This window comes from Equus przewalskii, chromosome 7 (assembly GCF_037783145.1).
Source record: "Equus przewalskii isolate Varuska chromosome 7, EquPr2, whole genome shotgun sequence".
Taxonomy (NCBI): Eukaryota; Metazoa; Chordata; class Mammalia; order Perissodactyla; family Equidae; genus Equus; species Equus przewalskii.
The window spans coordinates 12,366,204-12,437,277 of NC_091837.1; the positions used below are offsets into that span (position 1 = coordinate 12,366,204).

A 71,074-nucleotide genomic window follows, 5' to 3' on the forward strand; every position below is an offset into this window, starting at 1 on the left:
TCTGTTGACTTATCATTACACCAATTCCGTACTGCTTTGAACAAAATAACTCTATAATAGTTCTTGAAATGAGGTAGAGCTGGCCCTCCAACATTGTTTTTTATTTTATAAATGTTTTGACTACGCTAGATCTTTGTCATTTTATATTCATTTAGAATCACATCATTCCTGTCTCCCTAAGATGCTGACTGAGATTTGAGTTGGCTTGGGTTGGATCTATAGACCCAATTGGGGAAAACTGACATCTCAAAAATAATGAGTCTTCTGACCCTTGAACAGGGAATTGGTCTTCATGTTTTAGGTCGTCATCAATTTCTTTCACCAACGTCCTGTACTTTCATTTGTTTGACGCTATTATTTTTTACATTTCAGTTGTGCACTGGAATTACATAGACATAAAATAGATTTTTGTATATTGACCTTGTATCCTGCTAGAAACAAATGCTTCAGAATCAAGCCAGATCGGGCAGAGACCACAGTTTTGGGGACTTGTGTATTTGCCAGGTCAGAAGAATTCTTCAGATCAATTGAGGTTTTACCATCAGGCCAAAGAAGATAATCAACACCCATGTTGAGTCCTGCGGCCGGGAGGTGTTTGCAGGAGGGCTGTTGTGGACTAACGAATGTGAAAGGTTTTGTGTGTTCATCAGCAAGACTTCCTTAGAAGTGACCATTCGGTTGGTGAGGCTGCCAGTTTGTCCTTGTATCCAGCTGCGACGCCAGTTCCGAGATTTAGGGGGCAGTCTGCGCCCGTGTTATTTCATTTAGTCTGCCATAATCTATTCCAGCATTATGTCCTGCCAGAATCTTTCCAACGGTATGCAAAGATAGAGCCCTCAAATATCATAAGTTCCTGCTTAGACACTGCCTCCTGTACCATCTCTGAAGTAGGCGTCCACTCCCATCAGTCTGTAAGGATCGGAGCCCTGTGGCTGCAACAGAATCTGTAGTCCCTTTGCGCCAGCCTCGTTCCCCCCAAAAGACGGTGAAAGACCTTCCGTTCAAATTACGCCATGACCGGTGTGTGCAGCATATTTCAGTTCTCTCTTCAGTCACTGAGCTTTCCAGCCAGTCATGTAAAGCCTGCTCACCCGGATGACTCACAAGGTCTCATTCCCAGTGGGTCAGACGACTTGTCTCTGAAAGACCAAAGCATCTATTTGTCATTATGGATCTCTCCTAAAGCTTATTCTTGCTGGGCTAAAACATGGCTCACAAACACCTTTAGATGTGTTTTCTTTATATCTGTTTAATCGTTTTCTAAAGGCAGTGTCCAAACTGACTTTCTTTGTACAGTCCAATGTTTTGTTTCCCAATGCTCTGCCCATTTGACAGGACCCGAGAGTCAATATAAACATAGACTTCTCCCATTGGTTTGTTACCAACCAACTCACAGTTGTGTACGTTACACATAATTGCATACATTGGCTGACTGTCTCCTCCTTCTTTGACCTGTTTCCTGTTGGGCGTTCAGGTGTTGTAATGTCGCTCACTACTTCCACTGACATCCCTGGAGGACAGTGTGCTAACAGTAAAAGCAGTTGTTTTCCATTGCTATTTATCAAAGTTATCATACTCTCTTTAAGTCAGCATATTTGTGAGCATCATGAGTAGTTAATATCTATGGCAGTCAATTCTTCAGTTAGGTCAAAAACTCCAATTTGGAAATGAGAAATAACTTCTCTATTATTCTGGCTTTTTGGAAAAAATACACCATTTCCATTTCAGGTGTGTGTGCTGATGTGCAGCTTCCTGACCTCCTTTATAAAAGTGACTGTTGGTCCAAGAGAATACAGAATGAATTCTAGACAGAATGACCGCAGATCCCGGGCTAAACATTTAGTGTCCACGGGGTCCAAAATTTTGCCAAACATGTTTTTCTAAGATGTCCTGTTCTTCTGAGCCAACTCATTTGCGACTCCAAAAGCCTCAAGCCATTTTCTCTGCCATCTTGCGGCCACTGCCATAAAATCTGTTTTGCCTCTTCTTACGGCACCCACAGTGGGATTTGTTTTGTTTCGTGGCCCTAGAGACCCAGCCGTTTTCCCAGCTTCTTTGAGCGCATGAAGGACCTCCTGCTTCTGTAAGATCAGTGGAAATCAGTGGCTCTCTTCGTTATTTGGTCTATACAGTCATCATTTGGGTCATTTGGGGAAGGTGTTGTTTTTACAAGTCACTGAGTGCTGCTAAATGCAATTGATTTTCTCTCGCTACATGACACTACACCCCAACCATGGATTGTATTCCCGAAAACATCACTTTCTGAGTGGGATCTTGAAAGTTTTTGAGATTCATTGCCGAATCACACATTGTTCAGTCATTTTGAGTCCATCTCTCTGTTTTTTCTCTTGATACGGCTACTATGTAAACAAGATCTGTGAAATGAAACACAGGAAGGAGGCCCATGCCAATATTTGGGACACTCAACTATGACGGTTGGTCACCAGGACACTCTCTGGAGGACATTCTCTAGACTTTTCGTGGTGAATAATGTCATGGAAACAGAAGTCGAATAATAATGAAGTATATTTGAAATCTGTAGAATGTTATAAATCAATGTTACCTCATTAAACATAAAAGAAGAAAATTAAAATTAAAGAAAAAGCCTAGTTAGACTTGCCTCTTTATTTCTCCAGCTGGCCAGGACATAGACAGTAACTACTGAGATCAGCAGTTTTCTCTGGTGACATTGGTAGTGTTGACTGCTTGGAGCCAACATGGAGCCTAATTGCTTGTATCCCGAGAGGCTGAAATCTGGCTGAGGTCCTAGGTCACTGGGCCAGGAAAGGTCATCTATCTGCTGGAAGAAACAGAAAGGGGAGAAGGACAACCAGCGAGGTCATCCCAAGGCAGCACTGGCCACTTCCTGCAATGACCCACTACCACTACGTTTTTCATGACTTCCTGGTTCCTAGACTGAGAGCTCTGTGAAGCTGGAATATTTTCTTCATCTCTGTATTCATGGCTCCCAGCACCAAGTCAAGCCCTGACGAGGCTCTCGTGACATTCGTTCACTGATCGAATCAAAGTGGTTGCAAATCATCATCTCGCTACATTCTTGTCCCAAATGTCCTGTCAGGAATGCTCTGCTCTCTCTCAGGATGTAGCAGATGCCCAGCCTTAGAGAGGAGCCTGCCCTACACTCTCTAGGCCCTATGACACTCACCTGGGGTCAGCTCTGCTGATGACGGGACTGTCCTCAGGGCTTCCACTCAATGGTTCACCCTGTCATTAGGAAGAGATGTCCTCGGCCTCCCCTCCCATCCTCTGGGCTGCCACGACACCCAAGTTTACGAGAGCTACCACATGGTATTGAAACTGTCTGCTTGTATTCTTCCTCTCACTGCTCTGATTTCCTCAGGGAAATCTCACTCTTTTCTGAACTCCAAGTTCTTAACACTGCATAGGGGAAATTAAGCTCTCAACAAATATTTAAGACATATTGTGTGTGAAGCCTTTCTCAACATAAATACAGAAGAACATTATTAGGATCACTGATTCAGATGCAAGGGTTCCCTAGCCATGGCCCTCCTGGCTTTAGGGCACAACTGTTTAACGTAAGAACGGACATCTCCAGCCTTTCCTCAAACATCATTTACCCCTCTAAGCCCACACTTACTGCGAGGGCATCCAGTGTGAGGGCAGCCCCAAGGTGGAGGCTGCGGGGTCTAGGGCAGAGCCTCATGGTCGCTTCCTCCTCTTCTTGGAATTGGTGCTTCCCAGAAGGAGAAACCAACCCCGATCCATCCTTGGATCTCCTTGGCAGGTGCACAGGTTCACCGTGGAGTAATTGCTCTCCCAGTCCTCGCTGTTCAGCCCAGGCCTGCTCATGCGGAGCTGGGTGATGCTGTACGCATTCCTCAGTTTCCCTTGACTTTTCTGAACTCAACTTGGCCTGATTCTCACCTCCTTTGGCAACCACCTGCTCCACCAGTACCTGACCATTCTTTGGGTTGTTCTCAGCCTCCAAACCTGCTGATTTTCTTTCTTCCATCTGCTCTCTCAGTTCTGTGTTTTCAGCCCGCGAGCTCAGCTCAGGCTCCTACAGGAGACAAACAGAGAAGGGACCAAGGTCGGCTCTTGGCTGCAGTTCCCAGGGCACATTTAACACGCAACTCATTCCTCCATGCACTTAGAGAAAACCGAGCAGGAAAGGATTTTGAGAATTTGAATAACAACCTTATCTTACTGATGAGCAAACTGAGGCCCAGAGAGAACAGCAGATTTTCCCAGGATCCTTCACCACTTGACGGCGGCAGAGGCACCACAAAAGCATCGGCCACAAGATTCCATGTGCAAAAGCACCTACCACACCCTCCAGGAACCCACATCTGAATCTGAAGGGACACTGGATCAAACATCAGTATTTCCACTGTTAGAACAAAAATATCTGAAGGACCTTGTCGGGGACAATTCTTTTATCACAGTTCTATAGTCTTCTCATGTATACTCAGCAGTTTTCAAGCCGAGTTGGCACAATGAGACCAGCACACACAAGTATTAAGTACAATTTATCACAGCGACCATTGAATTGTACTTAGGGGGGCCAGCCCTGTGGTCGAGCGGTTAAGTTTGCCGGCTTTGCTTTGGTGGCCCAGGGTTTCACTGGTTCGGAACCTGAGTGTGGACATGGCACCGCTCATCAGGCCATGCTGAGGCAGTGTCCCGCATGCCACAACTAGAAGGACCCACGACTAAAATATACAACTATGTACTGGGAAGATTTGGGGAGAAAAAGCAAGGAGAAAAAAAAGATTGGCAACAGTTGTTAGCTCAGGCACCAATCTTTAAAAAGAAAATGTATTTATGGGATCATCTGTGAAACGTCTAGCTCCTGTGTCAGAAGATCATCTTCCTGAGAGCAGGCGCGCTCTCTGCCTTGTCCACCCCATCTCCCCAGGGCCTCCACAAGAGCCCGCCAGATAAACCTCTCAGGAAATACTTGCCAAGTGGATAAACAAGAGTTCCCAGGAATAACTAACTTTCGCTGATGTCTTCTGGTCCCAGCCACATCTGCAGGCAAACCCTATCCCAGGTCTGTGTTGAAGCAATAGAAGCACGGCCTTGGGCAAGGCAGTCAGAGGGTCAAAGACCAGCTCCACCACGGACCCAGAATGCTTGTGTGGAGGATTGCATTACCCTCTTTGAGAGTATTTATCTCATGTATAATGGAGGAGAATGTAGAATGTGAAAGAGAGAAGGCAGCATTGACCACCAGAGTGGTGGTGGATGATTAAATGAGATATCATGCAGTAGACAGGGCTCCAATCCGTGGCCACCAGCTTCATAGCTAAAGACATCCACATCGGAGACAGTGTGGCGCTTGTTGAAAACGTCTGTGGTTAAGGCCCAAAAAACTGCATTTCACAAAAAAATTCCAAGGACAATCTCATGCAAGGAAAGAGCCCCACCATTAAACAAACAATCTAGGATGGAAACCTCCAAAAGCTCTAGGGGCAGCAAGAATGACTCAGCTGGAGCACGGTAAGTCCCTTGTCCAAGGTGTCCTTTGTGTGGGAAGTGTCCCCCTTTCCAGGAAGGGTTCTCACCTGACGTGGGACACAAAGAGGACCCTGCTTCCGCAGTCGGGGCTTCTAGAGTGCCTCCACTGTCCTTTAGGTTTTCTCTGCTCTAATCACTGGGGATCTCAACCCTCATCTGGGTCATTTCTGTCTGAAGACCTCTGTGATTTTCTTCTCCTCTTGGAGAAAGAGAGGGCGGAGGTCAGTTCTGGGGCTCCACAGTTCTAGGCTTTCTCCTAAGCCGCCTACGGGAGCGGAAAGAGATCACGACGGAGAGAAATCAGGTCAATAAAGAGGATCCCAGAGGAGCATGAGATCGCAAGGGCAGGCCCTCATGGGAGACAGTCAGAACCCCGACAGGGTCAATATCAGACCTATTCAGAGGGAGAGGACACACCGATCGATTCTGTGGGCAGAGGATCCAGTCCTGTCCTTCCAGACTTCTGATCTACAGAACTGTGAGATGACAAATGTGTGTTGTTTTATACCACTGTTTTTGTAATCTGTTAACAGGCAGCATTAGAAAACTAATTCAGATGCTTGTCTCTATTCTGTTGATTTTTTAATTTTCAAAACACGTATGCTAATGCCCATAAACTAAAAAAGACCAAAGAACCACAGTAAAAACCTTGTGCCGTGTAAATCTTGTGTTCCCCTTCCTATGACTGTTCCCAAACCCTTGTATCAGGAAGGACACTATGAAGGGCATTTCAGGCGCTGGAGGAATGTCTCTTTAATGGGACCAACCAAATCTCTAAAAGAGTGAAGAGGCCACGATACTTAACTCCCCATAACATTCTCTACGAATCCATCATCTACCTCTATTTTCTAAGTCAGATCATGTTTTAGCTCCTTGTTCTTCTGAACTCACCAGACAAGGTTTTATAGCAAGTACCAGTTCCCGGCACAGGCGAACCAATTCAAGGAGAGCAATAGAACAGACACTCTATTAAGTTCCCCAAACACATTGTTTACATTGAATGCAATCTCTCCTCCTATTCGGACTAGAAATAAAGAACAGTTCTATTTTTGGAACTCCATTTCTAACGAAAATTTCAACTTACAGGTCTCTATTTTCCAGGTTTTCTTCTGCTCGATTCCAGTCATGGACACCTCACTCCTTAGGGTTAGCGAGTTCCCAATGCCCTGCAGCCTGGACTCTCTCAGTGGAACTCAGGGGAACGCAACCTCAAACCTCATCTATGAACCAGGCCCTCACCCTCAAAATCCAGGACAGTGTGCAAACCCAACAGGCAACAGCATCCACCCAGGAGGAGGGATATGTTTGCACGTCTCTTGGCCCAGATTATCTGAGAGAACAGAGCAGTCATAACATAGAAGAGAACAGAGAAAAATCATATGGATTTCAGCTTTGCCAGGATGTCAGTGAAGTCAGACGAATGAGCATAAACTCATTGGAGGAACTCTCTCAAGAAGGATTTAATCGTTGACAAAAATAGACGGTAGGTACAGATGCTACCGAGTGTTGGCAAGAGGGTGGAGAAAAGAATATTCTCTTAAATGATTGGGAATATGAAGTGGTAAAGCTTCTTTGCAAGGCAGTAGGGCAGGATTTAGCAAAACTATACATGTACCAATATATTTCTAAACCCAGCACTTCCCTTTACAGAGACAGATGCTAGAGTAATACTTACACAAGCAATGATAGATATAGACACAGACATAGATATAGATATACAGATGTCCCATGCAGCATTGTTTGTAAAACACTGGAACGAAGTCCATGGCCATCAATTGGAGAACACTTATTTATAGTGGTCCATCCATACCCTGAAAGGGTCTGAAGCTGTTTGAAAAAACAAGGCAGCTAATAACAATGCAGATGGGGATGGACTGGGAAGAGCTAAGATGTACTGAGTATTTACTCTGTGCCAGGCACTGGGCTCAATGCTTTCCCTGCACATCTCATTTAAACCTAGGACAACGCAGCGGGGAAGAACTCCCATTTCACCCATTTTTAAGTGAGAAATTGAGCCACAGAAAATTCAAGAAACTTAGCCAACATCACACGGTTACCCAGTCAGGTTTGCACCTAAAGCTTGTGAGACCAGGGTGCTCTCTTTCCTGGTTCTTTATTTGAGGGATTTCCAGAGAGAAAGAAAAATACCAGCCTCTGATGCCCTGAACTGATCTGACACTCACAGCCTGACCGTTTTGTTCTCATGCTGGAAATAAACCATCTCACATCCAGAATATCAACCTCAGACAAGATTACTCTCAGACTTGCATAAAATGAGACAAATCAAGGCTACCTCATAATTTTGTCCAGGCACAGGCAAAGACAAGGTCACTATGCAACCTACAAAATCCCAAACATCCTCCTCTTTTTCTAAGGAAATGGCTGTTACTTCGTTAGTCCAGTCATTGAATTGCCCCTGCTGACAACAGTATTCAGTATGGAACACACCCTGCCTCCTTCCATCCTTCCCCACATCACCCAGCCAAAGCCCAAATCCTCTAATACGTTCCTTCTAACGCCCTCTTTCTTAGATCGTGGGGTGTGTTCTTTCTGGCTGCAAGGAATAAAAGACCGAACTTGCTGACGAAGAAGTGTGTTCCTGGCGATTTGGCTTAAGGGAATTGACACCAGCTTTCCAGGAGGAGCAGCTGTAAACACCCAGCCTCAGGAAGGAAGCTTATGTTCTCTGTGAGATATCTAGGCTCTGAAACTCCACAACTTGTTTTCACCCTTAAAGAAAAAACAGATTCTTTCCACCTAATCCTTTTAGTAACCAACGTGAACCTTAGGAATTTAGGCAGGATTTTTCCACGTCTGATTTAAAGTCGAGAGATTGAGGACAAGGTGAAGAGAGAATCTAGTTAAGAGAGAACGTGCAGGACAACTATAGCTTAAAAGGACCTGGGATCAGTGAAAACCCGGTGTCCCTCGCGGGGCCTGACCACCCTCCCTTCATCTGACAGATGAACCAGCCCACCTATTACCCAACGAAAGGCGGGCGCTGGTCCTCTCTGCCAGGTCTCTCTAGCCCCAGGCTGCCGCAGCCTGGGCTCTTCTCCCTTGTCTAACCGCGCCAGCGCCAGAAGACCTGGAGTCCAAGAATTGTGTGGAGATATCTACACTACCATCGTGTGATATCCTAAGAATCAGAAATTTCTGTTGGTGACAAAGTGACAGGACTGTCATATGCCCACATTCAGACGGAAAAGCTACATTTCTTGAAGAAATTAGTCAAGTAAAGACGTCATTCTCCCACCCACCTTAGATGTACGACGTTTTGCAGTGCATGTCGCTGGATCGCGTGGCAAGGGCTGTTCTAGGCGGTTTTGGTGACCGGCGGCCTCCATCAAAGGCATGGAGCACTTGGCCGGCTCTGTGGGGTCTCCTCCCGCAAAGGGGCAGGGCCCCTCCCCCTTCCTTTTCCTAGGAAACTGCGGGACACTGTTCCCAACTCCTCTCCCCTGGTGAGTGTGAGAGCGTCATGACTGCTCGTTTCTTCCCCGGAAATCCTGTTCCTCATATCTGTCCTTACCAGACACACCTTCTGAGTTCATCTTTCTTCTCCTTTTATTCCCTCAAAATCTTGCTCCCATTTCTAAATCACATCCTTGGCCTGAGCCTGAAAATCTTTTGCTGTTGCTCTTGTTCCTTCTATGGTAGTTTTAGTCCTCAAGCGCTCTTGTTCTAAAGTGGTCTCCGGATGAAGCGCCATCCCCAGGCATGAGGCCTAGCACCCCGCGGCCTAAACCGGGAGGGTGATGACGTCACTTCCTGCTCAGTTTCCTGTCCTGCCATTGGCCGGGAGGGTGGAGTGGGAGGGGAAAAGTGCGGGCAGGAGGCGGTGCGTGGGTCAGAAGGAAGTAGCAGTGAATGACACCAGGCCAGGGGGCGGGTCTTATGCAGATGAGACAGGTCCAGGGGCTGCTGTTCAGACTCCCGTTGGTCACAGACTCTATGACTTCCTGAGCCACAGGGATGGAGTCCAGGATGGTTGCCTGAATTTGAGAGCAACTTCTTTGCAGAGGACCCCAGGGACTGGGGGAGGGGGTCCTAGAGACTGGGAGTGGACTGTGTAAGGCTATAAGGCTATGCCAGGGCGGCAGGGAACGATGTTTCATGCGCTGTGCCACAGATAGCCCCCAAATGGAGGTGCTTCCTCAGGGTAAGGTTGCTGAATCGTACTTCATCGTTTGTCATCCCCATCATTTTTCCAACTTTGAGGGTCTGACTGTGTCATATGTGACCCCGAGTCCTGGTGCATGGGCTGTGTCCTGTTTGGGATTTCCTGAGAGCTGTCTTAATCCCGAGCTGTTCTCCTAATCTTTCTTTCCTTCCAAATTGGCCACTCTAGCTCTTCTGCTGATCTAGTGCTGTGGGCACTGAGTTCTCTCCTGCTCCCTTCATGAGGCCTGCCACAGACTCAGGGGAGGAACAACACTGGCCAGGTCCAGGGTCTTTACTGTCCGTTGCTTGGCTCCCGTTGCTGCTGGCTAATGGCTTTTGTTTTGTCGTTGCTCTGTGAGTGAGTGTGTGTGTGTTTTGCCACGTGTTTACATTGGGTGTGAGCTTTTGGGGACACATGAGAAAGCTGATGCTGGGAACCTCAGGCCACCTTCTGTGGGTTCTGCTGCTTCTCTGGCTGTCTGTTCTCTCCAGGTTGTTGACCTCTGTTGGAGGCCACTGTCCCCCACCTCTGCCTTTGGGCATTTCCTGTCTACAGGCCTCTGACATCCTTGGAATGCTCTGGCCACCCAGCCCTTGAGGAGCTCTTGCCTAGGAACCCACAAAATGCCTGGGGTAACTGGGAATCCTCTTCTCTGCCATGGTTATCAAACACACTTCCTTCTTAGAAGGTCCCAAGAATTAGGACAATTCTGAGTCCCCCCACCCCCACCCCCCAATAAAGCTTGGCATCTCAGTCCATGGCTCTAGAATGCACTGGATTCCAAGCTCCTCAGAGATACCCGCTGTTGGTCCAGGGACAATAGATCAGAGCTATGGTTGCCAGCACCATGCTTGTCACACAGGGCCTCCTCCAGTCCTGGTGCCACCACTTGTCTGGTTGGGACCAGGGCCCACCTCCTGGGCTTCCCCTGTGGGTCACGTGGATGGAATAGTGTCCCACACCTCCTAGTGCTGTGCAGATGGAGATACCCCAACTGCTCACTTAGCACAGTTTGTGCTTCCTGGTATGATCTGCATTGACAGAATGATATATTTTCTTCAACTGGATCATGCAATATGCAGAAGGCTGCAGAAAACATAAACGTACACCTTAATGAATGGCTGTAAATTAAAATAACGCCCACCTAGATCAATACCTACAATTTATGAGACTTCCAGAAGCTTCACACGTGCCCCTTCCTAAAGACATTTTATTCCCTGCCCTTAGCAGTAACCACAGTCTTATGTTCATGGTGTTCCATTCCTCGTTTACTTCATAGTTTCATTTATTATGCACTCCGCACAGGTCTGGGTTTAACCTGTAATCATACGGTATATATTCTCTTCTGTCTGGCTTTTTTCACTAAAAATTATGGATTCAGGAGTCATCAGTGATTCCTCCGTTGCCATGGCTAACGAACTATACCCCGATTTAGTTCTCCATTCTATTGACGATGGACATTTGGGTTGTTTCCAGTTTGCGGCTCTTTCACACAATGAGGCTATGGTTCTTATTGTGCAGGTGTCCTGAACTCAGTGGATCACACAACAAGGAGTGGAATTCTAGGGTCCTGTATTTCGCCTGTCCAAGACTTTCTGAGGTTAAAAAACAAATTATAACGCAAAGCTGCAGATTGTAAAATTCATATGAACAGAATAGAACAAACTGAATCCATGTGATTACTGGATATATAGATGCAAGCTTACATGTTCGAGTACTAATCAGTGTGTTTTCTATGTTCATCCTCCCCGCTCCATTCAAGTTTGACATCTCCACGTATCCAACTAGAATGACCTGGGAGGGCTAGAACCTATTCAGCAGGGGGACCCCATGGCTCCATGAGGAGACCTGGCCTACACATGCTTTTCTCTTGGGAGCTTTTTATACTTTGGACTCTCCAGACCCTCTCACAAGACCAGGGTTTGGCAAATGAAGGCCTGGGGTGGGGGTGGGGCGGAGAGTTGGGAGGCTACAGTCCTGTTGTGGGTGAAGGATTTGGGCCCAGGCTTGGGGATAGCCAGTGGAAAAAGAAAGGATCTCCAGAACCAGGGCATTGGAGGAGGAATGAGAGGCTGTTCCTGTGGAAAGAAAGGAGGCTGGAGGATGAGAGACCAGAATTTGTGTTTGCAGACTCGGATAAAGGGGAATTCCAGAGAGAGGGGCTGCCATTCTGGGGCCAGGGACTAGAGCCACCTTGGTATTCAGCTCCCCGTCCTCCACCTCTTCCTCCTTCTCCTCCTCATCTGCCCCTCCTCCCATATCCTGCCTCTCCATTCCCCTCCCCTTCCTCCTCCATCTCATGATGGCACACAGCGCGCCATAGGGAGCCACACAGTAGGCATAGGAAGATGTTTTAAGTTATTTTAAAATCAGAAGAAAAAGAAGTCTCTTCTGGTCAAAGAAAATACTTTAACACATAATAATAATAATTCATTTCCATTATGCCAACACAGTGGTAAAAAATACTTTTTAATATTTTATGGGTGAGAGCGCCCAGGAAGGCAAAAGTACATAGGCCCCACGAAAGTCATCATGTGAACTGTGTGCTTTGTGTGCATTTGCAGGGTATTGTACCTGAAAGCAAAGACCTATACAGCCAACCAAACAAGGGCGAAGGGCTCAGCAGTTGTAGTGCAAGGCCTCTGTCCCTGGTGCTCTTTGGCAGAATCTCCCCCCCTCCAGGGAAGGGGTCCTACTTGGAGGGCCCAGAAGAGATTCCTCCATCTGAGCCTTTAGTTCTTTCAGTCCCGCTTTGGCGTCTCCTCTCCTCTGGGTGCTGGATGTTCTCAGCGCTCAGGGGGAGAATATTTTCTTGAAGACCACGGTTACTGCCTCTACTATGGGGAGACACGAGGAAGAGATGCATTAGGCACTTATCAATGACCCAGTTTTCTCCACATCCATGGGGTTGATCTGGAGTGAGAGAATGATTTAAAGAGATCAGATCACTCAAGAGGTTCCATCCAAACCTGGCAGCACAAAGGCAGCTCCTAAGTGAAGAGTCAGCCCTGCTGTGTGGCATGTGGATAACTGCTTCCTTGGCCACATGGGCCCTGGAGACGACTGTGGCGGGAGACAAGGAGAGAGACAGCCATGAGGAAGCAGTGGGGGGGGGGGGTCACCAAGTGTATGAGAAGAAAAACAAACAAACAATGAGTCAGTCTATTGAAAAGAAAGATGTGTTTTAATTATGCAGGACGGCAGGAGGCTGTGATTCCTATCTTCTGGGTGGAATAAAGTCCCCTGAGATAACACCTCGTAAGTCAGGAAGCTTCATGACACCCCATATCACCTTAGAGATGGTACAATTAGCTGAAGGGCCTGATCCAAGACCACAAAGTTCATCAGAAAGAGAGCACCCGGCAGAGGGCCAGACCTCCAAAGAGGAGAGAATCGGGTTGCCTTGTGACAGCCGGGCCTGGGTCACCAACCTGGAAGTCTCCTGACCAGCAGGGCGCTGGAGGCACCTGGGGTTCCTGGGAGGGGATGGGGTTGGGGGAGAGGGCAGGTGGATGTGGGGGGCTGAGCCCTTCAGCCAGGAGAAGGAGAGCTGAGCCACAGTGCTCTGCGGTCTGAGAAAACCGTGAGGAGGAGATGAGAGCCCCAGGGCACGCTGGCTGGTCTCTGGGGACTTGGGCACCAGCCCCCTTCTGGCGTCCTCTCTGGGATCTGTGGATCCCTGAGCTCTGGAAAGGCGCCCATCCTCCCGAGCTGGGGGCCCGCAGAGTTAGCCCAGGCTGCTCTTGGCACGGGTGGGGGTGCAGGGTCAGAGCCGAGTGCAGGAGTGGGGTGCCGAATGCTGGCCGACCCCCGCAGACCTCGCGGTGAGCGACGCCACCCCTGCCTCCCTCTCCCAGGAGCGGACCATGAAGAGTCTGGGGGCAGAAGGGAGGGGAGACGAGGAGGGAACGGCCGGGGGCTGCAGGGCACGCTGGGGTCGGCACCGACCGCTGGAGGGAGGGCGAGTGGCTGCTTCTGGGGGGACAACAAGCGGCCGTGGAAAGCGGTGCCCGAGGCGGCGGGGGTTCGGTGGGTCGCACTCACCGACGACGCGCAGCACGTTCCGGGAGCGCCAGGTGCGCGGGACAGAGCGCCGGCCCAGCTGCGGAGCCCGCCCCGCCCCGCCCCGAGGACGCGTGCGCGCAGGCCCCGCCCCTCCGCCCGGCCCCGCCCCTCGCTCCCCCTCCTCTGTGGTTCCTGCCGAGCCGGCTGCGGCGGCGAGAACCGGAGACCCCGAGCTGCGGCGTCAGGTGAGTCCGCGGCGGGCCCGGGGCCGGGGTGGGCGAGCTGCCGGGGACGGGCCGGGGGCGGCGGACGCGAGGGGCGATGCGGGGTCCGAGGGTGCGGGCGTCTCCATCGGGGACCCCCATTCGCCACCCACGGCGTCCCCACCGGGGTCCCCGCCGCCCTCGGCCTTGCTGGGGCCGGCAGGCCTCGGACCGTTAGCTGGCGTGGAGTCGCCACCCTTAGACCCCAGAGTTCCAGGCAAGCGGCTTCGGGGGTGGGGTCGTTTCTGCCCAGAGGAGGCTCGCGGGGCCCGTGATGAGGGGTGGTCTGGGGCCGGCTCTGCAGCAGGGGGCGCCAGGATCCTAGAGGATGCTGCCACCCTGAATCAATCGAGGAGGCTCTAAAGTTCTCCAGAACCAACTAGAACCCCTGCGATATTTTCAGGGATGCGAATGCCACAGGTCTGGGTTGGGTAAGATGCAGCCTCAGGATGGGAGACCCCACCTCTAGCGCTGCAGACCCCCTTAGTGGGTGGAGCCCCCATGCCGCGCGCTTGGAAAGGCTCCCCGCCCTCAGGGTCTCCAGTCCCCCACCCGTGCCCCGCCAGCCAGACGAGGGTGCCCCCTGCACCCAGCTTCTCTGTGCACTGCTCCCGTTAAATTCCCTGGGGAGGAAAAAAAAAAGCAAACAAATTCTCCGGGGAGGAAAAACCTGGAGTCTAATTAGCGTTTAGGCTTCTCATCGAGAAATCGTTTACCCTATTCTTCCGGGCCAGCGTGGATGGAGGGAGAGAAGGCGCCGAGGGTTTGGGCAGGTGGGATTCAGGGAGAGCACTGAGCAGTGGGGGGGACATCCACCTTTGGTTGAGGCCCCCCCTGCACAGGTTGTTGGCTTCCCCTCTCAGATCAGCAAGGGGAGGGGGGCGGATTTAACCATCTGACTCAGACCCCCTGGAGGGGAGACAGGCTGTGCCTCTCCTGATGCTCCTGGACCCCCGCACTATTGCTGGGTTCCCGAGGCCTGGACCCTGACTGCTGGTCTGTGTCACCCGCTCTCCCACCCCAGGCGTGCCCTCTTCTGTGCAGGTGCTGGCTCGGCCCTGGCCCTCAGGCTCCTGCGCGCATGGCCCTGCCGGCCCTCTGCTGCCCCCTGCGGCCCTGCGGGGAAAGCTGCCCGTCCGGGCCTGGCTGACCCCCTCTCTGTGCAGTGGCTCAAGTGGACTTAACGGCCAGGTTCTTGGTGGGGCTCAAGGTCATTCCCCAGGCATTGGCCTGTGCTGAGGTGACTGACTCCAGCCCCAGGTGAGATGTCTGCCCTGCTGCAGGCCACATGCCCTGCCCATGGCCTGACCCCACTCCGGTTGTCAGCGCCCACCTAGAAGCAGAGTAGAAAGTATCCCCTCCAGACAGCAGGGCAGCCAGGGCTCCATGGGGCCCAAGAAGTCTTGGTTTACAATCCAGACCTGTGACTGCCTTTGGGCAGACTCACGCGCCGTAACTGCTCTTATCACACTTGTCACACACAGACACAGGCCTAGTTCTGGATTGTGTGGTGGCACAGCAGGATGACTCACGGTAGCTTTAAGAACACTTTCTCAGACTCACACACTCACACAGAGGCACACAGGCCTTTGTGCTCCCGCAGGTGGCACCCGAGGCCCCAGTTGGGTGCGGGTGGAAAAGAGGTCCCTCGATCACTGGAGGTCACACCCATGGATGATGGAGGGTGAGCGTGTACCCTGCCTGTGTGCGCTGGTGTGCCCAAAGTACACGATGGACACACAGATCCTGTGCTCAGACGTCTACACCAGGGACACCGTGGGTGTGCCGTGTGTCTCCTGGGTGCTCATCGCTCTCTCTCCCCAGCAGTCTGGCCTCCACTCTGTCTTCAGGGGTGCTTCATATAGTTCTTCCTGGCACCTCCCGGGATGTGACTCTGGGCCCCGTGGCCATCATGTCCCTCCTGGTCTCCTTCTACACCTTCCGTGACCCCCCCTGTGCTGTGCTGCTGGCCTTCCTGTGGGGCTGCATGCAGTTGGCCATGGGGCTCCTGGGCTTGGGTGAGACTCTTTTCCTGCTGAGGTGGGGGCTGCGTTTCTGCTCTTCCTGGGGCCCCGAGGCACCTGCCTCCTGCGGCTGCCCCTGCCCTCAGCATTTCCTTCTTTATATTCCGAGGGCTGTCCCTGTGTGTGTGTGGGGGGGGGGGGTGCCCTCAGCCCTAAGCCCTACCCCGTTCTGCTTAAAGGCCAGGACACTTGGAGAAGTGCCCAGGCCCTCAGACCCTGGACTCCCTTTCCTGCTCTCCAAACCAGCCCACACAGGGCATGTCACACCCTCAGCCCTTAACCCCAATCCCACCCACAACCCCCTCTCCCAGCCCATGTCCACCCCTGTCCTCTGGGACCGGGCAGAGCTGTGACCAACTTGGTATTTCCTCTTGGCTGGCCAGGGTTCCTGCTGAAACCCTGCCCCACCATCTCCGGCCCCGTCAGTCATTAAAGGTCTCACCTCTGCTGCTACCGTCACCATCGGCCTTGGGCAGATCAAGGTAGGCTCACCACTTGGCACCAGGGCAACCTGCTGGGTAGAGGACCAAGGCTGGGTCCTGGTATGTGTGGGTTAGTCCTGCGATTCCAGAGCGCGAAGCACACGGTGCTCACATGGGCCTCCATGAATAAAATGACCCCTTTCGGGAGATGTTGGGGGAGGGTCAGATTCTGCCACAGGTCATTTGGGGCACTAGTAGTGAAAGCCCCGACTCCTGGTTGAGTTTTCCCCCAGTGCTTCTGCTGCCTCTACACAACACTAGCCTGCAGCCGCCACAGATCCTGAGCGTCCTGCCAAAATTTCCACAAGCAAATGAATCCCCATGCTCATTCAGCTGGGTGATTTCATTTTTAGATATTTTTCCAATTTCTGTTGAATATATTTCAAATGCCATGCTTCTTTATGTTTCTATTTAAACCTCGATAAGAAGCACTAGATCACGGCAATCCATCATCCGAGGCCGTCACTGATTCTCCTTTCCCAGGCTTTGACGTTCCTGGGGGGCAGGAGCTGTTGTGGCCCCGACCATGGCCACCCAGCGCTGTTCTTGGTATAAAGTAGCTCGGGTGGGTGTGCAGAATGGACGCAAGCTGCTTTCTACTAATGAAGTTGTGGGGCTCTGGTGGCAGACTCAGGGCCACCCCCTGCGTCATGACTTGCTGTCCCCACCGGGCCTCTCCAAGGCCTGGTTCCCACGGCCAAGCTCTGCTCCAGGCTGGCCCGTGACGGTCTTCCTTGATGGCGGGCAGGGGGCAGATCAAGGACAGGAGGAGACGTGTGTGTGAGAATCAAGTTCTGACACGTCTTCCCTCTCTCTCTGTGCTGGGACTGGGGCCACACTCTCCCTGTGCTTATTTCTCACCACACCCCCGGGAGGCAGCTTTACCATCGTCTCCATTTAGAGAGGAGGAAACCCCTTAGAAAGGTGGGGTGAGTGCGATTTCTATATAATGTGCACACACACGTCAGGGGAAGCTTGGCAAATGCGGTTTCATGGGATGGTCTGTCCTCTATTCTGGAACAACATCCTTCCTTTTTAGGGTCAAGACTGTTCCTTGATAGAATCATAATGCGGGTAGAGGCAGCTTCCTTATGCATATGTACTTGGTGACCCTACACCCCCAAAGTCATTGAACCTTGACTAGGTCAGGACAGCCATCTGAGAGCCCCTAGGCTGGGGTGGGTGGGGGTCCTCCTGACCTGCCAGGACAGAAGGGGAGGCGGAGGTTGGAGGTGTCTCCTGGCTAAGCAGCCGAGACTTCTGTGGCACCAGCACCTCAGGCCCCTTGGCCCTGGTGGGCGGCGTGAGCCCAGGGCAGTGTATTGTGGTCGGTGATGGTTGTGTGAACTGAAGGGGACAAAGATTGGCATCAAGAACAGGGGCACAGCTTTGTGACAAATCAGAATGTCTCTGTATTTGTGTTTGATCGCTCGTGGAAGGTACTTTAAAGCCTGTTGGATTTTAATAGACACGCCCTGCGACATCACTGCAAAGTACTGAATTCTCATGATCCTTTGTCACTCTGCCTGCTGGTCGTGCTGACCCACATTTATGTCTGTTATCTTATATAGAGTTTGGGATTAGATTCAGGGTCAACAAAGAGCCTTTTAAGAACACTCTTGGATTCTTTTCAGTTGTATCCTGAAGGCATCTGTCACTTCTGGAATCCACTCCAACCACGAGGAGGAGAGTCCCTCCAATGCCTATGATATGGACTCTTCAGGAGTTTTTAGTTTTAAAAGTGGGAATCTGGAAGACTCAGTTCTTCATGACTCCAAAATATTTATTTCTTAATATTTTAGTTTTTCACAAACTGATGCTTTTCAGAGAGATGTTGTTATTGGGCTCTTTGACTTCTGAGGCCATCTCTGGGGGTGGGGCAGTAATAAGTGGGGGTCCACTTTCACATTCAGGTGCAGATCCGTGTGACCCAAACTCTTACACTTCTTTCCATTTGATGACTTCCCCGTGTTCCCCTCCCCCTCGGGCTGATGATTCTTTCCTGACGCTTGTGAATATGTGTTTTTAAACCTTAGATGCCTTAAAAAAAATTAAAACATGGAAATCCTCGTGAATATTTCAGGATTTCCTGGTACCTTGAACGTTAACTAATAGAATTCCTCTGGGTTTTGTTGCCCTAGTTCAGGTCCTTTCAAGTGAGTGAACAAGATTCCATGCTCCCTTCTGGGGGTTACTGTCTATGTTGACGATGCACAGCGCAGTCTTTTAATCGTCGTAACAGCTTTAGTGAGATATGGTTCACGCACAATACAAGTCACATTGTGTGGCCATCTGCTTTCATTTCTTTTGGTGTGTACCTGGGAGTGGAATTTTGGGTCCTATGGTGACTCTCTGTTTCACTATTTGAATACCCGGAAGCATTTTTTCCAAAGTGCCTGCACCATTTTACACTCCTGCCAGCAGTGTGTGGGGGTTCCAGTTTCTTCATATCCTCACCAACACTTACCATCTGTCTTTTTGCTTCTAGCCATGCTGCGGGTGCGAAATGATATCTCACTGTGGTTTTGAGTGGTACTTCTCTGGTGGCTAATGATGCTGGGCATCTTTTCATGCTTAATGGTCATTTGTATATCTTCTTTGGAGAAGTGTCTGTTCAGCTCATTGGTCATTTTTAAATTGGACTATTTGGCTTTTTATAACTGAGTTGCCACAGTCCTTTGTATATTCTAGACATGTTTCTTATCAGATATACGAGTTGCAAGTTTTTATCTATATTGTGGATTGTCTTTTCACATTTTTTTTTTAAAGATTTTATTTTTCCTTTTTCTTCCCGAAGCCCCCCAGTGCATAGTTGTGTATTTTTAGTTGTGAGTCTTTCTAGTTGTGGCATGTGGGGCGCCGCCTCAGCATGGCTTGATGAGCGGTGCTGTGTCTGCGCCCAGGATTCAAACAGGCGAAACTCTGGGCCACTGAAGCGGAGCGAGCGCAGAACTTAACCACTCGGCCACGGGGCCAGCCCCTCTTTTCACATTCTTAATGGTGTCTTTTGAATCCCAAAAGTTCTGCATTTTGATGATGGCTAATTTACGCACAATAGAGTTTTACAAGTTGGAAATGATTTAGACATTAAATCATATTCTCATCCATATCTTGGTTATATAAGTTAAAAGCCAACTGTGAAAGGGTCAGGGAAAGATTCACATTAGTTCATTTCAAGATTTGCTAGAGATCCAACAGAACTCATCAGGGAAGATACCAAATATCAAGTATTTCTTTATTATCCGTTTAGTGTTCATGGGATCAGTATTTATATAGTTCCTCTCTCATTTCTGATACTAGTAATTTGTGTTTCTCTCTCTTTTTCTGATTATCCTGGCTACAGGTTTCTCCATTTTTAAAATCTTTTTTTAAGAACTAGTTTTAGGGGACCGGCCCGGTGGCACAGCGGTTAAGTTCACACGTTCCGCTTCTCGGTGGCCTGGGTTTCGCCGGTTCGGATCCCAGGTGCGGACATGGCACCGCTTGGCAAAAGCCATGCTGTGTGGTAGGTGTCCCACACATAAAGTACAGGAAGATGGGCACTGGCTCAGGGCCAGTCTTCTCAGCGAAAAGAGGAAGATTGGCAGCAGATGTTAGCTCAGGGCTAAAAAACAAAAAAAAACAAAACCAGAGAAGGCAAAAATAATTTGAAAAGTGCAAGACAAAAACAGAAAGATCAAAAGCAATTTGTAGAAATCGTTACAAATATGGTAGATATTAATCCAACTATATCAATAATCAGTTTAAATAGGAGTGGTCTAAATACAGCCAGTAAGAGACGGATTTCATCAGCCTACATTAAAAAAATAAGAACAAACTACATGCTGTTAACGAGAAGCTCACTTTAATTATAAAGATACAGCTCGGTTAGAAGTAGACGCAACAAGAAGTCAGGCTAACACAAATCCAAAGAAACCCACAGGAGCTGTATTAATTTCAGAAAGCAGATTTCAGAACAAGGAAAATTCTCAGGGACAAAGAGAGGCATTCATATGTTAAAGGGGTCAATTCTACAAGAAGACGTAACAATCCTTAACATACATGCCTCTAAAAACAGAACATCAAAGTATGTGGGGAAAAACCAATAAAACTGCAAGGAGAAATAGACAAATCCACTGTCACAGTGGATGGACCCAGAAATGGACAAATCCACCCCCACAGCACTAAGCACTGCTCTGTCAGTAACTGACGGACGCAGGAGGTGGAACATCAGTAAGGACGAACTGAACGGTGTCATCCATCAACTGGTTCTGATAAACATTGATCAAACACTGCACCCAACAAAAGCAGAATGCCCAGGCTTCAAAAGCTCACATGAAACATTCACTGAATAGAACATATTCCAGGTAAAAAAAAAATCACACTGCAACAAATTTAAAACAAAAGAAATCATATACAGTAAGTTCTCAGACCAAAAAGGACTTCAAAGTTTGAAACAAAAATGGAAAGATAGTTGGAAAATTCCAAGATATTTGCAGATTAAAGAACACATGGATCAAAAACAGGGGTCTCAAGAGAAATTGCAAATATTTTCCACTAAATGAAAATGAATATACAGCTTATCAAAATGTGTGGAATGCAGTGAAAACAGGACCCAGAGGGAAATTTACAGCAGTGAATGCACAGATTAGAGAAAAGAAAGAGCTGAAACAACAAGCTAGAGAAAGAAGAACAAAGGAATCCTAAAGTAAACAGAAGAAGGGAAATAAAAATTACAGCAGAAATTAATGACACTGAAAATGGGAAATCAATAGAGAAATTGATAAAACTAAAACTAGTTTTTTTTTTTTTTTTTGAGGAAGATTAGCCCTGAGCTAACTACTGCCAATCCTCCTCTTTTTGCTGAGGAAGACTGGCCCTGAGCTAATATCCATGCCCATCTGTCCTGGAGACAGCGAGGCCTCCTTGGAGGGAGATGGAGGCGTCTCTTCCTGGTCACCGTTACAGAATGTGAGGGCTGCAGAGGGGGCCTGGAGATCCTGGACCCGCCCCTCATTGCAGAGCTGAAGCGGTCGAGGCTCTGGGACGGGACCATAGGGACGAGGATAGAATCGAGTTCTGGGGTCAGCCTTCTGTCAACAAAAATAATCCATAGCCAATCTATAAATGAAAATTTGGGAGAGTTTATTCTGAGCTAAAATCTGAGGACCATGGCCCGGGGCCTTTCTTTCCAAGGAAAGAAAGGGCACCAAAGAAGTGGGGTGCACAGAGTGGTTATATACCCCCAAACAGGATGTTTCACGTATGCTTGAAATGTCCCTTTTACAATAGTTGTGAGACTACTCTGTCAGCACAGTGATTGATGGAAACAGCAGGTAGGTCTGCTGTCTCGGTGAACACAGCAGGGTGGCAGGTCTGCTGTCTCGAGCTGGGTGGTCACAGATGAGCTGGGTGGTCAAATGTGAGTGCAGCAATCAGTTCCTAGCCTAAGGAAAGATGCTTATCCCTAGGGAAATGCCAATGTGGGGGGAAGTTGCACGTTTATCTTAAGGCCATTTGTTCTTGCCATAGGAAATGTTTTAAAGCAGATAGACAATGCGTGTTCAACGGCCACAGTCAGGCCCTTTTGGAAAAAACAAAGTCAGGCCGAATTATGTTTATACAAAATGGCTTCCTCATATTCTCCAATATATCCTACTGCTTGCCATTTTTATTTGTCACTTCGTAATCCCAGGAGCAGCGGGGGCCCGAGTTCTAACCTCCACTCTGATGCTATCCTTTCTCTTCCCAAGGCCACCCCATCACCGTCACCGCCCTTGTGCACGCGGAAGCCTGTCTTACAGACTCTGAGGATTAGGACCAGGGACCAGCCGTCTGCATGTAATTTATCTCCTACTTCTGCTGCTTTTATTCCATTTATTTCCCATCCTTCAGCTCCTCTTTGTAGCCCTTTGAATTCCCTCTTTTGACGGTTCTCCTCCTGAAGGACCTGGTCTCGTCCAGGCACTTGAGGTCCTTGGGTCTCAGAGTCTGACTGTCCGCAGCCCTCCTCTCCCACTTTCTTGGCATCGCCCTGGCTCTGACCACGGGCTGCACATTGAACCGTGTTGAGAAGCCCTGACTGGCTCGGGCAGGGAGCTGGGCTGGGAGTCAGAAGAGCTGGGTCCCCTGTTTGGGGCCCCCGTGAAGCCTGGCTCTGCCCTGGGCACCCCACATGGTGTCCTCCTGCCCTGGGTGGCCCTGGACACACATGATTGTTTTCTGCCTTACAGCTATCAAGGTTATGCAGTTTTTCTTAAAAGAGATCATTCTACTAGGAATCTGACTTCAGACATCCTCTTGTCCTGGAGTCAAGAGAACGAATCAAGGAAGGAAAAGGGGCTGAAAGAGAACGAGAAGAGGAAATGTGAGTGTGGCGAGCGGAAGAAGAAGAGCCAACGGCAGATAAGCGCACTTCAAGGGAACCAGAAACCCCGAGGAGAGCGCTGGTGTGGCCGCTGGCACACGCGGCCGTGCAGGGACAGAGATGATGGTTAAGGTCCTGCTGGCAGGTGAAGGCTGTCCCGACAACATGCCCAGGAAGTGGAGACCCGGTCCGTGGACGGCCCTGAGTTTGCTAGGCTGAGCCCTCCACTGGCTCCGGAATTTGGAGGAGAGGGCTGGAGGTGCTCACAGGGCCGCCACGTGCCTGACCCCAGGAGGTGCAGGTCACACCGTGTTCTTTGTGAAAGGTATCCCTGCAGGGGCTCCACATGCTCGTCTTGCAGGACCCAGTCCTGCCCTCCCGACCCTCTCAAGGTGAACAGGAGCACCTCAGCTAGTCCAAGTGATGAGACAGTGTGGGGAGGCCTGACTGACCCCCCCCTCCATACCTCCCCCCCGAATTCAGGCCTCCTGGGACAAGCATGAAGGGGACAGAGGCTCCATCTCACACGGCAGGGGCAGGACCGCTTACTCGGCCCAGCTCTGCATCCCTGCGGGCGCTTAGTAGTCCCCGCATCAAGCAGGCCACCCTGCAGGGTCCAAACCCGGCTGGAGCTGCCCGACCCCTGGGGTCCCTCACGGCACCGGTTCTCAGGCTGAGGTTCTAGAGACTTTCCATAGACACAAAAAAATCAAACAGAACACCACAATTTGAAGGAAATTCAATGCAATGCTAACTTGTGATATGTTAAAGAATGAAGATTATAAATTACTTACATTTCCTTTATTTTCCAATTTTGTTAATAAATAAAACAAATATAACTTGTATTATACTTTAAAAAGCAGTGTCTTCTGGGATCTTTTCTTGCTGGAATATACTAGCACCATACAATTTATGATCTTATTATTAAAGTATAAACATTTTCTTTTATTTGAAAGGCACAGGCAAAGTTTGGTGGGGGTGTTAGAAAGAAAAAGGATTTTTAGGGGCAAAGGGCTGAGCTCCAGGTCTGGCCCATTTTCACTGTGCAGGTCTCAGGACGGGTCCTGCTGAGTGTGGGTGGAGGGCCGGGGTCCCCACGCCCATCCTGGTCGTCAGACCTCCTGCTCCTCACAGGGCCCAGCGGGAGGGACTCAGTTTTCATCCCGGAGTTACTCACAACATTTTTCCCAGGTGGCGCCTTGCACAGAGGAGCTGGCCTGACATCCCCTGGGACAGCAGGAAAGCTGTCCTTGCCCACTATTCTGGGTGGTTCTGGACTTTAAGAGTCTCCTGTGTTGGACAGATCCTGTGTGGCAATATCTCGCTTAGCCTGGTCCAAACTCCCACCTCCTGTCCCCGAATGTGCGTCAGGAACCCAAGACGGGAGCGCGGAGCCCACCTGCTCTGCCCCCAGGCTCTGCTCAAGGTCAGGCCAGCAGCGCCTGCGGAGTTAAAGCTCCACACTCAGCCCCCTGGCCCGGTGTCTCCCTGGCTTGACTGACAGCGACTCTTTCAATTATGTGAGAGGATATCGCGCATCTCCAGTGTTCCTATGTGACCGTGAAATACAGGTTCCTCACTGTGGGAAATAGGACTTTCAAATCTCTTCTTAAATAACATCTGATTGTTGCAATTTTTGCATTTGAAAGTCCTTAGAATTCTGAAATTCTAACGAATATCTGCGGACCTGAAGGAAAACTGAGTTCACTCTATCCGTGGGGCAAGGTCATGATTGAGAAATGAGGATCAATAAATGACTAAAAAATCCTGTCTTTCAGTCGACCATCTGTGCAGGGAGAGAACCACAGTGGGGTGCAGCAATGTGTGCAGAAAGTCAGAGAGAGAAGGAGTGGTGAGAACACTGAACTCGAGAACAGCCCTGGCCTTTAGACAACAGCATTCCGTGTCGACAGCACCCACGGGGTCAGTGTGAACCGTGGTAAGCAGGTGCAGTGGACTCTTAGGAAAAAGCTCCGTGATCTAATGCTGGTGAAAAGTAATCGAACCTGAAGAGGGGGTCGTGGGCACCTCAATTTGTAGCCAAATCAGACAGGAGTTGTGGGTAATGTGGGGACCCACTGCTGTGCCTGGCATCTGAAGTGGGATGGAAGCAGTCTTGTGGGACAGGGCTCTTAACCTGTGGGCTCCGACGCTGTCTCCGGGTAGACAGTGTCAGAATCGAGTTAAACCGTAGGACGCCCAGCTGGTGTCACAGAGAATTGCTTCGTGGGGGGAAAACCTCCTACATTTGTTGACTAGAAGTGTCAGCAGTGACGCGTCCCCTGTGAGGAGTAAAGGAGACACACGGCAGAGAAACGCAGGAGGGGGAAAGACTGAGTTTCTCTAACACAAATTGCATTTTCAGAAATGTCGTATTCGAGTAATTCATAAATCTCAAGAACGTTGCCCATCACCAACAATTATATATTTTTTCTTGGCTTTTAGACAAAATCAGACATGTACATTTAATTTCATTAATATTACTCCATACATATTTGTAAAAATTCCTGTTTAATCTGTAAACTACACAATGGTAGGGAAAACTGTCATTTTAATTTGACTTTGATACTTTCTGAAGACCCAAAACTTTCAGCTTTATTAATACTCACCCTTCACTAATACCTGAAATAAATACCCACTCATTTTGGCTCAACAACTTAGAATATGTGGGTCCAGGCTGACGGATACGCAACCTATCGGCTGGAATCGTGTGGAATCAAGGGAACTGAGATGGGAGTTGGCCGTGCCCTATGCCCATCCTAGGAGATAGATTCTTCACTTCTTGTTGCCATCGTGATTTACCGCACAGTGAAATATAAAAATGTAGGTGTATCAAAAATCATGAAGCTTATTTTAAGTATTTTTGAGATTGATAATATGGGAAGGTCATAATGCAAGTTCATAAATCGTACATCTTTTTAAAGTCCTTATTAATGAACCTTCAGTGAAATTTGGATATTTTTCAAATATAAAAAGCTCAAATGGGTTTTAGTTTTTGAGTGACTGCTGCAGACGTAATTAACCAGGTTTGATTAACAAAGAAAGAATAAAAGCGCTGCAGGCCATCTCACAGCTGCCCGCTAGGTGGCGCCATGTCACAGGATCCGAAGTGCCCCCTCCTCCGGGTCCTGACGCGGGCCTCCGCCTCCATCCTGCTTCCCGAGATGCCGACCAGAAGGCGAGGACCCGTCTCTCCTGCGCCTGCTCAGTTCACTAAACATTTCTGTCTCTTGACAACTAGGGATATGCTGACTGCCTGCTCCTCACAAGATTATGACAAATCATAGCAGTTTAAATTCACAGGTAATTGTTCAGTGTTGTTCTTCTGGAAACCTTTAACCCTGAATATGGCAAAACTCCACTACGCCCAACACCCAGATCAGTGTTCCTTCCTGTAGGAACCTTTCCTTTCTCCCCAAACCAGTTCTTCATGCTGCTCTCCAGGACCATTTATAAACATCTCTGACGGACTCTGTAACCATTTTTGTTGGGATTGGTGTGGTCTTAAATCTTTAATGAGACAAACTTAGTAGAGAGCTGGGTCTGTGGCCTTGATTTTGGACATGAAATACAAAGAATACCCAGCAAAAAGACAACAAAGAATTACTATTGCATTGACATACAATTTAATTTAATAATTTGAAATCAATCCAGTTTCCTTTATATTTTCTCCAGACTTTCTTCTTCCCTACACTTTCCTGCTTCTCTAAACTCAAAAATACAATATATGAGTTCAACAGCAGACTAGAGGAAGCAGAAGAAAAGATCCATGAACTCAAAGACAGGACACGGGAACCCATCCATCCAGAGCAGCAAAAAGAAAAGAAGAATGAAACAGAGTGAAGATAGCTTAAGGAACTTACAGGACAACATCAAGCAGAGCAATATTTGCATTCTAGGGGTCTTAGAGGAGAATAGAGAGAGAAAGGAGTAGAAAACTTATTTGAAGAAATAATGGCTGAAAACTTTGCTAACCTGGGGGAGGAAAGAGACATCCAGATCCAGAAGTCCAGAGAGTCCCAAATAAGATGAACCCAGAGAGACCCACACCAAGACACATTACAACTAAAGTGTCAAAAGTTTAAAGACAAGAAGAGAATCTTAAAAGCAGCAAGAGAAAAATAACCTGGTATTACAAGGGAACCCCCATAAGACTAATAGCAGATTTTTCAGCAGAAACTTTGCAGGCCAGAAGGGAGTGGCATGATATATTCAAAGTGTTGGGGGAAAAAAACACTAACAACCAAGAATGATCTACCAGCAAAGTTGTCCTTCAGAAATGAAGGGGAAATAAAGAGTTTTCCAGACAGGAAAATGCTAAAGGATTTCATCACCACTAGAACAACTTTATAAGAACTGTTAAAGGGACTTCTTTAAGCTGAAATAAAAGTGTTAGTGTTAGCTTCAAAAATATAATCAATACACTAAGAAAGGAGAGAACACAAAGTCATGTGGTATGCTCAATTAATACAAGAGAAGGTGATAAAAGAGAGGAAGACAAAAAAGAAACATAGATCAATTGCAAAAAGTAGACAATACAGGGGCTGGCCCGCTGGTGCAGTGGTTAAGTTCGCACGTTCTGTTTCAGCAGCCAGGGTTTGCCAGTTCGGATCCTGGGTGCAGACCTACACATCACTTATCAAGCCATGCTGTGACAGGTGTCCCACATATAAAGTAGAGGAAGATGGGCATAGATGTTAGCTCAGGGCCAATCTTCTTCAGCAAAAAGAGGATTGGCAGCAGATGTTAGCTCAGGGCTAATCTTCCTCTGGGAAAAATAAAAGTAGAAAACACAACACACATGGTAGATATTAATCCAACAATATAGATGATAATTTAAATGTGAGTAGTCTTAATATACCATTAATAGACAGAGACTGGCAAAGTTGATTAAAAAAAAAACAAGAACCAACTATATGTTGTCTACAAGAAACCCACTTTAGATATAAAGACACAAATAGATGAAAAGTAAAGAAATGGAGAGGAGTATACCATGCTAATATTTATGAAAAGAAAGCTGGATTAGCTATATCAATCTCAGACAAAGCAGATTTCAGAATACGGAAAGATATCAAGGATAAAGAGGGCATTACATAATACTACAAGGGTTAATTCTCCAAGAAAATGTCATAATATTTAACATGTATGCACCGAACAACAGAGCATCAAAATATCAGAGGCAAAAACAGCATTACAAGGATAAACAGACGAATCCACTATTATAGCTGGAAATTTCAACACTACTCTATTAGTAATTAATGGATCCAGCAGCAGCAGATCAGCAAGGAAATACTTGCACTGAACAGTGCTATCAATCAGATGGATCTAACTGACACGTACTGCATACTTCATCCAACAACAGCTCAATGCCTGTTCTCAATGTCACATGGAATGTTCCTCAAGTTATTGGTGACATTGTGGGCCATAAAACATACCTCAACAAATTTAAAAGAATAGATTTCATACAAAATATATTCTCAGGCTACTATGGAATTAAACTAGATATCACAACAAAAACATAGTAGAAAAATCCCAAAATACTTGTAGATTAAACAATACCTTTCAAAATAAAATGGGTCAAAAAGGGAGTCTCAAGAGAAAATTTTAAAATATTTTGAACCACATGAAATGAAAGTATAATTTGTCAAAATGTATGGGAAGACTGTCCTTAAGAGGGAAATTTATAGCATTGAATGCAACATATTAGAAAGTAAGAAAGACATAAAATCCATAACTTAAGCTTCCACCTTAGAAAACTAGACAAAGAAGAGTAACATAACATCAAGTAAGCAAGAGAAAAGAAAGAAATTATTGCAGAAATCACTAAAACTGAAAATGAAAAATCAAAAGAGAAAATCAGTGAAATCAAAGCTGGTTCTTTGTAAAAAACAAGCAAGTTGATAAACCTCTAGACAAGCTAACCATGAAAAAAAGAGAGAGAGAGAGAAAACATAAATTACTAACATCAGAAATGAAAGAGGAGTCGTCACTACTGACTCCCTGGACATTAGAGGGCTAATAAAGGAATATTTTGAACAATTCTATACTCACAAATTTGATAAATAAGATGAACTGAGCCGTTCCTCGAAAGGCACAAACTACCAGAATGCACAGCAGGAGACACATAATCTGACTAGGATTAAGTCCACTAAGTAAACTGAATCAGTTATTACTAATTTCCCAAAAAGAAAGCACCAGGCCCAAAGAGTTTCACTGGTGAATTCCACCAAATTCTTACACAGCAAAACATGGTTTTACCGCACCAGCAATCATGCTTCTAGGTATTTACCCAGTTGAGCTGAAAAATTACATCCACACAAAAGCCTTCCCAGGAAATTTTACAGCACATTTATTGATAGTCGCCAAAAACTGGAAGCAGCCAAGATGTCCTTCAATGGAGGAATAGACTAAAAAAAAAATTTTTAAACTGTGGTATAATCACACAATGGATTAATGTCCAGTGATTACTTCTTTTAAAAAACAGAGCTATCAAGCCACGGAAGAACCTTAAATATGTATAGCTAAGTGAAACAAGGCAGTCTGAAAAATCTACATGCTCCGTGATTCCGAATATATCACATTCTGGGAGAGGCAAAAATACGGAGACAGTAAAAAGATCAGCGGTGGCCAGTGGTTCCAGAGACGGGAGAGAGGCGTTAACAGGGAGAGTACAGAACACCATTAGGGCAGTGACGCTGCAGTGCTGAATACAAGACTTCATGTATTTGTCAAGAGCCATAGAAATGTGTAACGCGAAGAGTGAACCTTAATGTAAACTGTGGACTTCAGTAATAATACATCAATGTTGGTTCATTAACAGTCACAAACGCACCACACTAATGTAAGATGTTAACAACAGGGGAAATCATAGGTAAATAATGGGAGGGGGAGAGGAGGCAGTAAATGAGAACTTTCTCTATTTATCCGCTCAATTTTTATGTTAATTTAAAAATGTTTTAAATACTACAGTCTATTAATTAAGAAATAATCCGGCAGCCTTGTTTCAGCAAGAGAACTGTTTCTGCTAGTGTTCAGCAATCAGCTAATACCCAAACATTAGCTTGAGACATTGTTTACTACTAAACGTAAACCAAACCCGCGTTGTATACGCATCCTTACTTCTATGGTCATAGCACTACTGATTACTTAGTAAATTAAAATTTCCACACATGGCAAAAAAAAGAACATGGTTTAGCATTTTTATAGTTTTCTGTCACATAAGTTACACTGAATAAACTTCAATCATTATTCTTGAAATCTACTTGGTGGTTTAATTTCCACAGTACCTTCAGCTGACTTGTTTTTAGGGTGCACCTTGGGATGTGGTAGGATATCCATTTTTCTGATCTGCTGCTTGGGGTGAGATGAATATCTTCTTAAATGAGGAACCAGTTTTCTTTTGGTATTCATCAGGTTAAGATCCTGGGAAACGCATTCACAATAAAAAGAGCTGTTGACATCTTGCTGATGGAAGACCATAGGGAAATTAGTAATAATTTATTCAAAGTTCAAACTTTTGATCCCATTATTGATCAGCTGCCTAGTGGAGCCACCTGAATCGAAGTCAGGCTTCAGGAAGATCTTGCGGTTTGGTGTGTGCTTAAAACAGACAGATTGCTTGGGCAAATGCCTTTTTTCAGATGAGACAATACAGGAAGGCAGCACAGTATAGTGACAGAGCACGGGGCTGGTGTCTGATGACTGGGTTCGAATCCCACTAAAAGCCACATGAACTTGGGAAGGCTATATAACCACTCTGTGCCTCAGTTCTCTGCACTGTCCTATGAAAACTTTAATAGAACCTACTTTTTAGTATTATGGTATAAGGCCTCTATAAGTGTTCAATTGTTAAATGTCTAGACGAATAAGTTAGAAACTTGGTAGGGTTGCCTCTAGAGAGGAGACTAGATGGCCATAGGAGAGGGGAAGGTGGAAGGTTAGTTTTCATCCTTTACACGGGAAGGATGCTTTACAGCTCATGGAGAATATCTGTTATCGTCTCCTGTGATCCCCAATTTAGCCCCGTGAGGTGGGCAGAGCAGGGGCTGTAACTCACCTTATGTAGTTCACAGCATTGAAATTTAGAGATTTTAAGAGGCTTGTCCAGAGGCACAACACTGATGCATCATGATTCTTGGACAGGAATGTATTTGGTTCTGTGAGGACAGAGATCTCTAAACACCTGAGACCTCCAGATAGTGCCCTGTACATGAATCAGGAGCTCCCCTCACTCTCTTTCTCAAAATATCCTGCCCCAAGGTTTCTGCAGAAGACAGTTGACGCCCAGGAAGAGGTGCCTGAGACGAGATAAGGCCCCAAACCTTGACCCAGCCTCCTGCCTCTAGGTTTCAATCGCTGACTCAAAATACAATCCAGTTTCCTCAAAAGGAAACCCCTTTGAAAGACTAGGAGAAGTCCAACAGGAGCCATCCTTCCCCACCGTCTTCACACCAACAGCTCTCTCACATTGAGCCTCCCTGATGACCAGTTGACAACCCTGAGTGACCAGTGGCCTGCATGACAGACAAGCTGGCTCAGAACTCAGGACATTCCAAATCAACTGTCACCTGATGGCTCTGCCAAGACTTAACTTCCCTCCAACAGACCAACCCTGGATGAGCAGTTAATATGAATTAACTGGGAAAGTGGCCATCTGGGTTGGTGCTTTGGTGGTTTAATGAATTAAGTCTGTGACCCTCAATGGCTGACTGACTATTGATCTGTGCACCTGTCTGAGCAGCCTGGACTAATGCCTGGCTGAGAATGGGCAGTGGCTGCACCTTCCCTGCTCATTCCTTCCTCACCAAAATCCAGTCTCTACTCAACAAACTCCTCACCCATTCCTAGATCCTTCAGTGGCAGGGGACGGAGTCCCGTCTCCTCTTAGAGGGACCCCTCCATGGTCACAGCCTGGACACCTCACCCCAGGACCCTCCCTGAGGATCACCAGCCCCTCCTCCCCTCAGTTGCCAAATGTTCATTCCATTAACTCAATGGTCTTGTCCCTTGTTACCACTCTCCCCGGCAGCACCCAGACACCCAGTGATCTTGTCCACATCAATCCATGGAATTCCTATCATGAAATCTCAGTTTAGTTCCTTTCTAAATCTCTGGATTTAGACTGCTCACGTTTGGTTTCGGATTTTGACATCTACATTCAGGAGAGCTGACCTGTAATCTTCTTTTCCTGTAATGTCTATGCTGGAGTGGTATCAAGAGTCTCCTGATCTGAATGGCTGTTATTAAAAAGACAAGAAATAACAAGTGTTGGAGAGGATGTGGAGAAAAGGGAACCCTCATACACTGCTGGTGGGAATGTAAATTGGTGCAGCCACTATGGAAAACAGTATGGAGATTCCTCAAAAAATTAAAAATAGAAATATCATATATTCCACACTCCTGGATATTTATCTGAAGAACATGAAAACACTAATTTGAGAAGATATATGCACCTCTATGCTCATCGCAGCATTATTCACAATAGCCAAGACTTGGAAGCAACCTAAGTGGCCCATCAATGGATGAATGGCTAAACAAGATGTGGTATATACAGTCACGCATTGCTTAACCACAGGGATACATTCTGAGAAATAAGTTATTAGGCGATTTCATTGTGCAAACATCACAGAATGTGCTTACGCAAACCTAGATGGTGTAGCCTACTACACACCTAGGCTGTATGGTAATCCCATGGGACCACCGTCGTATATGCGGTCCATTGTTGACTGAAACGTTGTAATGCAGCTCATGATTGTATATACAATGGAATACTACTAGCCATAAAGAGGTGAAATTTTCCCACTTGCAACACCGTGGGTGGACCCTGAGGGTATGATGCTAAGCAAAATAAGTCAGACAGAGAAAGACAATTACACTATGATTTGACTCATATGTGGAAGATAAACAAACAAACACATAGATATGGGGAACAGATTGGTGATTACCAGAGGGAAAGGAGGTTGAGGGAGCGCCAAAGGGGTAAAGGGGCACATGTGTGTGGTGAAGGATGGCAACTAGACTTTTGGTGGGGAACGCGATGCAGGCTGTACAAAAGTCAAAATACAATGATGCACACCTGAAATTTATCTTATAAACCAGTGTTGCCTCAACTAAAGAAAAACAAAAGATTCTCCTGATCTGATGAAAGCGCTGTGGGTGTGTTCCCTCTGTATCTGTTCTCTGGAAAAGTGTGTTCAAGATTGGCACTATTTCTATCTTAAATATTCGGAAGAATTCAAAGGAAGACACCAGGGCCAGAAGTTTGCTTTGTGAGAAAAATCTTCTTGGTATTTCTCGTTTTTTATTTGATGGCTGCTTTACATATTACACAGCGCACAGACATTAAGTATACAGCTTTATGGCTTCTTATAAACATGTGTATTGCCAACATCCAAATCAATATATAGAATTTCAGAAACACCTAGCAGCATTGTTTTTTCTGCTTCCCAATCAGCAACTCTCAACAGGTACCCACCCACCATTCTAACCAAGATTACTATGTTTTAGATTTCTCTGTTTTCAACATTAAATAAATGGAAACAGACAGTATGAACAACTCCTTTGTATCTGGCTGAATATTATGTCTGAATATTATTTGAATTCACCTATGTTGCTGTGAGAAGGAAAAGTCTATTTTGCATTGCTGTCTCAGTATATAACATTGAAAATATATGGCACAATAAGCTTACTTCCTCTACATTTTATGTACACTGTGTCATTTCCCATGGTGGTTACTTGGAATGATGGGCAATGCACGATTCTGTATAGGCCTCCAGGTGGGCATAAGCATGTATCAGTCATGTGTCTTGGATGCATGTGGCAGGGGTGGGATTGCTGTGTCATGAGTACAGATAACTGTAACACACACTGGAAAGCCACTCACCAAAGTGGCTGAAACCATGTATATTCCCCCAGCAACACAAGAGAGTTCCAGTTCCTCCACCTCCTCACCAATCCTTGGTTTTGTTAACCCTGGGACCATGTCCATTCTGGTGGGTGTAGGAGTGAGACGTTGAGGTTTTCATATGCGTTTTACTGATCACTAGTGAGGTTGAGTGCGTTTTCATATGCCAGAGCGCACTGAACTCACAGAGGCTTCTATGATTTGTGGTATAGAAAAGAGGAGCGCGGTGGATTATCCATCCATCTCAGAGAACTTCCACCCTTCTAAGTTTCCATCTGACCTAAAGGAGAGCCATGACCCTGCTTTACGGGTGACTCACATTACTAAGAGGAGATGTATATCCTCATTCTCAGAAAAAAAAAAAAAACCCACCATATCCCTCAGAAGACCCCCAAAATTCTTACAGAACTAGATCATCCAGATTTCAACCACAGCCTTCATTATTTTATGAACTTTGACCTATTACAATCTGACATGGTTCTATCTGCTGTGACAAGGCTTTAGCCTCTTTTAGAAGAGATTATAGCACTTGATTCCGTTGGTCTATCTATATGTTTATTTTTATGCCAGTCCTATACTGTTTTGTTTACTACAGCTTTATGGTATCGTTTGAAATCAGGAAGTGTGATGCCTCCAGCTTCGTTCTTCTGTCTCAGGGTCGCTTTGACTATTTGGAGTCTTTTATGGTTCCATACAAATTTTAGCATTTTTTTTTTCTATTTCTGTGGGAAAATGCCATTGGAATTTCATTAGAGATTACACTGAATCTATAGTGGCTTTGGGCAGTATGGACATTTTAACAATATTAATTCTTCCAATATGTGGCCTTGGGATATATTTCCATTTATTTACGTCTTTTTCAATTTCTTTCATGCCTATCTTGTAATTTTCAGTGTACAGATCTTTTACCTCCTTGGTTAAATTTACCCCTACGAATTTCTTTGATGCTGTTGTAAATGGAATGGTTTTCTTTATTTCTCTTAGAAGAAAACAGGGATAAATTTTCGTGACCATGACCTCGACATAATAAAGGGCATATATGACAAGCCCTCAGCTAGCATCATCCTCCACAGTGAAAGGTTGAAAGCTTTCCCTCTAAGATCAGGAACAAGACAAGGGCACCCACTCTCACCACTGCTTTTCAACATAGTACTAGAAGTTAAAGCCAGAGCAATTAAACAGGAAAAAAGAAATAGAAGGCATCCAAATTGATAAAGAAGTAAAATTGTCTCTGTTTGCTGATGATAAGATTTTGCATATAGAAAATCCTAAAGAGCCCACCAAAAAACTGTTATTACTATTAAAAGAATTCAGTAACGTTGAAGGATACAAAATAAATATATAAATATCAGTTTCATTTCTATACACTAACAATGAATGATCTGAAAAAGAAATAAAGAAGACAATCTCATTTACAATAGCATCAAAAATAACATAATACTGAGGCTGACCCCATGGCCGAGTGGTTAAGTTCGTGTGCTCTGCTTCAGCAGCCTGGGGTTCCTGGTTTGGATCCTGGGTGTGGACCTAGCCATACTCATCAAGCCATGCTGAGGTGGCGTCCCACATAGAAGAACTAGAAGCACCTACAACTAGAGTACACATCTTTGTACTGGGGGCTTTGGGGAGGAAAAGAAAAGAGGAAGATTGCCGACAGATGTTAGCTCAGGGCCAATCTTCCTCAACAAAAGAAATGTGATATAATTAAAAGATAGTTTGGTTTCATTGTTTAAAAAAACCCAACAACTTAATGCTTAGAAATATGACCAAGAAAATAAAAGATTTGTATAATCTATACTATAGATTTTTTGGTATACTTATACCAAAAACTATAAGACATTGATGAAAGAAATTTAAGAGGATGCAAATAAATGGAAAGATATCCAGTGTTCACAGATCAGAAAAGTTAATATTATTAAAATGTCCATATTACCCAAAGCCACTTATAGAATGAATGTAGTCCCTATCAAAATTCCAAGGGTATTTTTCACAGACATAGCAAAAACAATCCTAAAATACATATGGAACCACAAAAGACCCCAAATAGCCAAAGCAATTTTGAGAAAGAACAGAGCTCGAAGCATCACACTTTCTGATTTCAAACTACATTCCAAAGCTGTAGTAATCAGAACAGTGTGATACTGGCATAAAAACAGACACAGAGACTAATAAAACAGAATCAAGAGCCCAGAAATAAACCCGTCCATATAGGGGAAAGTAATGTTTGACAAGAAAACCAACATGATTGCTGGATTACATAGTAAGACTATGTTTGCCTTTGTAAGAAACTGCCAAACTCTTTGGACTAACTCTTACAAATTACTAGACTCCTGAAGGAGTTGCATCAAGCCTAACACTGTAGACATGAGACAGATGGCACCTTTAGTCTTTGTTCTCGTACACAAACTAATAGATGTAGACACAAATTCGCATACTTACTACAAACCTCACACTCTTGATGGAGGATAAGCATACAGCCAGCACAGCAATGAATTTCAAGGCTGGTAAACACTTACCATGCGTGAGCATCATCTCATTTAACCCTCCCAACAACGCTACAAGACACACTCTGTTATCATAGCCATTTTACGGAAAATGGATAGACGTTAAATCACACAGCTAGACAGACGCAAAGTGAGAACTTGAATTCAAGCATTTTGGCTCTAGATTCCATGCTTGTAGCCACCTTAATCTACTTTTGCTGGAGCAGCTCAGGGTAGAGGGAGAGAAAAGCAAAAAGACTTTCCAAAAGGAAAGTTAGAAGCATGTGGTAAGGAGAAAGATGGAGTCTTGGCAGCTTTCCAGACCCTAGAATGTGCAGAGAAAAACTGTGGCTTCAAGTCACATAATCCAGGGGTGAGGCAATTGCTGGCTAATTCTGTTGCATCTCAAATGTCTCGTTTAACTCCTTCAACTCCCAAGTAGACGTGTCCTTCAGTCACCAGTTCAGTGGAAGAGTCAATACATCATGGTCTTGAGGCAAAGATAAGTACCTGTCACGGCCCCTGAGGAAATACTGAACACCCAGCAAATGCAAATATCAGGGTAGTTTCTTCAAATATCCTTTTCCCCACCCTACCCTCTCCATGGGCAAGAGCCTTTCCACACAAATTGTGAAACAAAGGGAATGGGACAAGTGAACTCACATTTCTTTCCTGGTTGATTGAAAATAAGTGTTTAGTGACAGATTCCACATGGTCTATTTGTAGGAGCTAATTCCTGAGTCTTAACACAAACTTTGAAAGGTCGTCAATGCAAAAGAGAAGGTTCATTTACACAGAAAACTCCCTGACCAGGGACACAATTCTCTGGAACAGAATTGTGACTTGGAGTCATTAAACAAAAAAAAAAAAAAGTGTAACTTTAGAAGTGTTCAAAGTAGATGTACCCAACTCGATGGAGGGCAAAAGTTGCCAAGTTGATGGTCTTAAAATTAGAATGTTGATGAAACAAAATTTCACCCTGACCGAGGACACAAGAGCATAAACATGATTCCGTTTGAGGGAAATAACAAAGGCAACCTCAATTCACAACAGAGGGGGCAAATGGTACAGGAGGGGCCAGCTGCTTCTCCGTTGTAACTGTACGCGAAAATACACATTTCACAGCTGTACTTTAAATACATAACTTTTTTGGAAGCCAGTCTCCTATCCTCATTTGACACTCTATTTCTGCTGGGGTTTTAACATTTTGAAAATGTAATCTCAAATGCCCAAGTAAGAAAAATTGTCTAAAAGTACATGAAGGCCATATGTGGAACTCATGTCTCATGTCGATGTGCACTGAGATGAACTAAGCACGTGAGATGGAGGTGAAGACGGTTGTGTCTTACTTCAGCTGAAGGACAGGTCAACAATTGAGACAGCCCTTCCCTTTTGCTAAAGTAGCCAGGTACTTCTTGTTCAACTCAGGTTTCTCCAGGTCCACCATGTCAGAATCCTTTTGAGTAAAAAATCACCACCACCCGACTCAACAAATAAGTTAAAGCAAAAAAGGAAATTGACTTTCACTGCAAAGTCTAGCCCAGGAATCTGAGGAATTCAGTGCCATCAAACTTTGCACCATTTCCATCTCTCCCATCCTCTCAGACCCCCTGTCTTCTGTGTTGGCTTCATTCTCCCAAGGGATGGCAAAAGTGGCCTTTAACAACTCAAGACAAAAAAAAAAAAAAAAAAAGCATCTTCCTTGAGTAAAAGGTTTGGATATAAGTCTCATCGGTTTAGCTCAGAGTCACATGCTCAGGGTTCTTAACCATCACTGTAGCCAGAGGGATGGAAGATGTTTATTGGCTGGCTGTGTCTGAATCACGCACCCACTCATGGAGCTAGGCATGAAGTCAGTTACCCCAAAGGCTCGGAGGGAGGGAGGGGCGGGCACTTGCCCACAGGTCACCTGCTATACCTGGAAGGAGGAACATATCCTGGACAGGCAGAGGCAGTGAGTGCCCACTCTGTCATCACCATGGGATGTCCGGAGCCTTCTCCAACATCTCCAAGGATTCTTCTGGTGCTCACTTCTTGCTCAGAACGTCTCCCATATCTTTTCCTGTCACCCTTGGTTTCATCAATGCTCCTAAGGCTACAGTTATCTCTCTTGCCTGAGTCACCCCCAACATGGACACAACCCTCCTCCAGTTAGAGAGATAAGAGATATTCAGAAATCACCAGAATGCAAAGTACAATGAGCCAAGCATCAAAAGGTCAAGGGTTGTGAGAATTTGGAGATAGAAATTATACTATTAATTCTGAGTGGTCTACTGTTTTAGGACTGTGCAAACGTGAAGTTATTAAGCAGAGAAAACAGGCAATTTTCCACATTTTTATTTTTTCCCCTCCTCCCACCTTTTTTGACAAACATGTCTCTCTGCCACTTACTCAACATTATTGCTCCACATCCACTTGATACATATCTGACAACACTATTCTGTTTCAGGCACTGTTCCAGGCACCAAGGACAGAGTGGTGAACCAGACATTGTCCTGCCTTCATTGAGTTCACAGTTTAGTGGGACACCAACAACAATGGGCAAAAATGAGAGAACAAAATAACTTAAGATTGTGATGAGAACTATAAAGAAGGGAAGACAAGGGCTGTGAAGACAAGTGATTGTGGAGGGTGCATCGGGGGATGGGGTAGGGTGCTCTGACGAATGGACATTCTGACTGAGGCCTCAATGGTGTGCATATGTCTTCCAGGTACAAATCTCAGGGAAAAGCATTGCAGGCAAAGGGAACAGGAAAAATTCTGAAGCAGGAACAGAAAGAAGGTCAAAGAGCCTGGAGTGTCATTACACACAGCACATACTCTTTAAACAATTGCGTATTCTCCTTTTGTTTCTTTTGCTCATCCTTTTATTGAAGGGAGTTTAAATGGGAAATAGTTAAATGATGTCCATTACAAACCCACTTTTCCAAGACATATTTTCCAGAATAATAATATTCATAACATCTCAATCACTTACAATGTATGATGTTGATTATATGCATTATTTCATTCAATCCTCCAAAAACTCAGAAGTCAATTCTCCTACCATCATCCCCATTTTATAGATGGAGACACTGAGGCCCAGAGAAGTGATCTAGTGGGCAAGAAGACGGACATCGGAAGCCTAGTCACTACGCTCTACTACCTCTGTTTACTTCTAAAGACATCAGGAACTCACAGATACTAGGGTGGACTGATTGACCCACCAGGAAAAAACCTCCAGGAGAAGTTAATGAGTCAGGTCCCTGATCTTGTTTAGAGGGAAGCTTTCTCCTTCCTTCTTTCAGGCAGAGGTTTGTTGCATGCCCTGCATTCCACCCATTCCCAGGGCAGATCTCTACAAAGGAAATCTCCCAGGCTGTTGGGAATATGTGTCCCTGGTGCCTAAACTCAGCATCCTGTTTTTATTATTATTTCTCTTTATGGCATCTATCACAATTTTGAATTATACTTGTGTGATTGTTTATTGAATATCTGTCTCCCTGACTAGACTGGAAGTTATATGAGGGCAGGGGAGTGACAGGCAATTAATACTTTTTGAATAAATAAAGACACTCCCCTTTGGGATCTCAGGAGTTTGGGTGTAACCATTTAGAGTTGACAGAATGCTTCTCCACTTCCTCTTTGCATCACACATCCATTGTGAAGTAGGTATTACCCACCTCACTACAAATTAAGCCTTAAGAAAGAAGGGGAGGCAGTGTGTGAGCTGGTAAAGCCCTCAGATTCAGAACTATACCTGGGTCAAATTCTAGCTCTGCCACTTCCTATGTGTAGCATTGGGCCAAACACTTAACTAAGTTCAATTTCCTCATTTATTCAGCAAACATTCATTGAACATAATACGCTACGCTTCCAGGCTTTGGGACAGAGCAGTGAGAAACAACAAAATTGCCGCCCTCGTGGACCTTACATTCTAGGGAGGATAGCAGGCGCTCAGAAAATAACGAAACGCGCGTTAAACGTATAAGCGGTGATGCGTTAGGAGAGCTGAGGGATGAAAGAAGAGACAAGGGTAGGGAGGGTGTATTGATATTGAGGGAGAGGGAGAGTTGCCACTTTAGAAAAGGCTGTCCTGGTAAGGGCTCCCTGAGAGGGTGGCATTTGTAAAATGAGAATACAGAGTCTATTTCTCAGGCCCGTGGTGAAGATTTAATAAAAAAAAAAACACGAATTCGTTAAAAACAAACAAAAAAAACCCTTTAATAGGTCCAAAATGGACATCTATGGAAGGAAGCCTGCCTGCAGTAGAAAGAATAGGAACGTTTGTCATGGCGGAACGGTGATCCAGGTGGACATTGGCCCGGACGGAACGGTGATCCCGCTGAAAATTGGCCCGGGCAGAAACGCTGGGCCTGGAGGAACGTTAATGCTGCAGGAACCAAGGCGGGGCACTCCGGCCGGGGCGTAGGTTACCCTGGCGACGACACGCGCCGGGTGAGCGGAGGCAGCGACGGAGAACCGTGCGACGGGGAGACACAGGGGCGGGGCTTCCGGCGGAAGTGGGCTCTCCGCCGCTGCCACTGGGGGAGATGCTGCGTCCTGTGTGGTGGTGGTTGTCCGTTGGGCTGTGCAGCCTCCTGGCGGGGCAGGCGGGCGCCCCGAGCCCCGTGGATCCGCCGGAGCGGAGCCGGCCGTACGCAGTGCTGCGTGGGCAGAACCTGGGTGAGCGGCGCGGGCTGGCGGGCGGCGGGGCCGGGGGCGGACGGCGGGGGGCGCGGGGCGGGGCGGCCCCTCTCCGAAGGCCGGGACGGGCGGCCTGAGCTGCCCCGCTCGAGTCAGGCCCCAGCTGGAACCTGGGTTGGGCCCACACACAGACGCCTAAACGCACATTCGCTTGTTAAACGTAGCATCAGTTTGAGCTCCTCCGAGGTCGCTGACTTCGCCGCACAGTCCGGTTCCGGTCGTTTAAAGCCCGGATCCGTCCTCCAGTCGTGTCCCAGGATCACCTTGAGCGATCGGTGGGAGGTCCCATTTCTCACCGGAGCACTTGGGAAACCTTAGATGTGACATTTACTCTCAAAAACGTAATAGGTTTGTGAAGTTAGTTAATTGCTTCTTTGACCAGAAGGCCCGTGTCAGGGCTCATCTAGGGACTCAACTGTGTTATTCCTTATTGAATCTCCAGTTTTTATGAATGGCTTTAAAAACGGTTAGGCCCCTGCTTCTATTCCTGTTCCCCAGAAGAGGATGGCTCCCCACAAAGTAGCCAGAGGGATCTTTTTTGCCTAAATCAGATCATGTCACTCTGTCTACAACCGTCTCTAAACAATAAAATCCAGCTTTCCTTCGTGGTCTGCAAGGCCCTGCATGAACTGGCTCCAGCCTTGTCTCTGGCTTCATTTCCTTCCTCTCTGCCTTTCTTCCATCGCTCCTTCCTCCTCAGCCCTGCCTGCCTCCTTTCTGTTCGTTAGCTTTCTGGGCTAGTTCTGGCCTCAAGGGCTTTCCTTTGCCGATCCTGGGGCCTGAGGTGCTCTCCCTGCAGATGCTCACACGGCCGGCTCTTTCCTTTCATTAATGTCTTGGCTTGTGTGTCACCTCCTCAGATGTGTCCTCCCCCATCACTGTAACATTACGGTTTTCTTCACGGCATGTCAGCCTATGTGAAATGCTCTTGTTTGTTTATGTTCCCTCCCCCACATACATGGACACATCCAGAGTGTCTGTCATGGCTGTTTCCCCTCTACCTGGTGCCTGGCACTGAATGGCATTGGTAAATCATCGTCAATGAGTGCATGACTCACAGAGCCTGGAGCTGCCATTGGGAGGTAACCTGTTTTCCTTTTGCAGTGTTGATGGGAACCGTTTTCAGCATCCTGCTGGTGACCATGATCCTTATGGCATTTTGTGTCTACAAGCCCATTCGGCGTCGGTGACAGCTGAGCAAGCAAGTTCTTCCACGAGTATTTGGGAACAGAATAAGTTGTCTCTCACACGGGTCAGCAGAGAAGTTGGAATCAGAACTTTCCTGCTTGGAAATGACCTTAGGTCTGGACAGCTGGTAAATGCTAAATGGTGTAGAAAAAGCATCTAGCAGTTATTTTATTTTTTCCTAACACTGTAATGCGTCTTACTGGCCAGTGCGTCTGCTTCTCAGTGTTTCTTTTGATATCTGGCTATACTTGTTAAAAGGAAGACCTGAAGCTCTAGAGTTCAGTGTAAAGATGGAGCGCTCGCGAGAAAGAAAGCATTGTAACTGTGAGTGGCGTAGAAACCGCACTGGAAAGGACTAATCATTAATGTTGGAAAATATTAGTAAGAGGAAGAGTTAACATGTAGACATGCCCTATTTAAGAACCATTTGGTCACAGTGGGTTAAAAATCACACATGTTTTTAGTTAAACTGAGTTGGCCCAGAATGCTCAGTGTGCAAAGCAGTGGCAGCTGTGGGGAACCTCAGCCATCCCTCCTCATGCTGCACCGAGCTGGGCACTCAGATGCTCCACTGAAGTCACGGCCACCTCAGGCAGGTGTGTGATCACGGCACCCTTGGGCCGGAATTGTTACTAGTTGGGCCATCTGGAAGAGAACTGCTCCGACACGTTGATCTCCCTTGTACTGCACTCGAGTCTTTCCAGCCCATGGCCTCAAACTTGTGGCAGCTTTTCAGGTGTGGAACCGGAGGCTCAGCAGGAGCTGTTTTCAGCCCTGGGTGTGGAGTGCTCGCAGGAGTGCGTGCTCACGGTACAAGGCAGAGCGGCGGGTGGACGCGTGTTTACACAAATTTAGTTTCAATTTTGAAAATGCTGCTGTTAGTTTGCACTGTTGGTGAACTGGATTGTTGAAATACTTTTTCCGTACTTACAAAGTGGTTACCAGTATTTATTTTATTTTAAAGGTGCTAGGTGTAACTTTGTTATTAAATTGAAATGCTTGTCTTGTGCTCCATTCAAGCACAGCACTGATTTTTTTTTTTTAACAGCCTGTATTTAATGTGAAATAACCGACGCGGGATACTTAACTGTTTCAGGAGTTTGTTTGTAACCTAACATTGAGCCATTTACATGTTCACTGTCTGTTGCTTTTGAGCAAAATGTCAATTAAAATTATAATCTCACATGCTGTTTACTCCTGGTAATTATTTTCCGAGCCTTTAAAATGCAGGTGTGTGTGTGTGTTTGAATCTGATTTACTCTCTTAAGGGAGTACTGTGAAGTAGAATTTTAAATTAATGTGTGAAATAACACTGTTGTCCCAAGGCAAAGTATTGATTATTTCAGAAAACTGAGCCATAAGTAATCTTGCAGGCTGGGCCGGGGTCAGACCTGGATTCTTGTCCCAGATCCGATTACAAATATGCTTAACTTCCCCAGAGCCTCAGTTTTCCCATATGTAAAATGGTGATATACACACTTTATCTTTCTTAATTATGGTGAGGCTCAAATAGAAATGAAGGTGGCGTCACCAATTGGCCTTTCCCATAAAAGTCCATGGTTATTGACTAGAGGGAGGAGCTGTGGGTGGGGTTCTGAGAGACACTGGCATTAACAGAGTTAAGTCCCAAGAGCTAACGTGCCCATCTCATCTGGAATGCCGTGTCTTGATGTATTGCCTAAAAATGTATTGCCATTTTTAGGATTTTAACAGGAAACAGTAAACACTTGCCAGGCCCATAAACCTGTGACCTCCTGTCTGCTCAGTACTCACCAACCAGGCAGTAGGATTATATTCCAGTTTTCTGAAACCTTGCAATAGTTACTCCACGTACAAACCCAAAACCCAGCCTACATCTTCATTCCAGCGTCACCAGTCTGTTCAGTAGGAGATTTCAAGTGAAAGTTAAGACAGAGAATATTCTTTGTAGAAAGAGGCTTATTAGAGAGATGAGTAAAGAGAAAACATCAATTCTGGGAGCAAGAGAGAAATATATTGAAAACTTTTATGCATCAGAGACTGACCAACTAGTACTTTCAAGTGGAACTATTTTCCTGACCTTCATCTTTGGGAGTGCAGGGCTCGGGTAGCCAAACCAGAGAGCCCATAAACTGAGCTGCACTCAGCATACCAACCAGGGACCCACACGAACTTACATTCGGTTAACGTACATCATTCATAAAAATGAGTTGTTTTAGCAAACATTCTTCACTTTCTTTGCAGTCGGAATTAAGAAGTCTGCAAGTGCTGCTTGAGATGTAGGGGCTCTGGAATCTTAGTGTATTACACCTTTTCCAGCTGGACCTCAATTTAAAATGCATACATAGTTCCAGACATGGGTCTAGTCTGGACTTTGCAGTCCATCACTTCTGCACCGCGGACAGTCATCTGAAGTTGCCACGGTCCAACGCATCTTCCTTGATGTCATCTGCATTCAGCAGGAAACTGGGATAAGACTTATGTCTTTCCCTTTCCTGTCATTATTTAGAGTAGACTTAGGTACCTTGACACCTCACGTTACGTATGATGCGATGAGCTTGTTTAAGGAGCAGTGTCTTAGGAACTTTGTTAAATTTAATTCGCAGCGGTGTCTTACGTGCAGAGTTGCTCAGTTAAAGTTTGCTGCTGTATTGGCCACCCACAGGTTACTAAACCTAAAGGAACCATTAGTTTTTTAACTAAATAATCCAACTCTTAACCTAAGAAGAGTAACAGTTTTCTTCATGATGCTCAAAGTATTGCTACTCACGTTCTCCCCAGAGAAAGGCAGCTCCTTCGCATCTTCCCAGAAACACCAAGGCCTTACTTCTGGAATCCAGACATTTTTGACTGGTCACTGCCTTTTTTGTTTTAATACCAACGTATTTAGGTGGAGGCTAAGTCTGGACGCCCTGATTATCACCTGAACTTCTAAGAACAGCCTCACAAAGCTCTTTGGCTTGAAAGGAGGGACAGTCACTCAGATTAGAGATGTGATGTTGGCTTGGCTTCCCTTCCAACACAAGAGCCAGTCCACCGCCAGGAGGGCTGCAGAGCATCTCAGAGCAGCGGGACGCCGGCTGGCTTTAGTTCCCACTTGAAATGAGGAGCACAGAGCGTGTGAACTGTGACGGGCAGGAAGGCTGAGAGGAGTGTGTCGCCTTTGTAATATACAACTGAGCACTGGGAGAGCGTGCTCATGTTCCAATAATGTGCACAGCAGGAATGTGGGTACATTCAGTGACCAGAGAAACAGACTCAAAGACTGTCTAGAATACCGTACAAGCACCCTCTAGGGAGGCGGTCTTTATTTGCATTTTAAGAGAGCGAACACATAACATGAAAAACACCGGGACAGGTTTACAAAATGCTCAGTCCCTTTTTAACTGACTTCCTGGGAAGAAAGTCAAAGACAGCAGAAGCAGAACAATGGAACGCAAACACGGAAATTACCTACAATTCACCTTAGTGAGGAAACGGTGCGGCCTAATTGTGGCCATTCCCAAGAAGTGTCTTCACTCAAGGTAAAGGCCAAGTAAACAAAGTGCCACGTGTGTATCTGAAACAAACGCGATGCTGCAGACACTGGCCTCGTGTGCAGAGAAGGAACTTTGGTCAGCCCATGACAAAAAGGCAGATAGTTCTATGGAATCAAAGCAGAATTCTTTGTGACTAGGAACGCTTTACTGGCGACACCAAGTGTATGATACAGACGTCAACTGGAACAGTAGTTTGTTTCTCTTCCCATCCCAAAAGACGCCAACAGATAGGAAACTGCCGCAGAACAGAGGAGGATATTGTTTAGTGGGTGATTTCAGTGCAGCCTGTGGGAATGAATACACGGGTGGGCGGAGTGCGGGTGCCCTCGGCTGCATTCCCCAGGGTCCTATATGTTGTGTGATGGCTATTTACAGAAGGGTTAGATAAAATAGTTAACTACTAAAGGTATCCAAAAAAGGCCTCAGAAAATCTGGTTAAAATGTATAACCTTGTATTGCTATTGATGGGAATAGTCGTTTTTATATCTCTTAAAAATAATAAAAAGATTCTGTTAAAAAATATATTTATCCAGAAAGATGCTGAACTCTAAAAAGCAACGTGGAATCCTCCTTTTCCCTTTTGGATACACAGCCACTGAGTTCCGTTGGTGGCTCCCTTTCTAGTTTCAAGTCCAGCCCTTCCTCTGAAGCAAGCCTGGGGTGTGCGGTGGGGTCTTCCTGGGCCTCTGTGCGGAATCCCTTCACTAGAGGAAGCGTGGAGCACGCACCTGGATTGCTTCTCTGCCATTCTGATCTTCCGGCCAGCCTGCCCACTTCAAGAACCAGCCCCAGGCTCTCCTAGCTGCTCCTTTAGGGCCAAGATTAGCTGCCTTGGGTTGAGCCTGGAGGACCCTCTCTCAAAGGAGCTGCAATCCCATCCCTCGGTAAGTGGAGTGAGGCGGTGGGAACTATTAGTAATTTTTAAGGCTAAGGCAACATCCGTGGTCATTTGTTTATCTTAATTTGATGCAAATAGTTAACCCTAATCTAAAATAGATTCTGTACAGATATCCTCTTTGACTTTAGCTGGGGGTGGAAGGAATGGAATCAGGTGGAAATGGAGGAGGAATAGTGATGGTGTCCTAGAAACCCTGTATAAAGGTAAAAATAAAAGAGCAGATCGGCACAGATTACCCATTTCTTTGGTGAACTGTAAAGAAGTGTCTCATAAACTCGCACTGACCATACTCTACAAAGGCTGCTGCTCTCGTATATAAAAGCACCCTGACTCTGCAATCAGTGGTTGTGTTATTACTCCTTGATAAAAATTAATCTACAAACCTGCGGGGATTGGGGTTTATATCTAAAGCTGGTAGTAAAAATGTGACCTGCAAGCCAATACAGCTAATGGAAAGTGACGAAGCTCTCCTCCCCTTAGCCTGGAGGTGGGGCCTGCCGGTCCCCAGCCGTCACCCGGGAGCATCATGGATGGGCCTGGGAGTCCCTGGTCCTGCACCTCTGCGTAGAAAGGGAGCAGCTGCCCTCTGCTGCGTATGTGCGAGGTGCGGTCCCTCGGCCCCCCGCCCTGGTGCCACGGCACTCGTGTGCAGCCCAGAGCCTCTGCTTCGTGTGGCCCCTGGGCAGAAAGGTCTACTTCTCGGTGAGGGACAGCTGTAAGACTTGCTGGAGCTCCGCCTCCTCCTGCCGGAGCTGCAGCTCCCGCTCCTCCAGCTCTTTGGCAGAGAGCTCCATGGCCAGCTGCAAGTCGCTATCGAAACGGCTTGTCTCGCTGGAGGCGTCAGGGCACAGGCCTTCTGAGCTGCTGAGGAGGCTCTCCTGGATGGCCCTGGGTTAGAAAAAGAGGGGCAAAAGAACAGCGATCACCATCGTCATCCTGGCAGCAGCAGCAACTACATTTCTTAACTGCTTCTGAGTGCACGCTGTGCCAGCCTCTGTGCATGCTGCCGTTCAATCCTACATAACTCTGGGGGTGCAGGCGCTGTATACAGGTGAGAAACCCGAGGCTCGGAGGTTAAGAAACCTCCCCAAGACCACCCAGCTCCTAAGGGATGGGACTAGGAAATGAACTTGGATCTGTTTTAAAGCAAAACCCAAGTTCTTCAATAGGTTTTCATATATGCCCAAAGTACAGGAAAATGCTTTCTAAAATGCATCTTTCCGGGTTTCCCCTTTAAAAAAAAAAAGATAATCTCTGTAGCTCTTCCCTGAAGTGTCATCATCCTTAAAATTGTCTGAACTTCCCACTGAGGGCCTCTAGAACCCATGTAATCATGCCGTTCTTCGTAGATCAGCCCAATCAGCAGACATTTACTCAGTGCCTTTCCGCCATGGCACTGGCCTGAGAACTGGTCGGCAGTTCTATCGCGGTTCCTGGAAACTCAGCCACCGAGAGTATAGAGCTATTCTGCGGAGTAGATGCCATAAGAAGCAGCAGGAAGGCTGACGCTTCATCAAGTCTCTCCTGCCAGGCCCGGTGCTGATGTACTGAGACCTGTGCCAACCTTGGCTTAATCACTGAGTCACGTCAGTCACCTCTCATACTGGATGTCGTAGGCATGTGTCTGGCCGATCCCTCCATTAGAAGCTGGTCCTGAAAGTTCCTAGGAAAAGCAGATGTGATCATGATCACCTCTTAGAAGGAACAGATATACTGATAAGGAAGAACAAAATTAACGATACTGACATGCCCATTATTGATAGGCTGTGTGAAAAACTAACAGGGACTTGGATTATGTCTAAAATGGCACCAGAATGTCAGGTGGTATATGGGACAGTAGCCTGATTCACAGCTACAACCTTCTCATACTTGACAAAAAAAATCAATCTATTAAAAACAGCTAAGTTGAAATGAACAAAGCAGGTAATTCTTTTAGAGCAAGATTAGAATACACAATTCAGTATTTGTCGTCTTTGACTTTGGCAACTTCCCTTTCCCAAATTTATGGTCAACAAGGTTTATGTAGACATTGGGGGAAAAAATAAGCTCACTTATATGGGGAAAGGAAAAGCATACTAGACTAACAGTGACGTCCAGGGGCTTCATCTTCTCCCAGGGGGCTTCCTGAAGAGAATATGCTGGCTCTGGGGTCTGGCCCTTCGCCCAGCGGCCTCAGAAAACTGAAAGGCTCTAAGAATGGGTCCATGGGAAGTGCCTGGGGGTGGGGAGGACTCACATTACCCAAGCTCTGAGGCTCAAGAATAAAACCAGAACACCAAAAACCTGAGCTGGGAGTGGGAACCACTGTGAAAGCTTAGCAGCCCCCTGAGGGCGGGGGCTGGGACTGCTTCACCAAAGAATTCTCAGCACCTGGTGCAGAGCCTGGCACAAAGCTGGCACTGTGCAAGTATCTGCTGAATGAACGATGGAAGGAAGGAGGAAACCAATGAACAAATGGGCAGCAGGAGCCCAGGAGCCACAGCACTGGAGGCAGAAGCAGACCCCACGCTCATCGAGCCAGGAAGCCACAGGAGGGAGGGGACGGCAGGAGCGCATGTTAGGGGCGGAGGACCTCAAGCACTGGACTGTCTCAGGCAGGTGAGGCCTGGGGGAAGAGCCACAGAAGACAAAAGCAACTCCTTTACGTTAGCCTGGCCTACCCTTAGCCCTACTTTTAGCTGAAGACTCAGCGAGAGGTTGGGATTATACCCCTTACGACAGAATAAAACATTTGAGCAAAACAAAATTTTAACAGTCAACCACCATTTTCATCACACACTTACTGAGCAACCACAACACAATGATTGGTCTTCCTTGGGGAGGAAGCTGGGATTAAAATCCACATACCTTCTTATGAGACTACTGACACACAGATAATATTCTAGGGAAAATATGATGGGGTAAACTAGCAAGAATTTACTGTTTCAGTACCAGAAAATTAAACGGCACACTCCTGAAGATGCATGATTATTAGCTCTCTGGGGGAATGTGAGGAAAAGGAGTCTGTCAGGAGACATCCTGTGAATGATGCTGACTGGGGCTATGCAGATGGTCTCAGATAATAAGCTTTTGTAAAAGACCAGGTGCATAAAATATAAACTAATCTATGCAAATACCATGAATGTGCCAAACACGTCATTGAGAGTAAGTCTCTCAGGTTACCCAAAAACTGAGGCCAAACCGGAGGAGAAAAGCTCCCAAACCCGGCCATTTGTTCTGGTCAATGCACCTGGTTTCTGCTGGACTCCAACAAGCTCTGCTGGATGGCAAACTGCATTATCTCGTAATCTTCGTCCTGCAAATGCACGTTCCTGCCATTGTCTTGGACGTGATAAGATTCCGGGATTTCAAACACAGACTGATCAACCTCAAAGTTTGTGACGGGGGAAGCTGAAACAGACAGGGTGACAGTCCAGCGCCTGAGTAAAATAAAGCTCCACTTCAACTTTTTATAAAAATTTTTTTAAAAAATGAAAACACTAAAATCAAGGTTTGCTACTATGTGAGAGAGATTCTAAGGAAGAATAATCTCAACAGAGAAAAGTACCAGAATACTGCTTTTTTCTTTGTGCCTTATTTTTTTCAGTCATAAAATTAATACTCATAAAAACAATACAGAAGACTGTAAAATGAGAAGTGAAGATCTCCCCCTACACCCTTTCTCCTGTTTCCAAATCCCAGAGGTAACTAGTGTACATGGTGTGTCCTTTGAAGGATGTGACGTGTATACACTTTGAAGGATGGGTGTGTCTGCGTGTGTATATAAACAGACAGTCACCAATGTGTCTTTTTATTTTTTCCTTTTTTATTATGAAATATAAGAGAGTATATAAGACATCTATAAACTTGAATTAAGAATGATACTGACAGGGGCTGGCCCCGCGGCTGAGTGGTTAAGTTCATGCGCTCTGCTTTGGTGGACTAGGGTTTCACCAGTTCAGATCCTGGGCATGGACCTAGCACCACTCATCAAGCCACGATGAGGCAGCATCCCACATAGCACAACCAGAAGGATCTACAACTAGAATATACAACTATGTATTGGGGGGCTTTGGGGAGAAAAAGGAAAAATAAAATCTTAAAAAAAAAATGATACTGATAAAACAAATGCCTGTGTATCCTTCAATGAGCCTAAGACACAGAACACTATTTGACTGCAATAAAAACTGGAAAAAATTCCATTATGTTACTATATACTAGCAATGAGTACTGCAAAATAAAGAAAACAAATCCATTTACAATAGCATCCAAAATATGAATTGGATTGATGGTAAAGGAGCCTGAGGAAATTTTGGGGGATGACAGAAATGCTCTCTGTCTTCACTGTAGAGGTGGTTACGTGGGTGTATTTATTTGTCAAAATGCATTGAACTGTCACACTTAAAATGGGAGCATTTTATTGTATATACATTACACTTCAATAAAGTTGTTTTTTACGAATATGCTGTCTTTTTAATACTAGTGGGGTCATACATATTCCACAAGTTATTTTTTCACTTAATCGAAACTCAATCTAAAATTTTTTTCATTCAGCACAAAAGATCTACTTCATAAGATACCCCGATCTCAAGCTGAATAATTAGTATATTGACAATGTATTAATTTTTTTAAAAAATCACAAAACTCATCATTTTTTACCTGAATCAGCCTGGGTCCCTTCCGAATTTTGAGATACAGTTTCTTCAGCAGTGCTACAGCCATTAACGTTTCCAAATGTGATCCGTGCATTTAAGACGTGAAACAAGGGAATTTCTAACAAAATAAAAGCTTTTATAAATAAACTGTACTGAGAATAAGAATAATAGCCATCTTTTACTGAGTGCTTTCTGGGCTAGTACCATGCCAAGTACTTTCTATAAGTATGATTTCATTTAATCCTCTTAACAACCTTTCCCAACATACAAGTGGGAAAACTGAAATTCAGAGAGGTTAAGCAGCTTTTCCTAGATCACAGTGAGTAGGTAACCGAGCCAGAAGTCAAGTGCCATGAACACATAACTATCCAAAATTTAAATTCCTCACAAGTAATCTGTATTATTTCTGGTATTAGGCATACTAGTTCAGGTCTTAAAACATATTTACGTATCAAAGGACCTTGGTGTCAACTGTCTTCCTCAAATAACTATCTAATTTGAAGTTTCACTGAAGTAAGATTTGACATTAACACGTGAAGGTCACATTTTTATGCCTTGTATATCTGTCAGCACCATCTGTAAACGGAACTGATGGCTGAGGAATTTCCTAATTTTGATATGCAAAATGAACCAAGAATCATGACACTTCTTTAAAGCAAATTAAACTAGGGCTAATTCTGACCTCCTCTGTTATGTCTAGTGTATGCTGCTTTTGCCTAAGTGCTCCAATTTCCTGAAGCACGGCATGTCATCCACGAAAATGGGCCGAACCTACAGATGCTCCTGTGGTTTCTTTAACAGTACCTATTTTGACAGGAAATCCAGGTGGAAATTCCAGTTTGATGAAATCTCTCAGTCTTGCAAAATGAGCGCTAGTTCGGGCCATTAGGTCAATGATGGGAATGACCTGCTCCACGAGAGAGAGAGGAAACTCCTCACACATCCAGAGCGTGGCTTTAAACCTGCAGGATTGGACCAAGACAGGACTGAGGTCCCCTCCACCAGACGGGGAAACTGAACTCCTTCTGTGCAGTGGGCTGGACAACGGCGGCTTCCCCACTCCACAGTCTTCCCAGTGGCCTTACAGCTCTGAACTCGGAGCTACGAAGAGACTAGAACCACAAGCAATTCAGACCACTCTGAAATCTGCCAGTCAGGAAATGACAGCACTACAACCTCCCCCTGCAACAGCCTGAACTGACAGCAAGCACAAAAACACTGACAGCTGGCAGGAACCGCGTCACCTGACCGGCTGAAGCTTGTTGACAGTAAGAGCAAAAAAATAAGAACATAGATTGGATACAAGAATTCCTATTTGGAGAAGGGCTAATAATATGAGCAATCTACTGTTAGCTTTCATCAGATAAAGTAATTTAAAATTATTTTTGAAGGAAGGGGCTAGAAGAAGGACTGATCATGACACCATAAAACAGCACAACTTCTGAAACGAGTAAGAACCATAAGTTAAAAATGGCCACTGAGGGGCTGGCCCCGTGGCTGAGTGGTTAAGTTCACGCGCTCTGCTGCAACAGCCCAGGGTTTCACCGGTTCGAATCCTGGGCACGGACATGGCACCGCTCATCAGGCCACGCTGAGGCGGCATCCCACATGCCACGACTAGAAGGACCCACAACTAAAAATACACAACTAGGTACCAGGGGGCTTTGGGAGAAAAAGGAAAAATAAAGTCTTAAAAAAAAAAAAAGGCCACTGATTTCGGACATCATGCCTTCTCAGAGAAGGGAAACAATAGAAAGAATAAACAAATGGGACTTCATCAGATTAAAGAGCTTCTTCAAGGCAAATGAAAACAGGATTGAAACAAAAAAACAAACAACCCACTAACTGGGAAAAAATATTTGCAAGTCATATATCTGACAAAGGCTTAATACCCTTAATATATAAAGAACTCTCGCAACTCAATCACAAAACATCAAACAACCCAATCAAAACATGGGCTGGAGACATGAACAGACATTTCTCCAAAGAAGATATACTGATGGCCAATAGGCACATGAAAAGATGCTCCTCATCGCTGATCATCAGGGAAATGCAAATCAAAACTACACTAAGATATCACCTTACACCCGTTAGAATGACAAAAATATCTAAAACTAATAGCAACAAATGTTGGAGAGGTTGTGGAGAAAAAGGAACCCTCATACACTGCTGGTGGGAATGCAAACTGGTGCAGCCACTATGGAAAACAGTATGGAGATTCCTCAAAAAATTAAAAATAGAACTACCATACGATCCAGCCATCCCACTACTGGGTATTTATCCAAAGAGCCTGAAGTCAGCAATCCCAAAAGTCCTATGCACCCCAATGTTTATTGCAGCATTATTTACAATAGCCAGGACATGGAAGCAACCTAAGTGCCCATCAACAGACGAATGGATAAAGAAGATGTGGTACATATATACAATGGAATACTACTCAGCTGCAAAACAGAACAAAATCATTCCATTTGCAATAACATGGATGGACCTTGAGGGAATTATGTTAAGTGAAATAAGCCAGCAAGAGAAAGATAATCTGTGTATGACTCCACTCATATGAGGAATTTAAAACTATGGACCAAGAACAGTTTAGTGGATACCAGGGGAAAGGTGGGGTGGGGGGTGGGCACAAAGGGTGAAGTGGTGCACCTACAACATGACTGACAAACATTAATGTACAATTGAAATTTCACAAGATTGTAACCTATCAATAACTCAATAAAAAAAAAAAAGTGGAAAAAAAAAAAAAAGGCCACTGAATCTCTTACTTTTGTGTTCTGATCGTCAGCTCTTTCGGCCTTCCAATGTCCCTGTCTTTCAGATCGAACTCTTCATTAAAGTACTCGTCAGGCGTGATGGCTGTGGGGTTGTTGGCGGTGGCACATTCTGTGGTGAGGTCCTGCTGAGCCAGAACTCAGGGGAATAAGAAATGCCAAACAGTGCTCACAATGGGGCGTACAGCACTCAGTTTCAGGTGCACACGTTAACCAGCTACAGATCAGGAGGCTCAAGTTGTTAGCGTTTTTCTTACTGCACTGAACAAGAAAATCTACAAAGGTGTTACCAGATGACACGGCAAGTCTAATGGATTTCTCCACTTCAAAATATTTCTCCACTATCCTTTGCATTTTGATCTCCTGATTACAGAAAGGAAAAAAGAGAGAGAGACCTAGAACTATCGGAAAGAACATGAGATCTCGAAGATCTAGAGTCCCCCAGCTCTGTCATTCTCTAGCCTGTGACACTAGAAAGATAATTTCATTTTTCTGGCCCTCAGTGACATCCAGTGTAGCAATTTCATATAGTTACTGTGAAGATCACGTAAGAAAACGTTAAAGGTGCTCTGTTAAAATATAAAGTCCTGAGCCCTTTTTAAGTCCATTTTTATAGAGAAGTCCTGGTTTATAACAGATGAGAGAGGCAGCACCTGACTTCTATAATCACTATCACGCCTCTAAAATCTTTATTTTAAAAAAACTCACTCATCTACTTCTCTTCCAAAAGAATATCTCAAATTCCAGCTTGGGAGCCTTTTCAAAGAGAGCGGCCTGTCAGGATTCAGTAAACGCCGTCACAAGCACAGAAAAGTCACCTCCTTTCTTTAAACTGCGCCAAAAGCGCGTTGCTTCAACTTACCCCTTGAGCACCGAACTGGTGTTCCACGGTCCCCAGCAAAGATTCCAGTGGGTTCCTGTCCGCTACAGAGGAGGCGAAAGTTTAATGTCTAATGTTATACCTTACTTGTGACTACAGAAAAAGATTCTCATCCTATTTTAAAGTTTCTGATCCAAGCCACCTGCATTAGGAAATCCATTTATGGACAGGCTGATGAAATGATCCACCATGACAGTCAACTAATTTATCCTTTATAGGACACTTTTTATTAGGCTCTAGTCATTCTAGATGAATGACAGTTACAAGAATTAAAGCAGAAAAGTAGAAAGAATTTGGATTTAGGAGTGAGCCAGAGCTGGATTCCCGTCTCACCTTGGCTGGTCACTACCCATGTGTCCCGGGCCTCAGATTCCTCATCTGTGAAACTGGAGTAATAGTCATGGTGGTGGCGGTGGTAAACAATTCCTGCGGGCTAGCCACATACCGCAGGCAGCGTTCTAAAGGTTTACGTGTGGTAACTCACCTAATCCTCTCAATAACTCTAAGGAAGGTCTGGAAGCACCTCCATTCCACCGCTGAGGGAACTGAGGCACAGGGGGTAGGTAACTTCACAAGGCCACAGAGCCAGCCACGGGCAGAGCAGGGATATGGCAACCACATATTGGCAATGTGTTGGCTCACAGCCCAAATTCTGTCCAAATCTTTCCTTGTGATAGTTTGGACTAAATCACTCATTCCGGTGATAAATAATCTCCAACATCCTTATCTACTTTTTCAGCCGGATCCAGCAACTGTTCTTCATAACACATAAACAAGCCTTCATAAATGGCTTTAATTACACCTAAGCCAACTATGGGGAAATACCTCCATGAATGAGTCAGACTAAGGGAATTTTTGTAAAATGGAAGTCAGAGTTAGGATTAGCACAACCCGATCCCATTAACCCCAAACCTAACACAGCCAACAAAGGTTCTCTCTAGGAGAAAAAAAGTGGGGGGAGCGTTACCTTTGTATCTCTTTTTCTCTTCCTCGGTCAGATGCTCTGTCCGTATTTTGGTTATCACACTCACATTGTTTACTGTGTAAACCTTGAGAGACGTGTGCAAAAGAAAACAGTGACACAGGGAATCAAAACTCCAAAACTAAGCATAGCAAGAGCAAGAATGCTGAAGCAAAAAAAAAAAAAAAAAATCCAGCCAAATAAAAATGAGAAATGGTTAACAATCATGAGGACCTTCAGAGAAAATACACAAGCTCTCAATTTAGAAATGCATCAGCGTTACTTTGCATCTCTGACAGTTTTAAATACCAAGGAGTCGACAGCGACAGGCTGCATCTTCCTACTTGCCCTTCTGCTTGCTAAACACTTTCCAACGAATGTCCTGCAATTTGGGCCTCCCAGCTGGACTGCTACTGTGCTAAGCGACCCCAAACTTGCATCGTATACTTCTACTGACTGGTGGTAATCTTACAGTAGGACTGACCTAGACAGCCACCTGCTGGGCAGAAGGAGAAAGGAATGAACACAAGGGTCTCTACACTCAGAAGATTAAGAGAAAACCAGCAAGTCACTATTTTAAAGGTATTCCGTATACTGACAAAAAATTATTTTAACTGCCAGAGTTGATGCTCTGGTATCCAGGCTGACTGAGGAACATGGGGGTCTGGATAATCAAATATCACAGTTAAGAGAATTCACCGTATGTGCCAGACATGGATTCCCAACGTTCCAGGAGTCAGCGGACACGCTCAGCACTGGCACAAATGTTTCTCAATGTGTCTTGCTGAGCACGACGTAAGCTTTCTCTGCTCCCTCAGAGGATCCTGCGGCGCCGGGCTCCATCTCTGTGAGCCGTCAATCCCGGCTGTACTGCATGGCTGGGAAGGCCAGGAGCAGAGCTTTCCAGCTGACAAAATGCCAGGCGCCACTACGACAACTATTTTCTAAATTCACTGAGGTCATGTAAGGGGGCTGCATGGCTACTGGTTACAATTAGGCTGACTGAAAAAACAAGGACTCATAAAAGCTACTTTAAGAGATATATATATATATTTTATTTTTTTTAACCAACTCAGGTTATAAAAAAAGATGAACAAGCATGTTAAGTCTAATCCTTTTTCTTTTTTCTTTTTTTTTTAAAGAATTAAAGGAATTGTCATTCCAGGACAATTGGTACCTGTACTCATTTTTCTACAACCCTGTTTCTCTTTGGCATAACTAGAGACCTCCTCAGGACCGCTATCCCATTTTCTGAAAGTCAAGATAAAAATCCAAGTGAGAGACACTAGACAGTCCTTATTCCCCAGAGCATCTCCATGGCACGGATGCATGACAAAATCTGTACAGACTCATTTGCATAGAAGCTAAATAGCTATATTAAATCTTATTTTAAGAGTTTCCTTTTACCTTTGCTTCGTAACCATTAACAACTTCTGCTTTATCTGTCCTCCAGCCCCAGAATCCGGATTTAGTTCTGATAAAAAGTGAACACCACAAATTTCTACATGTACAATATGCCATTCAGATTTATCCCTGCAGCCTTTACAGCTTTTTCCCCCAGCTTAAGTTAGTGAAGAACACTTGGAAATTATGGTCCTGTTGTCCACAAAAGGATGCTATCAATGACAGATGGCTTAAGCATCCCCCACCCCCCTCCCAGTTATTAATCAATTTGCCTCACCCCTGGCATAGAAAGCCTCCATTCTTGGCTTCTTTACAAAAACTGCCAGCATAGGCGACAAAGGTGGTGACATTTATTGGACAGCTGTCCTAAAGAAGTGAGTGAAGATGACCAGCGTCCAAGGGCTCGCCACAAGGTGGCATCTGGGGCAAAGCATTTATCTGGGGCATCTGAAACATGGGCAGGGACGTCAGCCGCTCTATCCCCATAAGCAGCCATGTCTCAATCGAGGAATTCTTAGAACGACGAGGCGCAGGCCGCCCTGCTCCTCGGGAGACAGCGGCTGGGGCGGGGACTCGTCACTGTGGCGAGCTGCTCGGGGGAGCCAGCGCTGCCTGCACAATGGCCTGGGAGTCAGGCGTCTTAGCAGGTTTGGTGCAGCAGTGAGGAAGGATGTTAAAAGCAGTTTTGCAGCCCGGCCATCGATTCCAGCTCTGTGGAACTGCTTTTAAATGGGCCCAGCATTCCGGCGGCAGCTGCAGCGTTGGTAAAGTGCCCAAAAAGCCAGTTATTCAACTCAACACACTCCTGGAAAAAATGCACTTAGGAACCAAGAGCGGCCAAGAGGCTCTGATTCTTTTTCAAAGCAGCTCGGCCTGGGAAAGGCTGCAACTCACAGGGGAGCCCTGGCCAGCCCGCCCCTTTGTCTAGGACATCACATCCTGGCTCCATTGGGACTGCTGCGCTTGGCCCCGTGTAGGGCAACTGCCTGCCTCCTGCTCTGACCCCGCAGTGAAGTGGGACGTCAGGCAAGAAGCAGAAATGGTGGCAGGTTAGCCAACTCACAAAGAAGGTATGTGGCTATCTGCATTTTGTGTTTCCGAACCGTTTGCTTTTCTTCTAACGGGATTAGGTAAATGAAGTTAGTCCAGATGGGGTATAATGAGTTGTGTGTGTGTACTATAGCCCATCAGAGAAGGGGGGACCAGAGCTTTAATTTTCCTGTTAGTTGTACACAATTTGTGCAGCATGACCCGTGGAGGGACAGAGAGAAATCCTAAAGGGATTATGCCAAATGCTAGCTCTCTCCAATTTACATTTCAGAAGCAAAATAACAATCCTGGGGACAGGGGGTTGGGGACCGCACCAGATTGATTAACAAACCAGAGTCCCCTTTGAGTCATCCATAATTGACAATCACGATATTCCTTTCAGTTAATGAACTCAATCCCCAGTTCCTTGTCTTTCCCAAAGTCACTCGATAGTTTGGCACGGGAAATACTCATTTTATGGCACATGGTCTTCTGAGGTACCAAAGGAGGCCTGGGTCCGCTCCACTCCATCCTCACGTAGGCTGAGAAGACAGAGCTGCACTTTTCTCCCTGGAAACGGCCTTGCTCCTCACTCACGTGTGTCTGCTCTACCGGCTCCTGGCTGTTCCACTTCTTTTGCCATTTCCACTCCTGACAGCAGTTACTTACTAAACTCAACGTCTACACCTTATTTTAAAACCAAGATTCTAGCAACTCCTTGGCCCCTGATGAACTGTACATGCACAGGCATCTGAAGATGACAGAAGGACACCCAGCTTCCCTTTTTGCCATTTTCATCTTTGCCTGTCTCGACTGAGACCGCCACACCAAAGGCCACTTAGCAGGAGCTGTGACTTGGAGGCAGCTACACAATTTAAAGGCTCTGAAGGTGGCAAGGAATGTCTTGTTTAAGGTGGGCAGAGCATAATCCTTCAGCGAAGAGAAAGATCCAGACTGCATCCAGGGGGTATATACTGGCCAGCCAAATATTCATGCGGGAAGGGGATTAATTTGCAAGCATCAAGCTCCAAGTAAGAGATTAGAAGAAAGAAATGGATGAAAATGACTCTCATAAAGCAAGAGAGCCACACCTTCCCAGTTCAATCAAATGAACACTCACACCTCCAGGAAGATGTAGGTATGTACCATTTTTCTACCAGCAAACCTCACTTGCGTGGCTCAAATCCTTGCTTGATTTACAAGCTCCCTGATCACATATTTAATTCTGAGCACCATAAAAAAAAAGCAGCTGTCTTCTAGAAATTCTCTTGCAGCAACCCACTGTCAGTTGCAAAAGGAGGGTTAGCTTGAACCATACGAAAACCCTGTGACCATACAAATACAAAATGTGCCTTAGTCCTCAGCACAAACGGAATGGGCCATCACTTCCCATCTACACTCAATGGAGTAACAGCCAGTAACCGCCACACTGTCTTCATAAAGTACATTTTACAACAAACAATGACTCTAGCAACTCTGCTGATGAACTAGAGGGAACAGTGGCTCTTCTCATGACAGCCTAGAGTCGCGGACTTCAGAGACTTCATCTCTAGATTCACTCCTTTTTCTCTTTCAGCTGAGGAAACAGAAACCCAGAGAGATTAAGCCACTTGCCCAAAGCCGCACAGTTAGTTATTAGTCCTGCCGATGGCGCTCCGTCCTTCCACCTCTCATTTCCACTGCTGGGCTGTGCCAGCGAGGGCGGCCTCCTCTATCTTCCAGCTTTACCAACACAGCCCTACCTTCAAGTGCTCTCCCTGTCTGCAGAGGTGCACACTGAAGCCTGGAGATGTCTTCCCAAGACCCTTCCAGGTAAGGCCACGGTCAGTCCCTAAACCTTGCTGTCCCTGGAAGACAACAGCTGTCACCCGGCAAGGCCAGTGTGAGGAGGCTGGCGATGATCCTGCCTTAGGGAGGGTGCCACCAGCAAAGCAGCGGCATACCTGGCGTTTTGCTTTCGTCTTCTGCTACCAACAGATCTCCTGATTCCACAGCTCAATCTAAATTACAGGAAAAGGGCATTTACCGAGCCTTATGTTTGACTAAACAGAAAACTTTCAGTTTTATTCATAAATTTTATATTGGAAACAAGAAAATAAAAACAGAGGACAGTTAGTATATTCATTAAGAGAAAAGAAAGTCTGAATCTAGGACAATAGTGTCCTTGTCAGCTGAGGCTATGCTGCTGTGGCTGACAGAGGGCTGGATGTGACATCCTAGGCAAACATGCAGGGCTCACATGGACTCCCTCACAGTGTGCTCTACGGTAGAAACACAGGCTAACACCAGTGATAGCCTCTGCTTCCCTTACAAAGGCCCTCCACGCCTCTGCGCGGCCTAGAGGCAGCCAACCAGAAACAGTGTTCTCCTCCAGGTTAACCACGGCACAGACCTCTCCAGAGTTTTCTTCAGGTAGAGTCTGGAATAGAACTGAAACCCCTCTAGACTCTTGCTCTAAACTATTAGGCGTCAAGGTGGGGGAAAGAACCACACTTAACTATCTGATAACCATGAATGTGACTGACTACTATCAGTACAATCACATTCAATACTGGATCGATTCTAGCTTCCAGAAACTCACAGCTCCACGGTTTGGGACGAGGGAGTATTGTGGATCTCCAAACACCAAAAAGTGAAAAAAAACAGAATTCAAGTAAAACCCATTAGAAAGGGCCCATAAAAGATTATGAAGACATTTCTCCAAGACTTAACCAATGTGCTATAAAAATGATGTATGATGGAGGATGTCAGCTATGGTTTCTATTTCGTTAGAGCAGAGATCAACTTTCAAACCCACTAGTGTTTATAAAGCCATATTAGAAAAATCCCAATCCACCCATAATTTCCAATTAATATATACATGTCACTACAGACAGTAAAGGGATTAGACATTAAAATGCAAAACCTAAATTCATACCTTTCAAAAGCAATATTTTTAGTATCGAGGCTGGTGTTAATGACTGGGCTTGTGAGTCGCCTCTCAACTTCCCTCCCTTTTGGCTTCATCAAGTCCAGAGTGAGGCGCTCCATTTCCTGGGAAAGGTCAAAGTGTTCAGTGGTGACCACTTTGTCATCATGGTTGACTTCCATCAACTCCGCCCAGTTGTCTGTTAATGGAAACCAGGGCGTGACTAAGAACAATGCAAGGAAGATGCAGAAATGAGGACGCCTCATAGGGTAAAATACATCATTTTTCAAATTCTCCCCCCAGGTGCTAGCTGCTAAAACCTGAAGATTATTATCGATTACCCACTTGCACAGGGATTATCTGACCAGCTTTCCACAACTCCCAGGAGGCTCTAGGACATCTTCCCCAAAGATGCAGACTTAGTTTAAAATGATATGCATTCTTTGTTAGCAACACATTTCAGCTGTACTTTTTTAAATATATGATTCCATAATTATTACAAAATATTTACATACAACATTGGGCTAGCCATGCCATTTCTCACTCTCCGTTAGGAGTGCCATGCCCGATTATGGAGAGAATATAAACAGATACACCACAGTCTTGTACTCAGAAGAACTGGAGACAAATACTTGTCAAAAGGGTACAGTGTCGGGTGGTAAATAATACGTACGAGAGAACTATCCAGACAGGAAATAAGATACAAGAATTGAAAGCTGAACAATTAGTAAAAATAACAAAAAAACACATGCCCCAGACAGGATCAGATAAGGCACATGAATTTGAACACATTTTGAGAGTGAAAAAACACTCTGCAACTTAGCACGAGCACTGATTACTAGAATGGAATCACTTACCTTCTCCCTTAAATATAAAACTACGCCTCCCTCTTATCCAGCTCATGTTCTCAAACCCCAGCAACGTGATGTCGACACGCAGCTTGGCACCACTTTTCCAAATGCGACAGACATCATTCGGGCATATTCTGGAAACCAAGGGCACTGGAGAAGAGAAGTGTACTACTGAGAAAAACCCAATGGCCAAGCAGAACACCCAGGCCCAGGAAATCAGGATTCTGAATTTAACAAAAGGATAGCAGTGGCAAGATGGCAACCATCATATAGAACTGGACTTGGCTTCCACACTTATGATATAGGAAGTCACTCTTAAAAATGGACCTTCTGTTCTACAGCTCTTTATGAAAGTACAGATCGATGTCTTGTCCAGAGAAAACTCTAAATGGATTTCCCAGGAGTAGACTCAATCCCACAATGAACCCTCTTATTAACTGCCATCAGGGCTAAAGCGTGTCCATCTGGCCTTTCTCAACCGCATATGCAACCCTCACCATATGGCTGTAGCCTACCATATTGTCATATCCACCATTCAAAATATCAAATGTCTAAAATGTGCTGCTTTTTCACAACGCCTGAAATCAGAGTGATTATTTGCATTAGAAAAGAACCCATTACTTTCACAGAAGAATCTGAAGTTCTCTTCTTTTATATACTTTTTACTTCATTTAAACATTCATAACAAATATGCCTTCTTGCCGGAAAGGGAAGTCTGGAAGTGAAAATAGCTAAAACCTGGGTGTTAGGAGCTGTCTTTAACTGATGGACAAGAAATAAAAGTAGAACACTGATGAAAATTATTGTCAATTTGCCTTACATAAGATTGTGGAGAAATACATCCATTTTGTAAAAAACAAGCTATTCCAATATTCATCTTATCTTCTTCCTTAGAATAACAAGTTTAGAAGAATCAAGTTGAAACATGAGGAAATTAACTAAATTATGGTAAAGCTACTTACTAAAATTTTAGCCATTTAAAGTGACATTTTTAAAAACTAATAATATTGATAAATGTCAGCTATAAGTGACAAAAGGAGGAGACAGAATTGTATCATATTTATGGATGCTTGGAAGAAAAAGTCCTATGCATGGGGGAAAAAACTGGAAGGAAAACACCCAAAGCATTAACAGTAATTGTGCTTAAGGTGGACTATCAGTGACTGTTTTTCCTTATTCTTATCCATGCATTTCCTAAATTAAAAAAAAGATATATGTGTAACTTTAATAAAGGGAAAATAAACCTATATTCAGGCTCAATAAATTTGCAAACAGAAATAAATTACCAGCCCACAGCCACTCACCCCAGCTGGTGAATTCCCATTTCATCTGCACGTAGAAATCCGGAGCCTAGAGGACAAAGGTTTAAAATAAATTACCCTTGGCACTATTAAATAAACACAAGCAGAGTAAGAGTTGATAGGGTTTAAAAAGGGGGAGAAGGGGAGAGAACAGAGAAAATAAAAAGGAACGTAAAGTATAAACCCATCAAAATAGACGTTTATTTTACGTTCAGGCTGCTATTTCGTCTTGATATAAAATATGTCTAGACAGTTAATACGGTTACCTGAAAGCAACAAGGTTGGAGAGGGATAAAATCAAATCTGATTTAGGGCTCAACCAGGTTCCTAACAGTAGCAGAAAGAGGAGTCTGGGAGGACGGCTTAAACACTGCCACGCAGTGTGGGTGACAGGCTACTCCAAGCAAGGAGGAGGGGCGTGGATTCCATCTATTCTATCCCATCTGATCTACCGGGAGCTTGGCTATAAGAGGCTCCTGGCTGCCGATTTATGGGACCACTCTGTGAAACAGAAATAGGCTGCTAGACATCACTTCCCCAGGAAGTTGATTTTCCCCTCCAGTTAACAGAAGACTTTTGCCCCCACTTTCCTCTTAAACTTTTAGAATTTGGCTTTTTGCAGTTTGACTCCACCAGAGCAGCCCTGTTTAGGATAATTTTCTGACCCACCATGAACTCTCACAGAAGGTTCTTGGAGAGCTACTTAAGAAATCCCACAGTTACCACCCAAGAAGAGAAATGCTAGAAATTCTAGCTGTTTTTCTTTTCTGAGGAAGACTAGCCCTGAGCTAACATCTGGCACCAATCCTCCTCTTTTTGCTGAGGAAGACTGGCCCTGAGCTAACATCTGTGACCATCTTCCTCTACTTTATATGTGGGACGCCTACCACAGCATGGCTTGCCAAGCGGTACCATGTTCACACCCAGATCCGAACCCACAAACCCCAGGCCGCCGAGGCGGAACATGTGCACTTAACCGCTGTGCCACCGGGCCGGCCCCACAGGTGTTTTTCTGTTCTCTCCCACCCCCAAGGCTTTGCCTTGATTTTCTAGAAGCCCAGGGCAGGAAGACCAAGAATCTACCCTAGAGTAAAACCAGCCAGGATTCCAATAATGGGCAAAGACACTGTCCAAGCGGCAGCCAATAAGAAAGGCGGGCATATTTTAAAGAGACACAGTTGAAAGACAAAATGTCAACAACAGCCTCTGATTCGAAAAACACACAGGTCATTTATGGGTTGTCTATAACTGCAAGCAGAGAATACAATTTAATGAAGTTCATTGCCATGGATCAATACAGGTAAAAAAATAAAATCTTTTACACTGAATTTTTAAAATGAAGGGTGACCTCACGTTAAATAAATCATTTTCTGTTTTTTCAAATGGCAAGTGATGTTTTTAGTTCCTCCTACAGTAAGTTAGATAAGAAAACAATAAATCCATGTGATCTTTGCACATTCAAATACATACCTAGCCAAAAACAATGCATACGACTATTTCGTACTTCACGGATGGTTTCATTACAGCATATGAAAATTGACTATCTTGGGCATGATTTAGCTTGAGTTTCATAGAAATATATTTTTTAAAAAGAGTGCTCAGATAATGAGTGGTAATTTTCTTACTTACAGCAAAATTTTTCCTCTCAACCGAGCTGTTAATTTTTCTTAGGAAATGTGTTTTGACTAAAGTTGTAAAGCCGATTTATCTAGCAAATATCTTTGAAGATATTTTGGAGAGTTCATTTCTGTGCTTAATAAATGACATGAAAATTGAACCACTGGTACTTTATCATCTCCTGCTGCCCTGGGAATACTGCACATGGTTGACTGATAAGACGCTTTTTGCAGTAAAAAAAGATTATCTGAAGAATGGCAACCATCATCCAAAACAATCTGTGAGCCCAGAAGTAAAGTTTTTGAAGAAAGGTCTCTAAGTGTCACAGGGCCCATACACTTAAGTTCACAAGACAGATAAACGGCCCCAAAGCCAGTAACTGTAAATAAACCAAGGCAATGGGTTAAAAGTCACAAAATGCTAATTGCTAGAATGATAGGATGGGCAAGGAGAAGTTGCACACGGACCTCTGAGCCTCAACAGGCCGTGAAAATCCCTGCACGGTAACTGATGCTCATCACAATTTCCCCAAGATGACCTATGCTCAGGATGCTACTCTTAAGAAAACAGGCACCTAGACAAATTGTTTGATGTCTGTTTGTCTTAAGGTATAATTTTTAAATAGCACTTAAAAGCGTAAGCCTTGTAACCTAGAACCATAATTTGTGAAAGACCTCATATCTTTAACAAGTCAGAGAGGCAAGGAATAATGCCATTTGGTACCCAATGTATCATATTCACGAATCATCTTCAGGAAGGCACACAAGGATGGCAAACTGCGTCTCCAGCTATTGTGTCAGCAGTTAACTCAAATTATGGCATGGCCACATTTTTACAGATACCTCGAGAATTTTCTGGAGCAGCTCAGGAACTCCTTCCAGGGCCATGGAGGTGTTGTGGTAGTCCCGATGTTGAAGAACTGTGTACACCATCTCAGGATCGCCAGTGCTCACGGCCTCATGTAAAACTGGAAAATAAAAAGGTCAAATTTCATCACCCAGTCTTCTCAGACTTTCTGACAAACTTTCCAAAGCCAGTCTGAAAACTATCTGTACAGATCAAAGACCAACATTTTCTACAAAGAGGGAGAAAGGCTGCAGTCCCACCTTAGTATTTACGACCATAACTGCTTATTGCTAGCTCTCAAATCTTAAATGAGTGGAAAGAGAAACAGAGCACTCCTGGCCTCTTGATCAAACCCCTTCCATCCTCCCTTCACCCCACTTGTCTTACCACTGGTGCTGAAATCCTGACAGTGTCTTCAGAGAGCTCGCTTTAACTAGGTGATTGTACAACTGTGGTGACATGTACATCAGACTTGTGTGTATCCTTGCTCAGTCAACACAAAATTACTCTGACCAATAGTAAGAGAGGTTACAAAATGAAATGCCAGGATTTCACTAGAAAAGGCTACTTCTAGCCATAATTTCTTTTTTATTTTGCCTACCCTGATGGATACACTGGAGTTATACCATCACATTCCTCAGGGGAAATCTGGGCTCCACACTCACGTATGGTGGAAAGGGATTACACTGAGCACTGCTTTCTGGATGAGGAGTCACCCTCTACCAGGGCTTTTGGCCCAGGACACAATCTGGCCATTGTGCTGCAATCAGCCAGCAGCATCCGAGGCTCTCATCTCCACACCCCGGCCCCTAGTTCCAAGAGAGAAGAGTCTTAAAATAAAGATGACTCTGAGGACAAGGATGATTGAGATTGGCCTTTATTCAGAAAGAGAAATCGAAATGAAAGCCTTTAAATTATTTTAAAAGTATACTTGCCTGTCCATCCCTCGCGATTTTCTTTTGTAACATCTGCTTTATGTCGGAGCAAGACTCTCGCAGATTCCAAATGTCCCAAAGACACAGCAAGATGCAATAAGGTTCGACCTCGTGGATCTAGAGCCTCCACATTCTGTGAAGTAAACATTGGCATTTATATAACTGGATACATTATATAAAAACATGGAAATGTGTTTGAGGGATAATAACTATAAAAATAGAAAATAGCATTTACACATTAATTGCAGCAATATATGGAAAAATGAATGCTTGCACATGGGCAGGGTTGAAATATGAATTTGGGGGCTATAAATAAAGATGACAGTTACTGAGTTCCTTTTTCTATAAAGTTAAGTGCCTAATAAATAAATGTTGCCTATAGGCCTCAGATCATCAACCATAACCTTAAGCTCTAAACAGCACTCAAAGTAAGTCTAAATAAGGCTAGGGGCTCTCATGAAATGCAACCACCCTGTGACATGAACGTGGGGGATTTCTCAAGCACATATCAGCATTCAAGTCTAGAACAGGAAGTGCAAGACTTTAATCAAAACTGAAAGTACAGAAGATAATTTGGGTCAGAATAAAATTACATTCTCTAGCTGGATTCCCACCAAAACACCACTCTCGTTATTATGTATTGAGTTCCAAGTGCCCCAAAGTAGCAGCATCCACAGATCCTACAGACAATGGGCGTGGTCTGCCAGGTGTGTATGTGGACATATTCACAGAGAAATGAAACACACACGCACACACACCATCTCGGTCCATTTCCCCTCGAGGGGTTATCTTCCCCATGCTAGACATACCCACTTAGCTTTTACTCTTTGTTCCTATTCTGGCCCTCCTTCCAGCACCCACACTGGGTCTCGAGACCCAAGCGGCAGTTTCTCTGGTGTGAGCTCAGTCTTAACAACCGGCACTGACTTCCAAAGACAGCTCTGAACGTTCTTCCAAGGACACGGTAAACTGCCATGGGACTTTTGGACTATAAAAACTTTTTACATGCCATAATACTTTTTAGAAAACATGTTTTATCTTGATTTGAAATGCTAGTTGTTGTGCAGGCATTAACAGCAGCCTCCAAAGCCTTCGAGAACCTGCCACTTACTGGCCACAGGGAAGGAAGGTAAGGAGGACTGTGGGTAAACAACTACTATCCAACAGCCATTGAACCTCCCTGTTTTGCTAATTGCATCCTGGCTACTGTGCAATGAAGACAGAAACTGTTATCGAGGAATAAAGAAGTCGTTGAAGACATTCTGCTAAGTGAAGAGGAGTCCTCCCGGACCAGTCCCTGGCCTCAGTGTGCTCTCAGGTGCTGACACACCCACATGTCTCCTGGAACGGGGCCCACACCACCACCCAGGAGTCCCTGCCTTTTCCCAAGGGTATGGCTTGTCTGTCTCACCAAAGAGATGGAGAATCCCAAAGGTTGGATCTAAGTTTTAGATTTCCTAGCTTCTGCCACTCTAGTCCCTAATTTGCATTAAATCATTTCTTTTTTTTAAAGTACTATGGCTAAAATCTATGAACTTCGTTGAAGTTTAGCAGTAAAGAAATAATTAGCAAATTCATCATCTTCTTACACATCTATTTTCTTACCTATCAAGTTCAATCTATGTGAAAGGTGCTAAGTTCAGCACACTGCCTGACATAGAGATGCTTAACAAAATTTATCACACAAAAGGGGAAACGAAACGACTTACTGCAATTCATACCCCAGAACAAAATTAATGACTCAGAATAAGGATTAACACTCAAGCTCTTGGGAACCCCTTAGATATGATGTATAAAATCAAGGCCAAATACATTAAGTTGTGGACTTTTTTCCTCTTTTGGACCACAGAGAAAACCGTATGTGTGAGCCACACAGCAGCACACTTTGCATGGCTAATCATAACTTCAAAGTCCCCCGTGCCTCTCTTTCTCATTTGAAAGGAGAGGAGGGAGGAGGAATGTTGTAATATGGTATGGTGACAATGTAATTAAAAACAATGCATGAATACAGATTAGAGTTGAAATTAGTGAAATAGAGGATAGAAAATTCATAGAGAAAAGTCAATAAAACCAGAAGTTGGTTCTTTGAAAATATCAACAAAATCGACAAGCTCTCAGCTAGATTGACCAAGAAAAAAATCAGGAATGAAAGAAGAGATGTTACTACCAACTCTACAGAAATAAAAAGTATTATAAAGGAATACTACAAAATGTATGCCAACATATTAGAGAACTTGGACGAAATGCACTTACTCCTAGAGAGACACAAACTAGCAAAACTGATTTCAGAAAAAATAGAAAATCTGAATAAGTTTATAACATGAGATTGAATCGGTAATTCTAAAAGTTCCCAGCAAAAAACTCACGCCCAGATGGTTTCACTGGTGGATTCTACCAACCATTCAAAGAATTAATACCAAGTCTTCACAAATTCTTCCAAAGAAATAGAAGAGGAAGGAAACTTCCCAACTCATTTTGAACCCAGTATTATCCTGATTATGAACACATCACACACAAAAAAGAAAACTGCAGACCAATATCTCTTATGAATATAGAGGCAAAAATCCTCAACAATACACTAGGCAAAGCAAATTCAGCAACATATAATAAGGCTTATTACACACCATGACCAGATGAGATTTATCCCATGAATGCAACAGGGGGTTAACATCTGATAATCAATGTAATATACCATATCAATAGAATAAAATAAGAAACACATGATCATATCAATAGATGCATGCTGTGATCTGAATGTTTGTGTCCCCCCCAAATTCATGTTGAAATCAGAAGCTCCAAAGATGATGTTATTAGGAAGTGGGGCCTTTGGGAGGTGCTTAAGTCACGAGGTGGAGCCCTCATGAATGGAATTAGTGCCTTTATAAAAGAGGCCCCAGAGAGCCTGGTAGCATCCCTCAGCCATGTGTGAGCACAGTGAGAAGGCACCTGCTATGAAATGGGAAGAGAGCCCTCACCAGCCACCACGCTGAATCTTCCATCATCATGATCTTAGACTTCCAGCCTCCAGAACTGTGAGAAATAAATTTCTGTTGTTTATAAACTACTCAGCCCAAATAGACTAAGACAATGCAGAAAAAGCATTTAACAAAATCCAACACCCCTTTGTGATTAAAAACAACCACCACCACAAAACACTCAACAAACTAGAAATACCTAGGAATAACAAACCAGGGAACTTCCTCAAAGGACATCCATCTATAAAAAAACCCATAGCTAACATCAGACAATGGTGAAAGACTGGATGCTTTCCCCGAGATAAGGAACAAAACAAGGATGTTCTCTTTCATCACTGCTATTCAACATTGTACTAGAGGTTCTAACCAGGGCAATAAGGCAAGAAAAAGAAATAAAAGGCCTCCAGATTGGAAAAGAAGAAGTAAAACTCTATTCACAAATGATATGATTTCATATATAGAAAACCCTAAAAAATTCACTAAAAAACTGTTAGAACTAATAAATGAGTTCAACATCAATATGCAAAAATCTATTGTATTTCTATACACCAGTAACAAACAACTCAAAAATGAAATTAAGAAAACAATTCCATTTACAATTGCATCAAAAAGTATAAAACATTTAGGAATAAATAACAAAAGAAATATAAAACTTATGCTCAAACTACAAAGCGTTGTTGAAAGAAATTAAGATCTAAATAAATGGGAAAACATCCTATGTTCATGATTCAGAAGACTTAATCCTGTTAAGATGGCAATACTCCCCAAAGTGTGCTACAGAGTCAATGCAATCGGTATCAAAATTTCAGCTGGCTTTTTGCAGAAACTGACTAGCTGGTCCCAAAATTCATATGGAAATGCAAGGAACTAAGAATAGCCAAAACCATCTTAAAAAGATGAGCAAAGTTTGAGGGCTTATACTCTCAATTTCAAAATTTATACACAAAGCTACAGCAATCCGGACAGTGTAGTACTGGCATAAGGACAGACGTATAAATCAATGGGATATAATTTAGAGTCCAGAAATAAACTTACAAATTCATGGTCAATTGATTTTCAACAAGGATGCCAAAATAATCCAATGGGGAAAGAATAATCTTTTCAGCAAATGGTGCTTGAACAAGGGCTGATCACATGCAAAAGAATAAAGATTTATATATACCATATCTGAAAATTAGCTCAAATTTGATCACAAACCCAAATGTAAGAGCCAAAACAATAAAACTCTTAGAAGGAAACACAGGAGTACATATTTGTGACCTTGGGTAGGCAAAGCCTTCTTAGATACAATATCAAAAGCATAAGCAATAAAAGAAAATACAAATAAATTGTATTTGAATTTATACACTGAATATTAAAGACAGTAGAGCTGATGGGTTAAGAGGCCCTTAATAAAGAGCTTCTGCTGAGCACGTCATCAAAATGGAAAACTTCTAGACTTCAACTGATACCGTAAAAAAGTAAAAAGACAACCCACAAAATGGGAGAAAATATTT

The 71,074-nt window shown here is 44.9% G+C and overlaps 2 protein-coding genes and 3 long non-coding RNA genes across 10 annotated transcripts in view; 3 read left to right on the plus strand and 2 right to left on the minus strand.

Annotated features, from left to right (window-relative positions):
* Positions 1-1,606: 1,606 nt before the first annotated feature.
* LOC139084435 (uncharacterized) lies at positions 1,607-11,388 on the plus strand. Its single transcript, XR_011541790.1, has 3 exons — positions 1,607-5,484; positions 6,604-6,985; positions 8,034-11,388. It is a non-coding gene; the product is annotated as an uncharacterized lncRNA (long non-coding RNA).
* Positions 11,389-12,100: 712 nt separating this feature from the next.
* Positions 12,101-13,792, minus strand: LOC103543187 (uncharacterized). The gene is made up of 3 exons (XR_011541796.1): positions 13,712-13,792; positions 12,637-12,730; positions 12,101-12,504 (listed from the first exon to the last, which is right to left on the minus strand). It is a non-coding gene; the product is annotated as an uncharacterized lncRNA (long non-coding RNA).
* A 17-nt stretch (positions 13,793-13,809) lies between these two features.
* On the plus strand, positions 13,810-23,646 carry LOC139084436 (uncharacterized). 5 transcript variants are annotated; one of them, XR_011541794.1, is made up of 6 exons: positions 13,834-13,917; positions 14,980-15,195; positions 15,763-15,953; positions 16,343-16,441; positions 22,174-22,261; positions 22,654-23,646. It is a non-coding gene; the product is annotated as an uncharacterized lncRNA (long non-coding RNA). The 5 variants fall into 5 exon arrangements; XR_011541793.1 differs by lacking the exon at positions 15,763-15,953 and having other exon boundaries at positions 13,810-13,917; XR_011541792.1 differs by lacking the exons at positions 14,980-15,195; positions 15,763-15,953 and having other exon boundaries at positions 13,815-13,917.
* Positions 23,647-40,571: 16,925 nt separating this feature from the next.
* Positions 40,572-43,230, plus strand: C7H12orf76 (chromosome 7 C12orf76 homolog). Its single transcript, XM_070626997.1, has 2 exons — positions 40,572-40,838; positions 41,964-43,230. Exons 1-2 carry the CDS (start codon positions 40,706-40,708, stop codon positions 42,047-42,049), a joined length of 219 nt encoding a protein of 72 aa, XP_070483098.1. The 5' UTR covers positions 40,572-40,705; the 3' UTR covers positions 42,050-43,230.
* A 2,071-nt stretch (positions 43,231-45,301) lies between these two features.
* ANKRD13A (ankyrin repeat domain 13A) overlaps positions 45,302-71,074 on the minus strand; it is a 31,597-nt gene continuing 5,824 nt past the window's right edge. Inside the window, exons 2-15 of one of the 2 annotated variants that reach the window (XM_008540020.2) lie at positions 66,604-66,736; positions 65,665-65,789; positions 63,209-63,254; positions 61,911-62,054; positions 61,063-61,252; positions 57,120-57,186; positions 55,719-55,800; positions 54,734-54,795; positions 53,866-53,996; positions 51,902-52,059; positions 51,102-51,215; positions 49,693-49,853; positions 48,059-48,126; positions 45,302-47,351 (exon numbers count right to left, since the gene is read on the minus strand). In XM_008540020.2, coding sequence (XP_008538242.2) covers positions 47,156-47,351; positions 48,059-48,126; positions 49,693-49,853; positions 51,102-51,215; positions 51,902-52,059; positions 53,866-53,996; positions 54,734-54,795; positions 55,719-55,800; positions 57,120-57,186; positions 61,063-61,252; positions 61,911-62,054; positions 63,209-63,254; positions 65,665-65,789; positions 66,604-66,736 — 1,677 coding nt within the window. In that variant the 3' untranslated portion in view covers positions 45,302-47,155. Of the gene's footprint in view, positions 47,352-48,058; positions 48,127-49,692; positions 49,854-51,101; positions 51,216-51,901; positions 52,060-53,865; positions 54,000-54,733; positions 54,796-55,718; positions 55,801-57,119; positions 57,187-61,062; positions 61,253-61,910; positions 62,055-63,208; positions 63,255-65,664; positions 65,790-66,603; positions 66,737-71,074 lie in introns of both variants that reach the window. The other variant, XM_070626996.1, reaches the window with a different exon arrangement.

Coding starts and splice junctions, on each gene's coding strand:
- C7H12orf76 (XM_070626997.1), top strand. CDS start 40,706: ATGCTGCGTCCTGTGTGGTGGTGGTTGTCCGTTGGGCTGTGCAGCCTC. Junction 40,839..41,963: donor GCTGCGTGGGCAGAACCTGG/GTGAGCGGCGCG, acceptor TTCCTTTTGCAG/TGTTGATGGGAACCGTTTTC.